Source organism: Xenopus laevis, chromosome 3L (assembly GCF_017654675.1).
Source record: "Xenopus laevis strain J_2021 chromosome 3L, Xenopus_laevis_v10.1, whole genome shotgun sequence".
Lineage (NCBI taxonomy): Eukaryota > Metazoa > Chordata > Amphibia > Anura > Pipidae > Xenopus > Xenopus laevis.
In genome coordinates this window covers 135,366,908-135,438,996 of record NC_054375.1, presented here as the reverse complement: position 1 = coordinate 135,438,996, position 72,089 = coordinate 135,366,908, and the positions used below count along the sequence as shown (strand labels likewise).

The following is a 72,089-nucleotide window of genomic DNA, read 5'->3' as shown; positions in this document are numbered from 1 at the left end:
TGTAGATAATAAACTTAGTAATGCGAGTCAGCAGCTTCAATGCCAAACAAGGTCTTGAGCTGTATTAAAAGGGGCAGAGATTCAAGGGGGGAGGGGGTCATTCTTCCACTGTATAGAGCACTTGTAAGGCCCCATCTAGAATATGCAGTACAGTTTTGGTCTCCATCGCTTAAATGGGACATTATTGTATTGAGAAGGTCTAGAGAAGGGCAACTAAGCTGATAAAAGGTATGAAAAATTGCCGCTATTAGGGAAGATTGGCCAAGAGGAGAGGCGCTTAAGGGGGAATATGATAACTATGTATAAATATATAAGGGGATCGTATAATAACCTCTCTAATGCTGTATTTACTGGTAGGTCCCTCCAGCTGACACAAGGTCACCCATTCCACTTAGAAGAAAAGAGGTTCCGTCTACAACTAATCAGTGGTACAGGCTCATACATTAAATAGATTTAAGAAGGGGCTGGATGGTGTTTAGCAAGTGAGGGAATACAGGGTTATGGGAAATAGCTCATAGTACAAGTTGATCCAGGGACTGGTCCGATTGCCATTTTGGAGTCAGGAAGGACTTTTTCCCCCTCTGAGGCAAATTGTAGAGGCTTCAGATGGGGTTTTTTGCCTTCCTCTGGATCAACTGGCAGTTAGGCAGGTTATATATACAGAGCTTGTCAAACATGTCAATTGCATTACCATGGGCACATCCATTCCTTTGGCCAGTTAGCTTTTACTGCTTCAGGTATAGGATCCTTTATCCAGAAAATTATAATTCATAAACCTCCAAATGACAGGAAGGCCATCTCCCATAAACCACATTTTAAGCAAATAATTCTCTGTGAAGATGGAACAGTACCTTGTACTTTATGGTAACTAAGCTGCCTGAATACATATTGGTGGCAAAACAAACTTATTAGGTTTATTTAATGTATAAATTATTTTTAACAACCTTAAATTATGAAGATTCAAAATATGGAAAGACCATAGGTCCCGAGCATTCTGGATTATAGATCCTATACCTGTATTACACATGCATAAAATATCTCAGTGACAGTTATGGGTTACTGGATTCAAGCCGCATTTGCCCTTGTTGCTTTATGTCACTTTGTTTCCTAAAGTCTCTGACCTATAACAGTTTGATCCAAATGTATAGTCATCCTTAAAGCTCTCGGCAGAAACGGTTCCTTCAGACATATTTGTTGATAGGATGAAGCGGCCCTTTGAACAGGACACAGCTGTTGGCACACTTTGATCCAGGGGTATTTCATCGTTTGCCAAAGTGAGGATCTGAGAACAAAACATTTTATCCCCAACTGCGATTTGCAGAACAAATTTGAATTTTGTGATTGAGTCTCTGATCACTTTGAATCCTCGTCCTACTATGTGTCTGCGTAGAGTAAAGTAGCTCCCGCTTTGGCACTTGAGTCTGGCACTTTTGTTTAAGATGGAAAAGGCCCAAGAGCAAATTGCTAAACCATAAAACAATTACAATTACACGGTGAAGACGCATTGGCAAACAAAGGAAAGAACACAGCATCAATGTATTGTTTGCATTATTATACAATATTTGTCATTACGTAGCACTGGCAGTAAATGTTGGATGTGAATAATATTTTGCTATCCTGATGGCCATTATTTTATAGGGTGATATTATCCTTCCACATAAGACATAATGTGAGAGAGAATAAAATTAAAAAGTAAAAAGTGCAAGAGCCCCCTGACCTGGATTATGTTCTCAATAATGGTCACTAGCACCCTGGCCTTGAGGGCAGAGCCACCTACTTGGCTATAAGAGCAGTTCATTTTTTTGTGTGTTGTGAATCGATATCTCTGTTGTCTCCCATCGATAACTCCCTTTTTTAAAAGTCTAAAAAAACTCTGTAATTCCTTTGTTTGGGGCCTTTGTTTTGACTTTATGTAAATTCAGAATCCATGGAGTTTATGTCAAATAGTTTTTGTCTTTTATCTCAGGGGGTCTCTGGTAACTGAATTTCTACAACAACCCTATACTATAAGGTGGGCTTCTGTTGTAAGGGCTACATACCTCGGTGTAAAGGTTTATGTACATTACAATGCCATCATTACAATGCAATACATCTTCTGAAAACACAGCAATACTGTCTGTAATTAGTGATGGGCGAATAAATTCGCCTGGCACGAATTTGCATTGAATTTCAGCGTTTCACCGCAGGCAAATAAATTCGCAAACCTCCGGCGAAAATTCGCAGGTGTCAACAGTATTCAAACACCCATTGACTTTAACACAAGTCCAAAATTGGACGGGGGCATCAATTTTCAATTTTCACGATTTTTTCGCGAGTTTTCACCATTTTGCGAATTTCACAGGACATTTGCGAATTTTTCAGCGAAACATGGAGAAATTCGTCCATCACTATCTGTAATTAAAAAAAACCAATGTACACATTCTGAAAAATTCAGAATGGTTAAATACTGTATGTCATTTTATCTTCAAACTAATCATATGTCTTGTATATTGCACCTTATGCAAAGTGGACACTAGCAGCTCAGGGGGTGCAGGTCATTGCCAGCGGTGAGGGCCTGAAATGTTTTTTTGTTTTTTTTTTGGTGGGTAACACTGTAAAACACTGTAAAATCATTTTTATTGGAACAGTGCCATTATGTAGTAGAACCCTTTACTACGCCATGGTTACATGTCATCACGTGATCTGACTGCCTACTAATCTGATTGGTTACTAGCCAGCCATATGAATCAATTGGGGGATAGACTGTACTTCATTGTCTTTATTTTAAAACAAGATAGGGGCGAGAAGATTACATGATTACAAATTCTTTGAATTGCTTTTTGGAATAAAGAACAAGGCAATTTTCTTTATAAAAGAGTCTGATTTTTGCCTGACTTTTGAGTTTGAATTTCACAAGCATTTGTATATTTCTCCTTTCTGTAAAACTATGATAATGTTGTAAATAGAGTACATTAAGGGGGCCGAAGTGAAAATTTTAATTTTCAGATTCAAATTGTCGAGTTTTTTGTGATCAAAACTGTCAGCTTTGAATAGGAAATTATTAAAATTCCATTCGACTTTTTTAAATAATTCGAATTTGATCAGCAGATAAAGTGCACAATGAAAAAGATACTGAAGTCTTTATAACGGGCCAGTGGTCAGTGGCAGGCGGCAAACAATAAGAAGTCCATAAACTGGCAGAAGGTCTGGGCAGGCAGCTGGCAAGGAGAGTCCTATAGGCAGGCCAAGGTTATGGGCAGGCTGAAGACAGAGGAGAGTCCAGTAAACAGGCTGAGGTCAATACTAGGAGTTGAAACAGCCATCAGGCAAGGATGGTACCAGGAGCAAAAGAACCTGGACACAGAACAGGGAACCAGGTGTGGACTCAGCAACAAAGGCAGGAATCAGGAAATCCTGGGAATCATGGGAACAAGAATATCTCAGGATGGATCTGGCTATGATAGAGCACAGGCAAGAAACAGGCTTATAAAGCCCCTTTTTTAATTAACTGGGAAAACTGGAAGTCAATGAGGTGGGGGAGTTGAGTGAGCAGTAGGAGAGGTAAATAAACCATCAAGATGACTACTAACTCACATCAACTCAGAAAGCCCCCTGTAGCTCAGTGGTTTAATGCATGTACATTTCAAGGCAAAGTCCAGAGTTTAATTCCAGGCTGCAACTGACAATCACACAACTAGGGCTGTTCGATAATTGATAGATCCGACAGATTATGTCAGCTAGCCTTTTACCCACAATAGGCAGGTTTGCATTCCTGGGGGGTGTGACTAAACTATATTATATATAGAAAAAGCTTAAGTAGATAGTACATATTTGAGGCAGAGGGAGAAGCAGATATCTCCCAAATAAAGATGCTGGTCCAGTTTTATGTAAGATATATGGTAATGGAGTAACGAACTCTCAGAGGAATGGGGTCGATGGTATAGGTGAAAATGATTAGTAGAAGGTTGATCATTAATCAGAAGAACTTTGCATGACATCTCTATGTCATATTTGCAAGATGGACCCTATGTTAACACTACTAACTAAAGGGATATAAACACCTGACTGCCCAATATATATTTGTCTCAGAACAAGAGTATTAATATGGAGTTGGTCCTCCCTTTTGCAAGTAACATCTGCTCTTCTGAGAAGGATGGTGGGTAGAAGATTGTTAGTGGGATTTGCATTCTCCTGATGGATAGTTCTTGTGCAGTTGTTGCTTCAAGAGTGGAACTCAGCAGTGACCAAAAGACCAACACAGAGGACATTAGATTTTAGAAAATGTGTCTTGATACTTTTGGCCATGTAGTGTACTCTTCTGCACATCTGTAATTCTACTCTTGTTGTTATGCCATTATCCTTGTCTTATACCATAAGCTTTGTGCTGTATACCATATTATACCCTAATTCTACCCCATTCTATTCTCACAGGGATACAGACACAGCTATCTCCTGCATAGCTCCAATTGTTACTAGGAAACTGGAAGATAAGGGAATAATTTACAGCTTTGTGCAGCTTTGTTTGGTAGTTCATATCCAATTGATGCCGCATTAGTGATGTGCGGTTTGGGTTTTAGCCCACCTGCACCCGCCCGATAACCTTCAAGTTTTTTTGTGCTTCTTAAATACCAAACCTTCGAGTTTTTGAAAATATAATTTGAATTTTTGTGCAAAAAAATCAGAATCATGGCAAAAATTTAAATTAAAACATTGATAAATCACCCCCTTAAGATATACAGATCCAAATTATGGAAAGGTCGCTTATCCGGAAAACCCTGGGTCCCGAGCATTCTGAATAATAGGTCCCATACCTGTATAAGAAGACTGGGAGGGCAAGTACAAAAGGGGTGTAAGTAAGTAAAGGGTGAAGTGAACAGTAAGGGAAAAGGTGGAAGAGGAGGGACAATGTAAGAAATGCAGATACTGGAAAGCTTTATAGATATGAAATGAGGTCCAGGGAGAAACTGGAGAAAGAGAACAAAACTGGGCATAAACAATAAGAATAAAGGTCAGAATGAAAGAGTGAATAGTTAAAGGACATACATTAGCATGAGTCAAATGTACATGTTTGGTTTAATACCCTGTTGTCATATTTACCTTGCAATGTATGAGAATAATTTTTAGTGCTACCATCTTGTCCTATACTGATAAAGGGTTGGCACAATGACAAAAATCCCATCTTTCATTTCTTTGTTATCTTTCTGTCGTAAGACAAGTACAAAGCATCTAGGTGGTAAACTTTAATTGATAGTGCCAGGATAATTAAATTTTTAGGTCGAATGTTCGGTGGGTAACACCTTGGCTAGGCTTCTATTGTCATCTTTCTACCACTTTGTCTTCAATATCTTCCTACATTGCCTCTGTTATAAAGCATTGCGTTGTAGGCCCTGTTCCCAGTGAAGTTCTTGTTCTTTTGCTGACTTTCTGGTGAAAGGTGCAGAAAGGTGGGCTTTGTAGAACATCAGTGCATTGCAGCTTGTACTAGATTTTTCCCTCTTGCCCAACTCATGTCTAGTTTCGCCATAGTGAAAGATGCAGATTGCTACTTCTCTATTAAAGAATAGCAACCAATCAGCAAGCAGCATTAACTGGTCATCTGTATGAAAACAAATTTGATTGGTAGCAATGAGTAAATAAACCTGGTAACAAACTGTGCCCCTGAAAGTGTTAATTAAATTTACAACAGTCATTAAAGGAACAGTAGCATCAAAAACTGAAAGTGTATCAAAGTAATTAAAATATCATGTACTGTTGCCCTGCACTCAGTGTCGGACTGGGCTGGCGGGACACCGGGAAAATATCCGGTGGGCCCCCACCGACCCAGACCCCTCCCCCGATCTGCCTGGCCCCCCATAAAATCAGTTTGCGCCGTGCACCGGCGTTCTCGTATGAATGCAGGGGATTTTTATTCTCCTACCGGCTTAAAGTGTGCATGCCTGTGCAGAGGCGCACATGCTCGTTGGAGCGGCAGTGCATGGGGGGAGTTGGTGCGGGCTCTGCAGCAGTGGGGGTCGGTGGTCCAGAAGGGGGCCCTGGACAGCAACCCCAGTGGGCTCCAGGCCCCCCAGTCTGACCCTGCCTGCACTGGTACAACTGGTGTGTTTGCTTCAGAAATACTGCTATTGTTTATATAAACAAGCTGCTGTGTAGCCATGGGAGCAGCAATTCAAGCTGGAAAAAGGAGAAAAGGCACAGGTTACACAGCAGATAGATAAACACTATTGTATTGGACAGGGCTTATCTGTTATCTGCTGTGTATCCTGTGCCTTTTCTCCTTTTTCCATCTTGAATGGCTGCCCCCATGGCTACACAGCAGCTTGTTCATATAAACTATAATAGTGATTCTGAAGCAAACACACAGCTTTTACCGGTGCATGTTAACAGACTATTATATGTTAATTACTTTTAAACTCTTTTATTTTTTGGTGTAACTGTTCCTTTAACACAACACTGCTTATTGCTTTTACTATTAGACACTGGGGCTTCTGTGAACACCATAGATGCACACACAATATATCCTTTGGAACAAGCTGCCTGCCTTGAAAAAGTTACAAAGCAATATCTTTCCACACGTATTTCATACTTCTCTGCCAGATATTATGAACACTGGCTCTAAACACCAATCAAAAGAAGAAGAATGGAAGGCCTTGTAAGAATCAGATATCAGTACATCTGATTAAGGGGGTCCGGAGGGGGGCCCTGGAAAGCAGCCCTGGAAAGGAGTCCCGGTGGGCCCCGGCCTCCCAGTCCAACCCTGCATATCAGCAGAACAGATACTATAATATAAATATATATATTATAAAGACTATCCCTCCTGAATCATTTGAAGGTTTCATATATTCAAGGTCTGTGTGCTGCTTGTTTTACACTTTCTCCATTTATGTACTAGTTTGTGTGTCTATTTTGGACTTGAACACATTTTTGCCATGCTTGTGTTTTAGTTGAAGCACTCATAATATAAGGAGAATGTATTCCAATCCTTATCACAGTCACTAGGGTCAATTTTATCAGGAGCCAGCCTGTTTTTGACCTGTGGGAGGAAACTGGAAGAAATCCATGCAAACACGGGAAAACCATACAAACTCCTCGCAGATAGCAGCCTCGCTTATATCAAACCTAGGGCCCCAACGATGCAAGGGAATAGTACTAACCTCTGCATCACCATTCTGCCCAATTTCAAAAGTATTTACATTACATTTGCCCTTTTCCTGACCAGTTTGTCTCATCCCTAGTGAGCATATGTCTTACACCTAGGCTATGTACCCACAAAGGTTTTAAATGTTGGTATCTGAGGTGCATGCTGGTAATTTTAGTGCTCAATACTACTTATACCAATTAGTTCTATGAATTCCCTGAGATGCTGTTCCCCTTTTCCCTTTGTTTGCTGCCATGGAATGTGTCACATATGTTAAGAACTGCTAAGACCAACATATACATACAGTGCTGTTAGGCTGAACACATGTCCTTACTCTATATTTTCTTCCAAATCATTTCAGTTCCCCAGCCCTATTTCCATCCTTTAGGTTTCCTTCTACCCTGTGAATTATCACCCCCAACTCTTTATCTAGCCCACCTTACCAAAATTGTTTCATGTTTCTTTCTTAACCTTATTTTTAATCCTCTCTTTACCCCCCACAATCATTAGCCCACAACTTCTTCTCATTTCCACTACTCACCCATCTGTTCTACTATTTAACCATCAGCTCCCTCCCTATCCATGTACTTTCCCCATCTCAGACCTCTTTCCTACTCTTGCCTTCCCATCCATTAGAGCCAAACACAGCAGGAGTTGTTGTGCTTCTGTACTTTTTCTTTACCACTACATATCTCTTGTATCCAGTATGGGATCTGTTATATGGAAACCCTTTATCCAGAAGGCTCCAAATTATGGGAAGGCTGTCTTCCATAGACTACATTTTAATCAAATAATTCACATTTTTTTAAATTATTTCCATTTTCTCAGTAATAATAAAACAGTAGCTTGTACTTGATCCCAACTAAGATATAATTAATCCTTACTGGAAGCAAAACCAGCCTATTGGGTTTATTTAATGTTTATATGATATTTTAGTTGGCAAAGTATGGAGATCCAAATTACAGAAAGACCCCTTATGTGGAAAACCCCAGGTCCCAAGCATTCTGTATAACAGGTCCCATCATTTAAGTGCAGTGAAACTATTTACCTTCTGTATTCAGTATTTTGTTTCTTTAGAATGACAAACAAAAGGAAGAAGAATATATAGTTTCAGAAGAGATATATATTTAAATGAATGTAATAGATGAATTCTGCCAATGTAGAATTCACCCGGAAGCCTTTGGAAAAACATACAGACCACTGTTTTGTGAGTGTTATATATTTTTATTGTTTGTGTTTCTAAATAAAAATGATTCTTTACACTAAAATCTAAGCAATTCTTGGTTCGGACCAGTTGATCAGCCTCTACATTGTGTCCATTCCATTAAAGTATTCAGTATGAGGAGGGTCATCTAGGTCTTGGTCACTGGTACCTACAAAAGAAAATGTGATTAGTCAAGCAGCAATTCAACCTACAGTACAAAAGGAAAAGGAGAAAGGATCAGTATCCCAATCACTTACTAAATACACATGGGGTATCTGCTAAAGTAGGGTTAAAGTAGACTTGTGATGGCATATTTTTCGTGAACTATTTAAAAGTAAAAACACTTCAGGGTGCTGGTAAACTTTATTCACCTTTTCCAAACAAAAGCAAGCCAGAATAAAACATTGCAGAACATAATAAAATAAGGCAAACAAACAAGGGTTGTGCAAGTGGAGTGCAAACTGGATGCAAGAGGCTGCTCATTGCACTCCCCGCTCATACAGAATACATTCTCAAGATATTGAAGAAGTCGTACTTGTATAGTCTTTCACTACCAAAGGGAAGTTACAGTTGGGTGATGCCCACCCTGCCTTACATTGGCACTTTAGTAATGTTACAGTTGGGTGGTGCCCTGTCTTACATTAGCACCATGTCTTACATTGGCACTATAGTTATGTAAGAGATTGGGTGGTGCCCACCACATTGGCACTTTAGTTCATAATCGCGAAAAATAAGCCCAGTTTTAAAATACATTTTTATCACTATACAGGGCAAAACTGATTTAAAAAAAGGATAACTAATCTGTATTTCCCTCAGTCACTTGCCAATATTAACTAATTCAGTTGCTTGGCTCATCCAGGAACCCTTAGGGAAAGTTCACTTCCACCCCTGATTCTGTCAATTTGGTCCCAGCACAGTAATATTTTCCTAAGGGTACAAGTCCAGCCCATTTACTGGCTACGATTCTCATTGTTTCTCCCACCCATCTTTATTTTCACTTCGGTTTTTCTACCTCAGAAGACACAAAAAGACTGCACAAATAGAAAAGTCAGCAAAGAAGCTAGACAGGCAGGGGTCAAAATAAACTAGTTGGACAATTGCATTAGTTACCTGTAAAACAAAAAAGGCTAGGCTGAACCCCCTTACAAACCCCAGAAATTCTTTAAAATAAAATTCACTAAACCTTTCATCTAGTAAATCACTAGGGGTTCATATTGTCCTATGGTCTGGCCTTTGCAGCTGTGTTTGTTAATGCAAGTCCTCCTCATCAATGTTCCTTTAGATCAGGGGTCCCCAACCTTTTTTACCCATGAGCCACATTCAAAATTAAACAGAAATGGGGAGCATTGACACATGCATGAAAATTGTTCCTGGGGGTACCAAATGGACTGTGATTGGTTATTTTGTAGCCCCTATGTGACCTGGCAGCCTACAGGAGGCTCTGTTTGGCACCTGTTTAGAGTAACATCCAAAGGGTTGGTGAGCAACATGTTGCTTCCGAGCTACTGGTTGGGGACATAATTACAGCCTCTATGCTTACACCTTTTACCTATTTGTTTTCCCAGCTTTACATTCTTTTAACTCAATCGAAATAATGAACTTCATGTTCTATTAAATTGATGTGGTCTAATCATCTAGAACGCAACCTTTGTTCCTTTTTATTAAATTTTTTCCACATGTACAGCACTGTGAATACAAACGATAGATTAACTATAAGAAATAAAGTAAAATAGGCTGAAAAAAGACACAAGCCCATTTAGTTCAGCCTTTCCCATATGAGAAGGACTTACCCCATTTCCTGAGCACTTGCCGTCACACCCAGATTAGCCAAAGGCAGTTTTAACAGACACACATTCATTGCCGTAACAAACCTGGGAAGGGAACAAGAGAGACATAAGTCCTAGAAATGGGGAGAGGGTAGTCTCAGAAGTCATCTGGACCTTCAGATAATGTTGTGTGTGGATAGAATCTTTGCTCGGTTCAACTCCTTCTCCTTCTCTGCAATACTAAAACTCCCAGGAGACCGCGGAATTGTGGTTTTATAGGATATCGTAGTCTCTCAAATCAGCTTAGGGCTCAGTTAATTACGAGACCACAGTCCCGGTTACTCTGCCTTCTCCACCTTTGTGGTGTCCCAGGGATAGAACAAATTAGGTAGCAGTTTTGGGACAACTCCACCATCTCCTTTTTCATTTTCCTCCTTTTCTCATGAATTTGAACATTGATTTATTTTTATTCTATCTAATGGCAGCCTAGTTAATTAACTAATCGAATCTTAGTAAGGATTACCTAATCCATTTAGCACTGTAGCACTTTATAATCTATTGTATTATATATTTCCATTTTAGTCAATCAATTATAACTATCAATTTATTCCTTAGTATTACTAGTAATTTAGAAACTGGTTATTAATTTTGGTATCACTTTATTAATCGCCGAATTTGTTGTGGGAAACAATAAATTTGGCCTCCCATGCTCCTCACTTATAATCCTTTGCACTGCACTTTATAATTTATTGCACAGCACTTTACAACAATAATAAGTGGCATATTCAGCCTCATGCACTGACCAGTGGTGTTTAATTTTAATTTTTTAACCTACTACAAATAAGTGTGTTAATAATATTTTGTGACTGCCTGAGTTTAGTCTGTTCCAGTGGGGGTTCTTTTCTATTCTTTGGATATTGTGTGTACGATACCATCACCAGACTGAATGGAAGAATCAAATAACACTGGTGTAACCTGTGCTGAGGGACCTAAATAGCTTATTAGATTGACACTTTGGGGTCATGTCACGTCCCTGCGTCTAGATATTAATTGTTCTCCAGGGATGATAGCATTTGTAGCAACGTTTAGAGGGATGACATTATTGCCAGGGAGCTTACAATCACTAGTTCCCCGAGGCAACCAGGGACAACATACATTTCTTAGTTTCCAAATACTTACAGAATCTACAGATCTAATTAACATAACAGCCTAATTCCAAATGATCATTATCGACTATCTATAACGGCATTTATGGACACTTGCCTTCCCATCTCCACATTTTATTCCATTCTGCACCATTCCTCCAGGAACTAGAAGGGCTTTGCATTCACCCTTCACAGCAACAGGACCAGGAACTGTCGGATATTTGTTATCACTGTTGCAATACAGCACTCCGCACATCACATTCCTAGATAAGGAAACTTCAAATGAGATTGTCCTTGGACATCCAAGTGCACCTCCAAGGCAGCACTAAAACCCACCACACCCATACAGTAAACGTACTGCAAAAAACTTGACACTATTTTATCTGCATGAATATTAATGAAGTGTTTTTTAACCTTTGTGGTGTAATTAGATGATCCCACCTATATAATGATATGTAGAAGAAGAGGGTTACTCCCCCAACTCCAGTCCGAACCTTTTTGGCGTTGGTGTTGGGAGAGGACATGCAAAGAACTTGGGCCCATTGAATGAGGCCAGATAATGGTAAGATTTGGGATGGGTGATATGGTTTAGGAAAGGGCTGTCCAGCTGAAGGCCTTTTGGACTGATGTGACCCTCAAAGGATTTTTATGACCCTTTCTTTGTATAACATTATAATTTTATCATAATCTGTGTCTCAATGACCAGTATTAGTCTGGTAACACATGAGTTTAAAGGGTACAATGTAGGAGCAGATGATAGACAACAGTCCCTGTGGCTGCTGAGGACCCATTATTATTTAGGGATCCTGATGGTCAGTACTCACTCAGGTTCACAGGGTTTGTAGGTGCGTCCAACTTTTTTACAGTATCCATAAACAGTACCTTTCGTGTTTATATTAAAGCAGAGATCTTCGCCGACCAATGTATCTACATAATAATGGAAAGAATTACAGAATCATGGGGAAAATGTAGCATTTTTGAAAGTTTTCCAAAGCTATAACCTGGCAGTTCTTTAACAAAGAAAATATTTGTCTTCATAGTCTGTCCAAAACATAACTGTTGGCATAGCTACCAGAGATAGTTCCAACCACTTGTGGAAACTCATTCTTAACCTTGTCATCTTGCTCTAAAAATATATCCTTAGAAACTTTGCTTAGGAATGGCATCAGTTAGAATCAGTGGCTGATGATGTTATCTGTGTCTCATCGTTATTGTATGATAGCAAACTGTGCTGATGTGGTAACTGCCATTCATTCTTGAGTTACTTGTCAGAATCATGACAAAACAGCTATCACACATACACCACCACTTCTTCCAGTACCATTCCCTGATTCAGCATGGGGAAAACTTGCTAATGATTTTGTTGGTCCTGTTACAGATGCTCCTATAGACTGTAGATTTGCTATAACCTTGATAGACTATTACAGTAAATGGCCTGAAATTGCATTTGTTTCTCATATAACATCAGCTACAGTAATAACATTTCTGTCTACAGTCTTCAGCAGAGAAGGTAATCCAAAGGAGTTAATATCAGACAACGGACCACAGTTTGTCTGATATGAATTTGAATCCTTTCTGAGAGAGAGGAATATTGTGCATAGGAAATCTTCAGTGTATTACCCACAAGCAAATGGAGAAATCGAGCGATTCAACAGAAGTCTGAAAGAAGCTCTACGGACAGCAAATCTTACTGGGAAATCTTGGAAAGTATTTACAACAGAGTTCCTACATAACTACAGAGCAACATGCCATGCGACAACTCAATCATCTCCAGCTGAATTATTACATGGCAGACCGATGCGCACTAAGTTACATGTTGCAGACATCAAACTTCCACAAAATACTGTGCCTACAAAATCATCTACTGCTGACACTGTGAAATGTCACCAAGCCAAATGCAAGACTAATACTGACTAACGTGGCGCAAGAGAGGTGCACTTTCAACCTGGATTTTTAGTCAGAATTAAGAAACCAGGAATACTGAAACAAGGACAATCTAAATTTACTACACCACTTGAAGTGAGACGCCAGCGAGGACCATACACAAATGAACTGTCTGATGGACGCATATGGAATGCAAGTCGTCTTGCTCCTGTTAGATATGACTTTGGAGAAGCTCCATTTGATGAAGGACATTTTCCTACTCCCGATGTCAACTGCAATAGGCCTGAAGAAAGTGAACCTTTAAGGCTTACTGAGAGAATCAGAAAACTACCTGCATGGACCCAGGACTATGTGACTAAGATGCATTGTTGTTGTTTATTACATTTGCCCAAATGCTTTCCTACTATAGGGGGAATATGTGGTGTTTATACAAATGGTCTGTAGATGTCACTGTGCTCATACTTATACTGTGCATACTTCCTGGTATCTTAAAAGTGAAAGTTACTGTTGTGTAATGCCTGCATGACTCTGCTAATAAAGCACTGTTATACTCTACTCATCCTCGGCTACCCAAAACATAACACAAAAAATATACCCTAAAATCCTTGTGCCTGGCCAAACTGAATCCAAATCCTAATTTGCCTATGTAAATTAGGGGCAGGAAGGGAAAACAAGTGACTTTTCTTCAAAAACAAGGAAGTAAAAAAAATGTTCCCACTTTTTCCTTTCCCACCCCTAATTTGTATTTGGCCAAATCTTTCATGAAGGTTTCGTGGATTTGGCCAAATCCCAAATAGTGGATTTGGTCCATCCCTAGTGTTTAGTGGCTTATAATATCAAATGACGTTTAATGACATTGTTGGTTATAATCGGTGCTCCCTGTATATGAATGACCATACTATACTATACATGACTGTTAGGTGACTTACATTATCCTAAATATTTTACAGTAGGGAGTAGATTAATCTCTATATATGCAACACAAACAAATCCAAGCTCTAAGTTCTCTGGCAGTACAATGAGAACTTACTGTCCCCCCAGAGTGAAGTGCATTGGCGCTGCATGGTTGGACAACTTCCATTATAACAGTACCCCTCTCCTTTCATGCAAGGGGCGCCGTTCTCTTGGAAACGATCGGATGGGCACCATGGGGATTTTCCATCACATAAATCCTCAAAATCACAGTCATCATCTTGACTTTCTCTGCACACTTCTCCGGCTTCCTTGATCTGCCATAGAAACATTAAGTAATGGAATTCCCTTCCAAGAGGAATATGTTTGTGCTATATAAATAAAGCATAATAATAATAATGGCACACACCTTACAGTCGCTGCAGCATTCTCCCTCTGCACACTGAGCTCCTGCCTTGAGTTTGCAGGTGGCGGCGTCACAACACTGATCCTTGCATTCCTGTAACACAGTGGAAATTTCTGTGCCTTGTATTTACTCAACTCGAGCTGAGCTGTCTATCTGACACCAACCCACACAGTAAATTAGTATCTACCTTTAACCTATAGCAGTCTAGAAGGGATACAGTCTAGAAATACCATAGCCTATGGCATTCAGTGTACTAAATATATGGCTTAAAAATAAAAATGAGGACCTTATCTTACATCATGTTGCCGGATGAACCAAATGTTGTCTTGGCAATGGTTATTGGCCAACCAAGTTTTTTTGTTTTGTTTTGAGAGAGCAGTTTTGATTTGGGTCAAAATGCTTTAGAGAGGGTCAACACAATGGATTAAAGATCTGCCAGTGAGGTTCAAAATGATGGAAGGCATACCTGCTTGGTCCTGGAGTGACCAGCTTTACTATAATGTGTTATATGAAGACAAAGAAATAAAAAGAACAAAGCAGACACATTGACCCAAAACGGATATTCCTATCAGGTACTTTACTATTACTCTTGCAGTGGACTATGAAGTTATGATGGGGTACTAATGAAACAATGCTATAGAGGACTGAAGGACACAAGCATCACAATGCAGGCATTACATCAAACTCTGGAAGAATATATGGATTGAAACCCTAATATCACAGGCACCTCTGGGGTGGAATCCTGCATTTAGCATAGCTGCTCTGGGGTACAATTCTGATGGCTGTGTATATAATATCAGCTACTCTGGGATATGGTCCTGCTCTTACTGAAGCTCCCTCTAGTCCAGCTGGTTATGTTGGAAAGTCTCAAATACATAAACCTTGATGTATTCATTACCTGCACTGTACCGCAGTCACAGTCCTCTCCATTCTCAGTCAATTTATTCCCACACACGGGGGATGTCAGCATCCGAGTTTTATCTGGAAGTTCTCCTAAACTTGAAGGCGTACTATCCAGTGGTAACTCCTGCATGTTTCCGATATTAAAAATTAATTATAAGAAATATAGTAAATTAGGCCAAAAAGAATCCATTAAGTTCAACCTTTTCCATATGATAAAGGACTAAAGCTGCCCATAGACGTGCAGTTTTTATTCTCTGTACGACGGAAGATCTTTGGTTTCAATGTAACAATCTACAACTGACCATTCAGATTAAATGAAGTAGTAAAAACGACAAATCGGATGATGTTCTGGCCATTAATTGACAGACAACATTTATACGAAAGTTATGTCTGAGTAATAGTAGTCGACAGAAATGTTCTGACCTGTCTGAAAGACTTCGATCGCCATGGTACAAACAATTTCGGGACGATAATTCTTAAACCCACAGAGGGTCCAAAAATCGTACGAAAATGAAGTTTAGTACAACTTTATCTTTGAGTCTATGGCCAGCTTTACCCTATTTCCTGGGCCCTTAGACTTTAATGCAGTTGGAGCGAGGAGGTACGCGCATTGTCGCATGCGTTTCGCAAATTTGCCCTGACTGATTTGCTCATCACTAGTCAAAACCTGTCCAGGTGACACTGTTGTAACAAAATTCATTTTTATTAACAGTACATATTTCCCTTAATATCTTTGATTCTTAGTGCAGGGGCACACAAATCCTGGCGGAGATTAGTCACCCAGCGACAAATCACTTCTTCTTCCGGCGACTAATCTACCCGACCTGCCTCCCTGCCGGCTGGAATCTAAATCGCCAGTGGGATGGCACTCTGAGCCGTTCATTTTCCGTAGTCGCCCAAATTTCCCTCCGTGGGGCGACTTCGGAAAACGAAGCACTCCGAGTTTAGATTCTAGTTGACGGGTAGGCAGTTTGGGGGTGATTAGTCGCCCAAAGAAGAAGTGATTTTTGTCGCTGAGCGACTAATCTCCCCCAGTAGCTTCATGTGTCCCTGCCCTTAGGATAGGGACACACTGGACGATTTGTCGCCAACGTTTTAAAAAAGTAAATTGCGGCGACAAGACGATCGTCTTTTTTGAACAGACGATTCACAGCGACTATTGGCACAGAGTGATTTGTATCCCATTACTCTGTGCGGTACGTGCTCCACCCAAACCGGAAACGGTTTGTGCTTCCCGCTGTAATCTGGCGTCTTTGCGTTCTTGCGTTCTTGCGTCATTGCATTCACATTGTAATTTGAATACAATTGCTGCTACTTATCTGTATGTGTGTGCGTGTCTAGGAGATTTCAGTGCTTTTCTAAGTACATACTATTTCTGATAAATCGCTCGGAAAAGGGTCTCAGTGCGTTTTAAAACTACAGGCGATTCACAAACGCGCTGTGGGCACAGGAGCTGGCGTCTTTCATTTGTTTTTGTTCAGAGACAAAATGAGCGATATGTCGCCGCGATTTGCTTTTTAAAAACGTTGGCGACAATTCGTCCAGTGTGTCCTTACCCTTAAAGAAATAAATCAATAAATGTAAATTATAAAACTGCTTAGAATTTTACTCTCATCAGTTTTACGTTTACTTATGTCAAAGCTTTACTAATCCTAGAAATCCATCCCCTTGATGCTAAGTGCATCGTCTTTAAACCAGTTAACATTACAGATACAGCAGACATTAGGAACCTCAATTAGAACATTGAGGTGCAGAATTTTCAACCAATTCTTGGGCTCCAAAACACCTTCCCAGAATGAACCTGGGAATTAAGGAAAGGCAACCGATGCTATAGAGGAAAATGTTCTAGAACATGTGGGAAACATAGTGCTTCTGTCTCACTGCAGAAGATTCCAAGGCCTATTAGCTGTGAATCAGTAAGAATTCCTGGCGCCATCCTTTTTCATAGCAGAAATGAAGTGGCACACACCACAAGGATCATCACTCTATATTTCTGGATGCCTCACCTTAGGTGGATGGGCGCCATTTATCCCTGGTCTCCGGCTTCGTGGAGGGTGAATTGTGACACCCTGCAATAGAAGAATATAATGAATGGTGTTAATAATACACACAACCAGCCTTGCCCTTGTGGTACTCGTAAATGAAGCTTTTCAGCTAAAACGTGTTCAGGCTCCCAATATATATACAAAGCCTCATGTACTACCACAAATACAAGTGCGGTCACATTTCTGTTGTGCGGCAATAATTCCACATAATCTCATACTGCAGGGGGTCCTGTTTAGAATTAGTTACTATACATTTAGGATTGTAAGCATTTTTGAGCAGGGTTACCTCTAATATCAGTCAGTATTTGTATATACAGGTATGGGATCTATTATCCAGAAATCCATTATCCAGAAAGCTCTGAATTATGGAAAGGCCATCTCCTATTGACTCCACATCCAAATAATTCAAATTTAAATAAAATGAAAAGGATTTCCTTTAATAAAACAGTACCTTGTATCTGATCCAAACTAGATTTGAATTCCTCTTTATTGGAAGCAAAATCAGCCTATTGGGTTTAGTTAATGGTAAAATGATTTTCTAGTAGACTTAAAGGGGTTGTTCACCTTCCCAAAACTTTTTTTCAGTTCAGTTGTTTTCAGATTGTTCCCCAGAAATAAAGACTTTTTTTCCAATTTACTTTCCATTTTTTATTTTATGCAGTTTTCAAAATTTATGTGTAAAGTTGAATGTCCCTGTCTCTGGTGTTTCAGTCTGGCAGCTCAGTAATTCAGATGCAGATTCTCTGTTACAATTTTGCAACATTTAAGGGGCAGATTTATCAAAGGTCGAGGTGAATTTTCGAATGAAACAAAATTTGAATTTTGAGCTATTTTTGAGGTGCCCCCCTCCCGCCTCCTTCTCATCCCCTATGTGCTCCCTAATTTGTGTGTCATTCAAATGTGCATCTTAGTGAGTGCTGGGGTGTACCTTGTTACTGTGCGCTCTGCACCTCTTGCCAGCTTTATAGTGCTCACTGCACTTCTGCCCTGGGGCATAATAAATCAACCCCATTATCTCATTGTGTCTCAGCAAATGCCTCACCTTAGGATGGTCAGGGTGATGTGGCGATGGTCTGTGCCCTTCCAGGGGGTCAGATGTGAATGGCTGCAGAAGTGAAATTAAAGTTTATAACAGGTGGCCAATAAGTGCTGGTATATACTGTATATATTTTATATATATATATATATATATATATATATATATATATATATATATATATATATATATGTATGTATATATATATATGTATGTACTATAAATTTATATATACAGCCAAAAGTGTGCACTTCATTAAACAAGGTTACTTCTGGATATTATAAAACATCACATAACACCACACTCATGGGTTTCTAGTTATGAACAAAAAAATATATAAATTTATAGAACCAACATTTAGGTCAAGGTTACAGTACTGCACAAAGAACAGACCTAAATAACCTCCACATATATATATATATTAGATTATACAGCATCATATTACACCACACTCATGGGTCTTTAGTTATGAACAAAAAAATATATAAATCCAATAAACTCTCAGTTCATAACAGGGTGCTGTCCCATAGAATATATACAGGTATTGCAAAAATGAATGTACTCCTGGACTTCATAATGTAGTGGAAAAGTTTGTATAAGCAATGCTACGTCTTGAGAAAGGTCCCGATAGGGATCGAAACAATGGCAATGAATTCCTCACTTTTTCACTGCATTATGAATTTATGATATATATATATATATATATATATATATATATATATATATATATATATATATATATATATATATATATATATATATATATGATCTTGAGAACGGTCCAAGACCAGGACCGAAACGTCGATACATGTAAAATATTTTTAAAATTTGATAAATAAATTAAACCTTTTAAAAAATTCGAGTGTGCGCTGCTTTCTACCAATGGATATATATATATATATATATATATATATATATATATATATATTCACACTGCAGTTACCTGGTAATCTTGAGCTTGAAGTTTCTGTGGGTTGATAATCTCATGTTTCTGGGTGGCAGGTGATGCCCACACTTCCAACACTAAAATAAAAAGAGACAGTTACCATTGACAATATATAGAAAGTTGAATGTTAATGAAAATGAACATACAAGAATTCCCACCATGAAAGAATGGTTACTTACTAAGAGCCTGGCATGTTAGTAGGCTGGTAAATAGCAGAGCTGGTGCTGCCATGGTCATATCAGTATTGTAACTTGCCTCAGCCGCAATCAGAGAAAGCACATGTCCCAGATGAGACGGATGATCCTAAATATATAGCCACTTTCTCAATTGGGCAAACAAATAACTGAATAATTGGAAAAGTCACTGTTTGTCTGTCCTCAGGCGGTTTTGCCCTGTGTGCTAATGTAATGCTGTGTACCAGGACAGTCTGGCACAGAAAGAAGAAAATCTGCCGAAAACACCTGTTACTCCTCTCCCGTCATTCCAAAACCAAATTTGTCGAAAGGGAAGATAAAATAAATTAACCTTTATTTAAGGGCACTGAAGATTATTCATGGAAATTTATTTCTACCTCGAAGACGGCAGACAAGTCCCTTGATCAATTTATGACTAGAGTTTATTTCAGTATTTTTTCACTTTCTAAAAAGGCATCTGACCATTTCTTAAAAGCATTTAATTTATCTGCCAGTACAACTGCCTCAGGGAGCAACTACAACTTCACAGCACTCACTGTAAAATACCTTACTATTAGTGATGTGCGGGTAGGCCTGATACCCATGGGACACGCGGGTCGGGCAGGTTCAGACCAACCTCCATTTGTGGGTGGGTTGAGTGCTTCTTCTTGCTCTCCCTGCCCTCCACCTGGAACTGCCGGCTTCCGAATTCCTGCTTGATTTTTTGACCCCTTAATAAACCTCCCTACAGCTTGCCCACAATAGAAGTCAGACTTACAGGACTGAGATTGTCAGGCTGATATTGTAATCCCTTTTTAGATATTGGAACTTCCTCCATTCCATATGCACCATGGTTAAATCATATAACGTGGCCTAGCTAAAGCTAACCTAAGTACCATGCTTCAGTTAGACCAATCTTTTGTGGTGGTTGAATTTGGTCAAAATGTCTCTTTTTGTATTAATTAGGCGTGACTTACACAATATACCCCAATAAGATAGGATTTGCGCTGGCCTTGAAGCCCTTTCTATTAATAACAGAAGCTATCCTTCTGAAACAATGTATAGCCCTGGTCGTGTGACTATTTTCAGCTATGTTTCAGCAATGCAAGTTACATTGTATTTCTCTTCCAGTGCCAGTACCTCCAGCTCTCCCATCTTACCGACCAAGCTCCTTGCATTAGTAATCATACACTAGACACCATACTAGTATGGTTGTAACAGATACAGAAAAGGCAAATGTGCAAATCTTTTCTGTTCTTCAGTATCAACAATAGAGAAGTCTGAGTTCCCAGACATAGCTGCACTGTTGTCTCAGCTAAATCTAGTCAGTTGCTGACTCAGGATATAGTTCATAAAGATTAATGTGACCAAGAAGCCAGGGTCAGATGGCATACACCCTCAGGTTCTAAGAGAGCTTAGTTCAGTTTTAGGCATCTATTTCTGATTTTCTCAGATTCACTTTCATCTGGTATGGTGCCTATGATTTGGAGGAAAGCTGATGTGATTCCAATATTTAAAAAGGGATTACGATCTCAGCCTTCAGTTATAGACCAGTAAGCTTGACATCTGTGGTGGGCAAATTATATGAAGGCTTGTTAAGGGATCACATTCATAATGTTGTCCTAATAAATGGCATTATGAGCAGCAATCAGCATGGCTTTATGAAGGACAGGACATGTCAGACAAATTTGATTGCTTTTTATGATGATGTAAGTAAGATGCTGGACACTGGGGGGGGGCAGTAGATGTGATCTATTTAGATTTTGCCAAAGCGTTTGATACTGTGCCCCACAAACGACTGCTTTCTAAACTAAGGTCTGTTGGGCTTAATGAAGTCGTTTGCACGTGGATAGGAAACTGGCTACAGGATCAGGTACAGAGGGTGGTTGTTAATGGGACATTCTCTACTTGGAGTAAGGTTCTTAGTGGGGTCCCCCAGGGCTCAGTATTGGGTCCACTTTTATTTAACTTGTTCATTAATGACTATGGGGAGGGTGTTGTAAGTAATGTATCAGTGTTTGCAGATGACACAAAACTATCCAGCCCAATTAATTCCATCCAGGAATATGCCCTTAATAAGCCACTTATACCATTAATGGGACTGCACTAGTCAAATCCATAATGGGAAAGGTCCTTTTAGATAATAAACTTGGCTGTAGCAAGCAATGCCAGTCAGCAGCATCAAGGGCAAATAAGGTCTTGAACTGTATTAAAATGGTCATAGAGTCACGAGAGGAGGGGGTCATTCTTCCACTGTATAGAGCACTTGTAAGACCCCATCTAGAATATGCCGTTCAGTTTTGGTCTCCAGCACTTAAATAGGACATTATTGTATTAGAGAGGGTACAGAGAAGGGCAATGGTAAAAGGTATGGAAAATCTTAGCTATGAGGAAAGACTGGAGTAATTGGAAATGTTCACGCTGGAGAAGAAGAGCTTAAGGGGTGATATGATGACTATGTATAAATATATAAGCGGATCATATAATAATCTCTCTAATGTTTTATTTACCAGTAGGTCTTTCCAGCTGACACAAGGTCACCCATTCCGATTAGAAGAAAAGAGGTTCCGCCTAAATATTTGGAAAGATTTTATTTACAGTGAGAGCTGTGAAGATGTGGAATTCTCTAACTGATACATTAGATAGATTAAGAAGGGGTTGGATAGCTTTTTAGCAAATGAGGGAATACAGGGTTATGGGAGATAGCTCATAGTACAAGTTGATCCAGGGACTGGTCCGATTGCCATTTTGGAGTCAGGAAGGAATATTTTGCCCTCTGAGGCAAATTGGAGAGACTTCAAATGTTTTTTTTTGCCTTCCTCTGGCAGTAAGGTAGGTTATATATAGACTTAAAATGTTGAACTTAATGGACGTGTGTCTGTTTTCAACCTAAATTACTGTGTAACTATGTTACATTTAATACAGGTACCATACACATACAATTTATGAGCCCCCTGCCCTATATGATATCCCTATCCACCTCTATATTCCCATTTTTTCCTTACTATACCCAGATCCTTGTGTAACCTATCTTTTATAAAACTTCTTACTGCTTCCTCGTCAACCATGCCTAGTTTAAACATCTCCGCCTCCAGTCCTGGCAATCTGTGGGTTCTAGGAAATGCCAGAGGGGCTACTGTAAGATGCCATAGACAGTCACTGTTTATTGGGCTGGTGGATGAGCTGTTGGGGCCTCTTTGTACTTGAAATGCCAGGACCTATTTTGAATCCCAGCCCAGACCTTACTTCCTTCTCTTATCTAAGTCCACCTTAATTAGCTCATCTGATGTTGGGGGCCAAGGGCACATGCCCTTTTCACCAGACTTTCAACTGCCCTTGTCCCCATTTTTCATCAATACAAATCCATCCTAGAGCACTCAAACATATACATAAGGAATTATCATTTCCTAGGACCTAGGGTGTTTTACTTTACACATATAGAAAGTCATTCATTTCCCTGGCCAATAAAGAGGCAGTTGCGTTGGTGCTCTTTAGTCTGAGATGCCTGATAATTTCATATTACATGGTGAGTACACTTAATTGCAGAACAGACTGACCCGTTATGATAATCATTGCCACTGGCACATTTTGATCTCGGGCAAGGCACTTTGATTGTGCGCCAAGCAGAGTATCTGAGAACAATACAATGTATGTCCAGCTGTGGATTCTTCCAAGAACAATGTTTAATTCTGTGGTTCATTCTTTCAGTGCTAAATTACATCCCCACCCCACGTTATTCACCCAAGGAGGAACAGATCCTGCTTTGGTCAACACAGTCTTACGTAGTGGTAGGGTTTGGGGCAAAACATTACTGGTTTTGGCAGGTTGCACATATTGGCTAAAGCTTGTTGGGATACTTAGAGTGCATATGAGATTGTCATGTACCTAGCGCCTTGTAGTGGGATGAACAGGGGTTCAATTCAGCATGCAGCACTGCTGAACATGGAAATTCTTGAAGCAGCTCTACCTATTTACTGAGCTAATGTGCAAAATGTATATAAATAGGCTTCTAAGATACAAGACCAAACTTTGCAAATCCAACATGCTATTCAATAACTGAGGGATTGCTGGGGATGCAGTGGGATCAGGGCCGCCATCAGGGGGGGGACAGGGGGGACAAGTATCCCCGGCCCGGGCATGAAGGGGGGCCCGGCAGTGCTGCCGTTTTGAAAGAGCCGGCCCCCCTCGCGAGCACCGAAGCCTGCGGCCAGCCGAACAGCCGAAAATGCGGAAGTGCCGAAAAGCCGAACTCCCGAAGCGGTGAAACGACCTGAAGCCTCGAAAAAAGTCCCGAAGCGGCGAAAAGACCCGAAGTCACAAAAACAGCCGAAGTGGCGAAAAGACCCGAAGTCACTAAAGGAGGCGAAGTTGAAGTTCTGAAGCCAATTTTTTTTAACTTCTAAAGGGGGCCCTGGCGCCAATGTTTTTTTAAAAAGAAATCTTTGGGGCCCCAATTTTTTTTAACTTGTAAGGGGGGCCCTGGCGCCAATGTTTTTTTTAAAAAAAAATTTTGGGGCCCCAATTTTTTATAACTTGTAAGGGGGGCCCTGGCACCAATGTTTTTTTAAAAAGAAATTTTTGTGGCCCCAATTTTTTTAACTTGTAAGGCGGGCCCTGGCGCCAATGTTTTTTTAAAAAGAAATCTTTGGGGCCCCAATTTTTTTTAACTTGTAAGGGGGGCCCTGACGCCAATGTTTTTTTAAAAAATATTTTTTTGGGCCCCCAATTTTTTTAACTTGTAAGAGGGGCCCTGGCACCAATGCTTTTTAAAAAAACTTTTATGGGGGGCCCTGGCACCAATGTTTTTTTTTTAAACTTATAAGGGGCCCTGATCATCAATAGCTTTTTATAATTTTCATGTGTGGGGGGTTACTTTTTTAACGCTGATGTCTGTGTGGTCTTTTAACTGTGATGTGGAGTGGGTGGGTTTAGTGATGGGAGAATTTATTCGCCAGACGTGAATTTGCGGCGAATTTGCGTAACAGGCGCGAAAATTCACCTGCGCCATTTTGCTAATTTTTCTGCGAAACGGCGCATATTCGCCCATCACTAGGCGGGGTCTGGGGCGGGGCTTGGTAAGGGCCCCGTGATTTCTAACGGCGGCCCTGAGTGGGATTCTGCAGAGGCCCTCAAGGCACTACATAAGCAGTGAAAGGGAAGGTTAATATTGGGCCACCTAACATCCAGCAAAAACCTGACACTGGGGGCCCACTCTCACAACAATTAGATATTGACAGTGCTAATTGTAAGAGGTGTCATATAGACCTACAGTGGAAATAGGAAGGGGCTGGTGGCTTCCCCGATCGAGATCTGGTCGACATCTCGATCGGATGGGACTAAAAATCCCGTCGGATCACGGCCGCATCTGTTCGTTGATGTGGTCCCGCGATCCAACCACCCATTACCATTCGTTAGGATCCGATCGTTGGGTCCTAGGGCCCACGATCGGATCAGCACGATATTGCCCACCTCAAGGTGGGCATATCGGGGAGAGATCCGCTCATTTGGCGACATCTCCAAACGAGCAGATCTCTCCGTGTATAGCCACCTTTAGAGAGATTCTCTGGCAGGCCAGTCTGACCCTGGTGTAGGGTGTAGGGGCTGTACTAGTCAAAACCATTACTACCCACTTATACATGGGGTATATAATATAAAGCATCAGCAGTGATTTGGTAAATCAAGAGGCCCTAAAAGACTTTGCTCTGGGGAAACAATAACACAGTACACAGCTAGTGATGGGCGATTAAATTCGGCAGACACAAATTCGCCCTGAATTTCCGTATTTGCCGCAAGCGAATTAATTAGCAAAACTGCGTGAAAAATCTGGCGCGCCAAAATGATTCCTACGCTCTTTGACTTTAATTCATTTCACATAGTCGCGCATATAAAAATTGTTGCGCGCGTCTAAATCAACGCAGGTCAAAATTTTGACGCCCATTGAATTCAATGGGTTTCGTGAATTATTTGCCATTTCGCTGTAAATTGGCAAATTTTTCGACAATTCGAAACGGCACAGATTCGCCCGTCACTATACACAACCCCTGACTTCGTTGGGATCAACTGCACAATAAAAGTAATTTCACAGCTGAAAGTCTATTTGGGCAATTACTGTCCCTCAGTGCACTGATATTTTCATTACGAGATTTAAAAAAGGCATCATGACCAGTCAGTTCCTACAAAGAGGTATCAGCTGTACTGTAGTCACAATATGCCCTCTTGTGGCTGGTGTTCTATAAGCACCTTGAGCAAGTCGTATAAGTCTCTCTTCATTTTGCTTCTTCACTTTGATGATGTTGCCTAGAAATGCAACCAGTGATGATTCCTACAGTAATAATAACATATCATATAAATATAATACTAATGCTTACAGCTGTTAAACCAGAACCCCCAGTGACTATGAGGCTTCTAGTTCAACACCTGTAGGACAAAAATTCCCCATTGCAGAATGTTTTACATACTTTGTTGAAGATGTCACGCTAGCTTACCTTTAACTGAACTACAATTCCCAGCATCCTCACGGAAACCAGATATTAAGCATGAAAGTGTTCTGAGAGATAGTCAGAAAGAATTCCCAAGAGAAGCATTCAGATTAGCAGCAATATAAAAAGATTTATTGGTACAAAACCACAGTGTCATAATAAGGTCCAGCATTATAAGCAAACAGCCATAAATGCTCTTGGCTACACACACTGTGCAAAGAACAAGGAAAAATAATTTATCAAGATGGAAATTTCATTTGAATCCCAACTCCCTCCCCTGTAAATTTAAGGGGGTTATTTACAAAAACTCGAGGTATCTAATTTTTTTTATTAAAACAAAGTTGACCTAACTCTCATCCACAAATTTAACTCATTTATCAATAATTCTTCTTGAAAAAGTTGGAGCGGAAAAACGTTGCGTCGGTTCAAATCGGACGACTGACGCTCCGAAAACTCGACTTCGTTGAACTGTCGCATTGAAAACTCATTCATCGGACGAAAACCAGCGCATATCATGATGTCAAGAAATAACTTCATGGGACATCTGCCAGTGACTTCTACGGGACCTCGACAGGTTTGATTTTCGGATTCTGGTTTTGAGCAGCTTTAGGGTATAATAAATCTTTAAAAATTCAAGTTTTTTTTCCTCTAAAAATTCAAGCTTTCCCCTTTAAAAACTTGATCGGAAAAATGTAGAGGTTTAATAAACGGACCCCTAAGTAACAAGCACCCGCCATGGAGTGTCCAGTAAAAAGCAGGCTGAGCACATTAATTATCAGTTACATATAGTCATTCTGACACAGAAATAACCATTAAAATTGGAAGCCTGAGTCACAAAAGGCAACACTGGCTATCCTAGTATTTAACTAATGCTGGTGCATATTTAGGGTTGTCGGTTGGTCCGTGCCTGTTGTAAGTGCAGGAATGACAAATGTTCATTCTCTTTGAGAACAAGTACTACATTCATCTGGGGAATAGGTGCTGGCTTGGGATCCCATATTTGATTTAAAGTCATACATACATACATTTATTACAACGCCCTTGGATTTTATCATGGCCCAGAGTAAGGACATTATCAATTATATGGCTGCCGATTTATGACTTCTCTATGGCCAAATGGGAACTAGTATAGAACTTTCCCACAAGGTACTGAATCCCCACAAAGAGCAATACATAAGGATTAGTGATGGGCGAATTTGGGGCGTTTCGCTGAAAAAATTCGCAAAATGGTGGAAAAATTTGCGAAACGTCTCGTTTTTGACGTCGGCGCAAATTCGCTGGCAAAAATGTGCTGGCATCCAAAAAAACAGACGCCAGCGTCAATTTTTTTTACACCAGCGAATTTTCGTGAATTTATCGCGGGAATTCACAGCGAATTCGCGCCTGCCGAATAAATTCACCCATCACTAATAAGGATCAAGCCAGACAATGCCACCCAATGCTATAGCACCATATATATAGCAAGGCCCCATGTATCTACAGAGAGAACAGGGAGCTGCAAGAGCTGTGAAATCATGGGGATTGAATAGTATGGAGTCCTTAAAAAATGTCAACCAGCATTCTGTAAATATTCATGAATGAGCCCCATCAATCCCAGCAAAATACATCACAGCTATAACCAATTATTTCTTACGAGGCAAGGCACATGTGTCAGCCGAAAAAAACTCTCTTGTTATATCAAACCGTGTAAATTTCCCAAAAAATCAGGATCTCTATGATCAGTCTCATTTTTGGCATGCAGAGACAAAAAAGAAAAGAATACTGGATCTCATACAAGACCATTCTATAGTGTAGGGGTGCACAGGTTAAATAAAAGTGATATGATTTTCCCAGCCATGGAATACCAATGCAGTTACTATGGAATGAAAAGAAAATAATCAAATACATCAAGCATGTGGCCTTGCTGATGAACAGAATAATTACAGGTATATTGAGTCTGTCTTCTTGGTTTGCTTTGGACAGTCAGATCAGATATAGAATTATTGCCATTGTGTTTATTCCAGTGATCATTAAGGCTCATTTTCAGTTCGTATCCTCCTTGGCCTGATCAGAGGGGGCAGTCAGATCCTCTTTCTCCTCCGCATTCTCTGCCGCATGAACATGGACAATAACTGGGCGGGAGAGGATCTTCAGGGCCTCCAGGTAGCTGGGCGGTGGAGTCTGTGTGTTCTCTAGCGGCCGAGAGAGGATTTTCAGGGCGTGCATGTAACTAGGAGGTGGGGTGATGGTATTGTTCAACCGGAATCCATGGGGAGCCAACAAGGCGTTTACTTCTGTAACCACAGTAATGGGGGAAAGAGTAATGAGATGGAGTAAGAGCCAAACACTAGCACATCTGTAGTCTCCCAGCCATAACATTTGTTCCTCTCATTATATGTGATGCCTTCTGAAATCAGAAAGTATTTGCTTGTCTCATGCCATAAACACAGCACTGCCTAGCAGGTCTGGACTGAGAATTAAAATAGGCCCTGGCATTTCAGGTACACAGAGGCCCAATCAGCCCACAAAAAGGCCCAAACAGCCCCCACCAGCCCACTAAATACTGACTTATACTGGGACCTTATAGCAGCATATGCCAGAACCCACAGATTATCCGTCCGGGCCTGCTGCCTAGATACCAAAAAGTAGAGTTTTAATTCTGCCATAAGGCAACATGGGAGGAGACATGCAAATCACTCATTTATGTTTCTTTGGCCAACTATGCATCCAGAACGGCTGGTTTATAGCACAGATACAGCCTAATGGTTCAGGGCCTTATATCCAAACTTGCAGACAGCCTGTTCTGATCTTGTTAGATCTCATTTTTTCACTCTCATTATGAAATGCCGTTCTAATTGTTTAGCTTTATAAGCTTATAAGCTTTATCATACACGGGAACGTTTTCTTTGTTACATTTTAAAGTATTTACGTATTAAAAGTATACCACGGGATGGTGTTGATGAATCCATCGTATCAGCCTTTTAATTTCAATTTCTCATTGCAGTTTGAAGGAGCAATAACACCAAAAAAATGAAAGTGTTTTAAAGTAATTAACATTTGGGTGGTTATTTACTAAAATCCCAGTTTATCTCATATTTTAATTTAAAAAAAAACACGACTAAACTCCCATGCCCGATTTTAGCTTATTAATAAAAAAAAAACTCAATTCAATCTGATCACAGAAAACCTTGATCGTCTGTGAAGGCGGAAAAACTCGATAAAATTGAGCAAAAATCTGAATCGCACAATTTTTTCAGGCTATTTTTGAATTGTTGTAATTTTTCTGTCTTTTTTGCCGAATTACATAGATTTTTTGAGTTTTTGCCCGAAAAACCCAGGGCCGGATTTGTGCTGTATATGCCCGGAGGCCAGCTCCTCCGTTGCCCCCTCCCCTCACATTGTGCGCATTCCCATCCGTTTCATCTACAGCCAGAACACTGGGACAGAGCGCATAGTCCCTACTGCTCAGGCACAGCTTATATTTAAGTGCGGCTGGGCGGCATGCCGCCCCTAAGATTGTGCCGTCCTAGGCCCGGGCCTTAGCGTCCTCGCTGCAAATCTGGGCCAGTGAAAACCCCAAAAAACTTGGATTTTCGGGTTAAACCCAGCAAAGACCATGATAACTTGAAATTGAAATAGGTGCCTCTCCCATTGACTTATACAGAACCTCAACAGGTCTGAGATGGAAGATTTTCAGATTTGGGCTTTTTTCAGCATCGTGGTATAATAAATCTCTATAAAAATTTGAGAGTACGGTACTACTGAAATTTTAATATACTGTAACTCCCACAATATATTGTTGCCCTGCTGTGGTAAAATTGGTGTATTTGCTTCAGAAACACTACTATATTTTATATAAATAAGCTGCTGTGTAGCCATGGAAGCAGCCATTTAAAGCTGCTGAAAATGGAAGAAAAGGCACAGGTTACAAAGCAGATAACAGATAAGCCCTGTCCAAAACAATGTTGTTTATCTGGTATCTGCTATGTAAAATGCGCTTTTTCTCATTTTTACAGCAGCTTGAATGGCTGCTTGTTTTTATAAACTATATTTAGTGTTTCTGAAGCAAACATAAGTTAGCCCGTTGAGAAAGTTATAGGGAAGAACATTTGATATGAAGCATAACAAAAGTGGTGTAAAGGTGATACCTTTATTGGCTAAATAAGATGATAATAACAGCAAGCTTTCAGAACATTGCAGTTCCTTCTTCAAAGCTGATTACTGCAATGTTCTGAAAGCTTGCTGTGATTATCATCTTATTTAGCCAATAAAGGTATCACCTTTACACCACTTTTGTTATGCTTTATATCAAAAGTTTTTTAACTACTTTAATACACTTTCAGTTTTTGATGTTACTGTTCCATTAAAAATCTTTCACTGGTGTGACCAACCCGCTCCCTCCTAAAAAAACTGATTTTCAGTTTGAGGCTACATTTTTATTGTTACCTTCTATTGCCTACCTTTCCATTGTAACATAAAAACCTCTGTTGTTTTGCTACGGTAACAGGGACCCTAACAACCAGGCAGCTATGGACATTATTTCTTTGAAAATAACCCCCCCCCTGGAACTTGAATGGGGCACAGTTTTACCACCTTTGCTCTCCCTCATTGCTATTCACATTGCATTAAACCAGGCAAACCATTACACGTACCACTGGGGTTCTCTAGGACTGCAGGGGAGGAAGGTGGGCTGTGTGTCTCCTGGACGGTGATACCCGGGGATTCCCTTCGATATATACTTCTGCGGGTGGACTTCCTTCCAAAGCGCTGCATGCCTGAAGCAGAGAAGTGCCTGCGCTCATAGCAGTCCCTGCAGCATTTACAGGTCTTGCATATCTTATTCCAGCAGAAGAATGTAATCATCAGAACTGCAATGAAGATGGCAAGCCAGACCATCCACGACTCCTGCATCCTGTGGAACAATGGCAGGACATATAAGGATAGAATTCATAGAGATAAAGGGTAAACTATTGGCACATAAGTACTGAAGAACGGCAGGTTTAGCTTATCTGGAGTAAAGCAAAGGTCTGAAGACAGGTTTTATTTCATTGTTAAAGCTGAGGGGCATTATGTTTGTGAAGATTCTCATTCGTCCAGGTCATGGTATATCCGTAGAAATAAGTCAAATCAATTGGACTTGCTGTGTTTTTCTTGAAGACATTTCAGCAGTTATCCAACTGGCTTTCTCAATTCAGAATGACTTGTAAAAAGATCCTTCTGGAATAACTACCCTGGAATGTTGCTTCAATCAGCATGAGGTCTACGGGAAACCCACACAGACCAGTACCTGCTGTTTTACTCCCACCATCCATTAAATCACAAACTGGTTGTTATCAGAACGCTACATAACATACAAGATCCCCACCAGCACATAGGCCAAGGTGAAAGAGTTGGAACATCTCAGGTGGCCCCTTAAGACGTGTGAGTATCCAGGGCTTAAAAACTGGTATAAAGAGAAGCAATAACACCAAGATTACCGGTGAAGTTGGAAAGTAGGACAAGTGAAAAAACTTGGACCTCCTATATGTAGCTGGGGTGTCTGAAAAACTTTGAAGAATTTTTAATAAACACCACACCCCTGTCTACTTTAAACCCAGCAACACAATGAGGCAGCAACTGGTTCACCCAAAAGACCCAACCCCAAAGCACAAGAAGAGGAACATGTAGGAGAAACCATACCACAGCCAGCTCTTTTGGTCAGGACTCAGCCGTGTACCTACATCTAAAGGAAAAAGGACACTTGTTTGAAGACTGCCAAGTCCAGATACTAATAGTTCCAAACAGGTGTTAAAGAAGTCATATATGTAAAAACTGAAAAATCAAGTTTGAATAGAGGCGGGGGGTGCGAAATCTATTGTCTGCCACATACAATGCTGTTTTGTCACCTCTACCTGGAAGGTTTAATAAAACCTCAAAGCTTTAATCATGCTCATACAATCAACACCTAACTTCATGACATCCTTGCTGATTATGATAAACAGATTATGCTGATTGGAGCAACATTCCAGAATATTTATTCCAGAAATATCTTATTTACAAGTCATTCTAAATTGAGAAAGCCCGTTGGATGACTGGTGAAACGTCTTCAAGAAAAACACAGCAAGTCCAGTTAATTTGACTTATTTCTACAGATACTGAGGGGGCATTGCACCCGTTGTACAGTAAATTTGTCCACTGGGCTGTCACTGTTCCATTAGAATAAGGGTATGTTTAGCAACAAAAGTTAAAATATGTTTAACAACATGTGGAGGCCCCAGGGTGCCTCCAAACTAAGTGCCACTGTTTCATTACAGCACATATGGGGTTTAAAGGACAAGTAAAGTCTATTTCACTGGGGGGGTACCAAAATGTTAGGCACCTCCAAGTGAAATAGACCAAAAAGTTTTTCCTTGGGCCGGTGATTCTGTTAGGAGAAAGCTGAACTGGCATCTCCTTACCATAAGATGTTCGTTCATTTGGAAATTGAAGATGCACAGTCAATTAAATCTCTACTGAGCATGCTTAAACAGGAATTGGGATGCCCAAAGACTGCTAGAAAGTTATTCTGGTGTCGTGCAGTTTTATACATAGGCTGGTGCCGTTTTCTCGTAGCACCAGCCTGGAGAAAAAAACGTAGTAATTTATTGCATTGGGGGTGCCCAATGAAATAAGTTTTACATGTCCTCTAAGGGTTAATGCACACAGGAGCTTACCAGTGCTTGTAACATGCATTTACGGTGTTACCGTGTTCTGAGTAGAGCTCAGTCTGTATGGGAACCTTAGTAATGGCCTGTTCTCTATTAGGTAAGAAATCGCTGGCACTCAAAGGGCAGGTGCAAGCAGGGACAGTCCCTTGCGTTTTATTGGCTTGATAAAGGGGCCTGACCCCGAAACGTCAAATTTTCTGCCAATAAAACGCAAGGGACTGTCCCTGCTTGCACCTGCCCTTTGAGTGCCAGCGATTTCTTACCTGCTTGCAGTTGGAGGGTGCCGATCCCTTCGTCAACGTGCACCCGGCAATCAACACGTAGGTCAGGGAGTGCAAGTGGAGCTTCTATTCTATTCTATTAAGTAAAAGCAGTCAGGGTTCTATAAAAGTCAATGGGAGCTTTGCTGATTCTATTGGATGTTTTTTTTAGCCATTCAGACTTTTAGAGGTTTTCCGATTCTGTCTTCGCTAGTAATTGTCTGTATTTTCTCTAGTAGTTGCTCGTATTTTACACCCAAAGCGTTTTTTTCTGTTCGTACCTTTTAGAATCAGATCTTTTAATAACTTTCATGGCATTCGTGGTTTTGGAGAAACAGAGTTAAATCAGGATTTCAAAAAGCTCTAATAACACTAAAATTCCACCACCTCATAGTGTTTGTGAACCTAAGCTTGCAAATTTTCTTTTGTAGAAAGAAACTTCACTTTATTAAAGGGTTAATGGAGACTAACCCTAAGCAGCATGGGGGTACTGACCCACTGATCCCTGTCTGATCCTTGTCTTAACATAATGCCCCAGTATTACTCATCAGAGCAATTATTACTGCACACCATGAGCAGAATAAACCACTTCCTTACCTACTTGTCTGGATTGTATATAAAAGGCTACTGTGTTACAAGTGCTATAAGGTCTCCTTCCTGATTTTTGTTCTGCTCTTACCTGGCCTGGTCACACTGAAGGTAAGTCGTTAGATCGGCCGTACATATGTTGACCAGTCTTGAGTCACACTCCCAGAAATAAGTCTCATTCCCTTGGCACTGAAATGCCACAGATGGGAGCTTTCGCCTTCCCTTGCTTAGTGCTGTGAAAGCAGGTTGTTGGGGCACACACCCCACCTGTAGCACAGAGAAAAGGCAAATAGATTATACAGTGTGTTTTATATACACTTCAGTCTAACACGTTAACGAATGCAGAGAACAGATGACACTTTGAGCAGCCAGGGCTCTAACAATATTATGCATCCAAAAATGCCAACAGATGCAGCAAATCAAATGTGTAATCGAATAGGGGTCCCTCCTTATATTACTGGGCATAATACCTGGAGAGATTTCAGTTGGCCATTACTGACAAAGAGATGTACAGGGGAATAAAATCAAAGTCATTTGTGGAATAAAGTTTTACAAAAAAAGCACATTGTTATTTCCTTCTATCATTGTGTTTCTTAGACAAATAAAGGTGGCCATACACAGAGAGATCCGCGGATCTCTCTCCGATATGCCCACCTTGAGGTGGGCAATATCGAGCTGATCCGATCGTGGGCCCTAGGGCCCAACAATCGGATCCTAACGAATGGGAACGGGCGGTCGGATCGTGGGACCGCATCAACGAACAGATGCGGCAGGATTTTTTGGGGAAGCCTGTCGGGGGGCCCCATACACGGGCCAATAAGCTGCCGACTCTGTTAAATTATCGTGCGGTTAGTGGGATTCGAACAATCGTACATCTTACGATTTTTCGGCCGACATCTGTCAGGAAATTGATCGGCCAGGTTAAAAAATCTTTGTCGGTCCCAGTGCAATCTATCTATGTTTGCAGGGCCAAGCAGGCAACTCCCATTTGTTTTCCTGGCAAATTGGTCTTTTAGTTGATGGTCAATTTGTACGATCGCTCCAAGAAAATCGTGGTCTCACAATGAGGATCAGATCTATTAAAAATCTCAACATCTATGGCCAGCTTTAAGGTTCCGGGCAAACTTGGGCAAGGGTGTTATTTAGGGGTGACCACTTCCACCAAACCGCTAGGTCTCATGTCATTCTGACTTCTTTTAATAGGACTATAACACAACAGGAGGTCAATGGGAAGGAATAAGAAAAAAAAGTTTGTGGCCAATCAGGGCTGGGACTGCAATCTGGGTCTCAAATATGTTTACTGAAACTGGAGGGGGCAAAAAAGTAAAATAAGTATTAATTCTAAGAGGCACATTTACCAAAGGTTGAATTTCGAGTCCACGTGAGTTTATAAAAACTCCCATAAACTCGAAATTCGACCAGTCAAAATGAATTTTTAAAAATTGGGCGAATAGGATTGTATTGAAAACGCTAATTTGAATAGAATTTGATTCGAGTTTTAAAAACTCGAATGTCAGGAAGGGTGCAAACAACTCCAAATTGATCCTAGGACGTCTCCCATTGACTAAAACAGCAATTCGGCAGATTTTAGGTGGCGAAAAGAAGGAATTCGAGTTCCGGGCCTGAGTATGATAAATCTCGGAAAAAAAAATCTAATTTTTTAAAAAAAACCTTGAATCGAATTTTAACAATTCCCTAGTGGAATTTGACAGTTTTGGCCATAAAAAACTCAAAAATTCTAAATTCGATTTTTCAATTCGACCCTTGATAAATTTGCCCCTTACTATCTCCATCAGACAAATGGAGTTGGAAAACAAACATGAAAGTACAGTAGTTCTTCTATACTACAAAGGCAAATTTACTGATTGTGAATATTTTATGTTGAGTGTTGAGGTTACAATTAAAATTATACTGTATATGTCTTGGAATAATAAATCCGCCTAGACCCTAGGTCAGGAGTGCCCATACTTTACTAATGTGAGGTCTACTTTAAGTGATGTTGTCCCATTAAGATCTACATCCATAAAAGCATTGTTAGCATCTGTTCCATGGAAAATATTACTTAAATATATTGATTATATTGAAGAGAATTTATATTGCTATATTTAAAAAAAAACTACTTCTCATGTAACCATAACTGAATAAATATCTGAATGAAAAGCATGAAACAGGAGTGATTTAGACAAGCTGTTTGTTGACAGTGTCTTGAGATCTACTGATCACAGGCTAAAGGTCTACTGGTAGATCCAGATCTATCTTTTGGGCACCCCTGCCCTAGGTAAACAATAAGCTACACCAACCTATAGCCAATCAGAGCACAAGAATCTTGACATTTTAAAAATTAAAACAGTAAAGCAGCCAATAAAATGCATCTAGGTGACCCAACCTTACCTGCTGGCACAGTGCTGGAGCATTATTCTCCCTGACTCCACTGTAACACAGGGGTCTCCACACACTTTCCTTTAATACCTCCATGTGTCCATCACAAGAGGTTCGCCCTCCGCTCAAGCGCAAGGTTTGATTGTCTGCGGGTTACAAGAAGCACAATAGTTTAGGATCATGACAGTGTATTTTCATATATAATCCTCCAATTTTAGGTAAGGCAATATCAATGGCACCAAATCTCACCATAATGATTCCATTCCTGACCAATATAAAGAAAGAATGAGACCCCCTTTGACCAGCCGGGTCAACCGCCAACACCTGGTGGTACATTTAGTTTGCATGTTTGGAAGTGACTGACTTATGCCAAGCTGCTTAGATGCTAATGCTGTTATTGATGCCCGTGCATTGGCATGTGGGAAGTCATAACCACCATGAAAGCTTGCCTCCAAGCTAGTACAGGTGTGGGACCCGTTATCCAGAATACTTGGGACCTGGGGTTTTCCAGATCTTTCCATAATTTGGATCTTCATACCTTAAATCTACTAGGAAATTATGTAAACATTAAATAAACTAGGGATGCATCGAATCCGGGATTCGGCCTTTTTCAGCAGGATTCAGATGAATCCTTCTGCCCATCTGAACCTAATCTGAATTTGCATATGCAAATTAGGGGCAGGGAGGGAAATTGTGTGACTTTTTGTCCCAAAACAAGGAATTAGAAAATGTTTCCCCTTCCCACCCGTAATTAGCATATGCAAATTAGGGTTCAGATGCATCCCTAAAATAAACCCAATAGGCTGGTTTTGCTTCCAGTAAGGATTAACTGTATCTTAGATGGGATCAAGAACAAGCTACTTTTTATTTATTGCAGAGAAAAATTAATTTTTTTTGGATAATTTGGATAAAATGGAGTCTATGGGAGACAGCCTTTCTGTAATTTGGAGCTTTCTGGATAATGGATACCATGCCTGTAATTCGAAAATAAGCAGCTGCTTTAAGGCCAGTGGGAGCAACACCCCAGGGGTTGGTGATCACTGATCTAACTTGTAATAATACAATCAAAATGAATTGCACTGATTGGTGGCTGTAGTGTGGAATCTTAACAATTGGTTCCACTGTCTGTATCTAAACATTATTCATTGTTTACTTGTCTTCTGCATTCACATGATAGGATGTTGTGTACTTGTACTCTGTACAGCAATCTGTATGATAGTGTTGTACACTTGCTGCTTCTGGCACATACTGTAGTATGTGATAAAGTTACATGCCTTTTGTTCCTGGCTCGTATATATGTTGGGGGATAGTGCTACATTCTATACACCTAGGGTTGCCACCTTTTAAAAAAATCTTCACCGGCAGGTGGAGGGGGCGGGGTTAAAAGGGCAGGTTGTGACGCTAAAGGGGGCGGGTTGTGCGGCTAACGGGGGTGGGGCCATGATGTACTATTGGCTGGTCGGTCGTGATGTCAAAGGGGGCGGAGCCAATGCCCGCGTTTGGCAAAAAGCCCAGGAAAAAAGGTTAGTTTTGAGCAGGCTGGGGGCAGGCCACGGCTTTTTTTTTAGGTGTATTACAAATTTACCCGCAGCTAAATTGGCGGTAGATTTGTAATACCAGCCCCGGCCTTGGCTGATGTTTTACCGGCTAGGCCAGTAAAATACCGGCCGGGTGGCAACACTATATACACCCCACCTTGTACTGCTCTGGGAGTAATAATGTTATTCACTGTGTATTCATGCCTGTGTGATAGTGTTGGGCCACATTCAATTCAGTGAGAAAAAGGTTTATCACATTATCACAAGATTCAATCTGAAATGCAATTCAATTCAGAAAAACGTACTATCCCTTAACTATCCCCCAACATATATATGAGCCAGGAACAAAAGGCATGTAACTTTATCACCTACTACAGTATATGCCAGAAGCAGCAAGCGTGCAACACTATCATACAGATGAAAACTCTATTGAAGTCTATGGGAAAAAACTGAAACTGAATTTGGAGAAAAAAAATTTCTCCTGCAATTGAATCCCGTCCATGAGTTTTCACAGGATAAACCAGGAGATAACTTTTTTTCTCACTGAATTGAATCTGGCCCAATGTGGGCTACTGCTCTTGTTCCTGTGGAAAGGGCCCTGACGGGCCCTGTAGCCTTAAAGATTCTGATCTTCCACCATGAAAGTATAAACAAAGTCAGTGTGAAGGGGCCAGTGCTCAGTCCCATATTAAAGGAACAGTAACATCTAAAAATGAAAGTTTTTTTAAAGTAATTAAAATATAATATACTGTTGCTCTGCTCTGGTACTACTGGTGTGTTTTCTTCAGAAACACTACTATAGTTTATATAAACAAGCTGCTGTGTAGCAATGAGGGCAGCCATTCAAGCACAGGATACATAGTAGATAACAGCTGTGTGAAATCCCATTGTATACTACAGATCTTATCTGTTTTTTGCTGTACATCCTGTGCCTTTTTTTGTCCTTTCCAGCTTTGAATGGCTGCCCTAATGGCTATAATTATATACAAAAGACAAATCCGGCTCTGTGTGTTTACTTAATTGTCATAAACACGACAAAGGTGCGGGTTTCGATTCAAATATTGAAAGCTTAATGCAGACTTAGCCCCGCTCACCGTGAACAACAGTTGGTCCGGGTGCACATGCCCCGGACCCCACTCTTCAATCTGAACACCGGGCTCTTCCCGTCCGCTAAACAAATGTTGTAAGTAAATCTTTAGAATCTTACCCTGCACGGTAGGTGACCCGGGTGCAGCCAGCCCCGAGTCCGTCACTAGGAAGGAACGCCAAAAGTCCAACAATCGATGTGCAGGCCGCGCACTCCTGGGTATGAATACAGATCGCTCGACTCCCAAAATACACCAGTTGTACCAGTGCAGAGCAACATCACATTATATTTTAATTAATTTAAAACGCTTTCAAATTTTGTTTTATGTTGGTGTTTCTTTCCTATGGGGAAAGCCCCAGGAAGGAATTATTTTGGACCCCTGAAAATGTCTGGATACGCACATATATATATATATATGCAAGTCGCTGGGCCCCAGTGCACATATGAATGCTCCACTAAAACTAGTAGTAAAAATGCCCATGTATACATATTCTAACATATTGGTGCTATGTATCTGGAGCGTCCACACTGTTCTGTATAACATGGATACACACAATGTTTGCTGGTGTTATATAATGTTTTTATACTGTACACTGCTACTTTGTACCTGCAATATCTGTGCCATTCTGTGTCATATATATTCCAGGAGTGCCCATGCCTATCTGTGTGATATATGTTCCAGGATTGGTTGAGCCTTTCTGTGTGATATATGTTCCAGGAGTGCTGGCACCATTCTGAGTGATATTTGTTCCAGAGGTGCTGGCACCATTCTGAGTGATATATGTTCCAGTAGTAGCCATACCATTCTGTGGGATATCTGTACCTGGACTGTCCATCCCATTTCGGTTACAGGTCAGAGCCGCTATCTTCTCTGTAGCACATGTCTGCACGGTCCGTCCAGGTGCCCCGCATCGACTCACATTGGGTTCATCTCCTAAAAAATAAACAGAATGTATGACTTGGTTCAAACAAGAGGAGCAGGACAGTGAGAGGATCTAATTCTGCCTACGAGGGCTGTGTGGTTCTTTCATGGTCACAGCATCATGGTAAACATCACCAGTAATGTCTCGCTTTTGTATACCCTTGTGAAACCATCAGCATGTCTAAATGCCCCATTTGAAACCTCGATTTTAAATACCCTGATTTTACGTTTTTCCGCATTTTACATTTTTTATTTGAGGTCCCACCAATTTATAATGCATTTCAACGGGTGCATTTCCCTGATTTTAAGTTATGTTTTCTTGGATTTTACATCAAAATTGTGTCCTGATGTTCCCAAAAACTGCTTTTTTTCCTCTATGAATGTTATTATTTGTGAAATAAAGAGGTTTACAATACTAACCAGATGTACATTTTGCCATGGTTCTGCCTGTAAATGGTCAATTCCAATTAGGCTGCCGCTTATACAGTCCTGCACCAATCACTCAAGGCCCCCATACACGTGCCGAGACAGACCGAGTCGGTAGCTTATTGGCCCATGTGTAGGGCCATCCGACAGGCGTCCGCGATCGATATCTGCCCGAAAGTCTGCCAGATGCCGATCGGGCAGGGTAAAAAATCCAGTAGGATCGTGGCCGCATCTGTTTGTTGATGTGGTCCTGTGATCTGACCGCCCATATCGCCTCCATTCTGATCCAATCGTTGGGCCCTAGGGCCCACGATCGGATCAGCCCGATATTGCCCACCTCAATGTGGGCATATCAGGGAGAGATCCGCTCATTTGGCGACATCGCCAAACGAGAGGATCTCCCTGTGTATGGCCAGCTTAATTGCTTTAGGTTGTGTATGTGACTGACAGAAAGTCTTGCAAATGCCCCCCATAGTGTAACATTAACGCTGCAATGCTTAACCCTTGTTATTAACACAGTAAATACTGTATCTCAAAGTAAAACGGACTCCTGTGCTTATATCCTTTCAGTACTTGAAGAAAAAGTTACTTTAACACATTTCCCTAATCTTACATTGTCCCGGATTTTACATAATTTTTTCCTGGTCTCTGAAAAACATAAAATGGGGGTTCTACTGTATAGACCTAAGGCAAGGCTTGACATTTCCCCTCTGCCCTTGATGCATTCAAATGTGCACGGAGAGCAGAAATAAAACAACCTGTGTATAATCACAAAGCTAATCTATTAGAGGACAGTTTGCCCCATGATAATTGGAGCCTAGAACAGAATTATTAGTTTGAGCCCATTATAGGGCTCGTTTACCCCTTGTATCTGTTCAACCAGCAGCTACAAACAAATCATTTCTTGGTAACACACAACTTATTTTAGTCTATAGTTCCATAGAGAGCCATGACCCCTGTCGGTGTAATACCATTGTATTGTACAGAGCTGATATGTGTCTGTAAAAAAAAAAAGCCATAAAACATTATGTAATTAGTACCTGAACACTGAACCCCCTGTATGGCCTCAATATCGGGGTCAGGAGGCGACTGCAAGTTCCACGTGGCATTTGGAGTGCCACAACCTGATTCCACGCACACAACCTGCGCCAGCGGCGAGTCCACATTCCATTGGTCATCGCATGCCTAGGTTAAATGAAACAAGGGTAAAGTTTATTCAACTTGTGGGTTAATTATATAAAGATGGGGGCAGTTCAAACCTGCATTCGTTTACTCCCCTACCTGCTCCACTACCCTGCTCGGCCCCAAACCAAGTTCAGCTTATAAACAATTGCCTGAATATTTGAACTTCTCACTAATATTTAGGTGTTGAGTTGTTGTCAGACTTATTGGGTTCAATCCGACACTCTTTATGCTAACATTTGGTTAGAGACTTACCTTATTATTATTATTATTGATTAATTAGACCATGCCTACTGTAGTTCCAAAAACACAGCAAATAAGAGTTCATCCAAATTCTGACACTAATTGGCCTTCATGCAAAGCTTCCAAAATATCTTAGATTGGGCTCCTTGGGGGGAGGCATGTAAGGTGTAAGAAAAGGTGGTCACAAGGTTAAGGCTCTATGCATCCACACCAACCATCGTAGTCAACACATTTACACTATATTGCAGGCAAACAGATCAAGGGTATAGAAAAGTATGGAACAAACTATTTTTTGGGTACAGGTTCCTTTCTTCTAACAATCATGTTACCACCCTGTAAGCCATCTGTGCAACATGCATCTGCAGTAAGAATTGTGCCAACATCTCTCACAGCAAAGCATAAATCACTCAACCAAAGCATAAATCAGTTTTCTTATCTTTCGCTATGTTCCTTCACATTAGAGATATTAAGGGAAGGGAGAAAATCAATAGATCATTAGTGTGCCATGGACTTGAATCCTTCCCTACTTGTGTATGTTCTGACCTACCGTGCAGAGCCTGAATTACAGGAAAGTCTATGAGGCTGTGCTCACCAGAGAAAGATCAATAATTGTCTATTCCTAGGTCGTGTCTGGGAACACAATTACTGGAGTGTGCTGGAGATGCAGACTTAGTGGTTCATAATAGGCTAGGGTTAGTCAGCAGGACAGGGAAGCTTTATTATCTGAGTAGAAGATGAGAATCTAGGGCAACAGATTGACAATGAGAAGCTTCAATCTTACACTAATGTGTAGAGAGGGAGAAGTAAAGGAAGTTTATTTAGGAGGCTAATTAAAAGCAGCTACAGCACAAACACGTAAGAATCGCAGCAAGTTTGTCTCCTACAACATAGTAACTATTTCAGGCTGGGCCTTTTTCTATGCTACTCCAGCAGCCTTGTCCCTCTAAAGCAGGGGTCCCCAACCTAAATTTAAAAAGAGTCGGGAGCAACACAAGCATGAAAAAAGTTCCTGGGGATACCAAATTAAGGATAACTTGCCTGGAATTAAAAAATAAGCACCTGCTTTGAGGCCCCCGGGAGCAACATCCAAGGGGTTGGAGACAATGGCATAACTATAGAGGAAGCAGACCCCGCGGTGCTAGGGGGGGGGCACAGGGAAAAGGGGGGCCCAGACCATGGGGTCAGCTTCCTCTACAGCCAATCACTGTGTATTCGCAAACCAGCTGCCTGCATTTGCGCTTTATCGCCGGGGAAGCTGGTCCCTGAGCAGGCGCACATGTGCTCAAACGGGTTGGGAGAGCAGGGGAGAGCTGGGCCGGGTAAGTTGCATTTGGCACCGGGCCCAATCAAAATTTTTTGCAGGGGGGGGGCCCGGCCTGGAGTTGTTACGCCACTGGTTGGTGGGCAACGTGTTGTTCATGAGCCACAGATTGGAGACCACTGCTTTAAAAATATACTGCAACACTCAACCACTATTGAAATTCTAGGTTTCTCTAATCTTTTCCCATGACAAAAGCAAATATGCAGAATGCCACCACAGGGTACCAGCGTGCATACCTATCAAATACATATTGCCCTGGGAAGTGCACTTAAAGGAACAGTAAAACCAAAAAATAAAAGCATTTTAAAGTAATTAAAATATAATGTACTGTTGCCCTGCATTGGTAAAAGTTCTGTAATTGCTTTAGAAAGACTACTACAGTTTATATAAATAAGCTGCTGTGTAGCCCTGGGGCAGCCTTTCAAGCTGAAAAAGGAGAAAAGGCACAGGCTAGTTAGCAGAAAACAGATAAGCTCTGTAATAGCAAACAATGGGATTCTACAGAGTGAATCTGTCATCTGCTATGTAGCCTGTACCTTAAATGGCTGCCCCATGGCTACATGGCAGCTTTGTTAAATTATAGTAATCTGTCTGAAGCTAACACACCATGTTTACCAGTGCAGGGAAACTGTAATTTAACTCACTCGCTTTTTTGGTGTTACTGTTCCTTTAACCTGTTATCTAGAGAATGATATGGGTCAAGAGAATTTAGGAGAGAAGTGAGAGCTGAATAGGGCTTAAGAGGTATAAGACTAATGGCTGTGCAAAACCTGGTAAGTAGGGGTTAACTGCTTACAGTGCCCTAGCTGGATTAGAACTCACAAACCCAGCGCTAAAAAGCAAAAGTGTTATGCGCCTCACTACTGTGCCCAAAACAGCTGCCAGGGGCACAAACAAATCTTAAGCTGGCCATAGATTTTTAAAAGATCCGATCCTCATCGTGAGACCATGATTTTCTCGGATCGATTGTACAAATTGACCATCAACTAAAAAGACCAATTTGCCAGGAAAACAAAGGGGAGCTGCCTGCTTGGCCCTGCAAACATAGATAGATTGCACTGGGACCGACAAAGATTTTTTAACCTGGCCGATCAATTTCCTGATAGACGTCGGCCGAAAAATAGTAAGATGTACGATCGTTCAAATCCCACTAACTGTACGATAATTTCGAAGGATTGATGGGACTTCGCTAAAATCGGTCATTCAGCAAGAAGAATCGTTGCATCTATGTGGAGCTTTAGACCAAAAAAACTGGCCTGAACCCATTTCTGTTTTTAACATCCTCTTGGGTTAGAGCTTTATATCTTTAGGAACTCACATGGGGCTGGTTGTGCTGTAAGATGATGTACACACACCAATTACCAAACTAGTTTCCGCTTTCCATTTTATGTTGCCATGTTTTCCATTCCATGAATTCTCTCCCAGATCTTATCTGAGTGCAAAAGCTAAACAACATGTTATTTTTAGCCTTTGAAGTGTTATTTTTAGGTGTTATCAATATTCATGATTCAGCATCTCCGGACTGTGTTCATTCACACGCTGGACACATGTACTCATTTCCTGGGCTCTGTTTCTCCCTTTCCATCTGTCCGTCTTGCTCTAGATTCTGTAGATTCTTACTTATTTTGTCCCTAAACAACTCTGTTGGATCCTAATACAAGCTCTGGGGGTTAGTAAACACTCCTGGAGGCAGCATCATACAAATTCAGAGAGGCAGCATCATACCAATTTAAAATACCTGTATATATGCAGAGCCATTATATATTCAGCTTTGATGACAAACTAGTAGAACTTGCATACTGAAGAGTGATTATCATATGAAGATCCACATTTTCAGAGCATACTCCTGCCAAGCTAATAAGAAATAGGAAGAAATAGTTCAACAAATGGGTGGGTGTAAGGTTTTCAGCTCAGAAGGGTAAGTAGCAGCTGTTTCCACCGCAGGATATCCTAAAACATGGCATAATTCTGACTGGGAGCTGGAAACACTTCTTCATGTAAAAGTATCCACAAAGGAGGTCTATATTATAACCAATGGGACTGGCAGAACCTAATGATGTGTCTAAACATGTAGATGGCCTGATGACAGTGATAGTCATCTGGAAGTGGCTCTTTCAATAATTGTACACAAGCCAATGAATTGTATAATCAGACCCTACTTTCTGCAGCTGCAGTACTAAGACCATGACTAAGCAAACTGCATGACCAGTCAACCTAGCTGCATCAACCTAGCTGTGACCACCATAAGCTTCTTCCTTTTATTCTGCAATTAGGTGTTTATAAGGACCATGCTTGTTCAGTATGTATGTTTCTGCTTTAACCTTATATTGGAATTTTTACTGGAATAATAACTCCATTAGCTCTAAAGCTGGCCATACAGGTAACGGTCCATGTTTGGTCAGGTCTCTAAACCAATGTATCATTTCATCAACCAAGTATTGAACTTTAGCCATGTCAGACAAGACTATACATATACACTGAAGAACATGTTCAGTTACCAGGCTGAAGTTGTCATTGCTGAACAGTAGAACAACACCACTGCATGTGTCTTTACTCTCTGTCCACGACCCGTTATGGAATATTCCTAAAGAGCTGTGTAATAAGGACTGGCTCCTCACACCTGTTCAAAAAAAGGAAAAGAAAGGGTTAAGCACACCATCTCCTCCCAGCTCTATAATTTTAATTCCTGAAAGTATCAGAGGGAAACAAGGTTCTTTAAAAATACCTACTGCCTCCAAAGAGACCTTGGGGTAAATCTACTAAATGGCGAAAATTTGCCAGCAACGGCTTCGCAGCCATTGCAACACTTCGCCAGGAGAAAATTCGCTCAGACAACGCTAATTTACTAAAATGCGAAGTTGCGTCCAGGGCACCGAATGCTAGCGAATTTTTCGCTAGCATTACTTCTGCAATCATGGCGAAGATGTGCTAGCGTTCAATTATGCCTTGCGCAACTTACTCAGAGATCTTCGCTCAGGCTAATTTGCATACGGCGGGAAATTATAAAGTTGAATGGACATATACGTTGCTGCAAATACATTACATTACACAAGTCCAGGGAACCTTAATAAAGACAATAAAGTTGTTATAATGCCCTACACATGAGCCCACTGTATGGGGGAATGTATGGCGGAAACCGGTTACCCAAAAAAAATTTAAGGACTTTTGCAGGCAATCACTATGAAAAAAGGAAAAGACACCTGCGCTTTTTGGGACTAAAAATATGATGTATGAGGAAGATTTATGCACTCTGGTGCACTTACCCTGGTCTGAGCTGGCGAAGGCAAGTCTGGCGAAAGCGGTAACGTTCAGTAAAATCTTAGTGAATTTGCGGAGTAATGTCCATTCCCCAGAGCAATTTGCCTGGCGGTAGAGTGCGAATGACCGCTAGCGTCTGTCTCTTTCACTAGCGAAGTTACACCTGCGCCCGTTAGTAAATCGGCAAAGTGCCTGAAAGCGGTAATGCTGGCAAATCGTCGCCAGCGTTAGTCATTGCACCCTTTAGTAAATCTGCCCCCTTGAGACACAAATTCCATAGTAAGGCATCAACCAGTGGGCTTAAGGATTTTTCCTTAATAATATATATTGTATTAATCAAGGCAGCACTCTGCTTCTACAGTATATTAGTCTCAGTGCATGGTAAAAATTCCAAAATATACTAAATAAGACCAGCAACACTGAGATTTCTTGTGATAGAAAATGAATGTATTAAAAAATGTATTTAAATTCAAAATCATTGTAGGAATTAGGCACCATTCCTGTATTCTATTGAAGCAATTTAGTTGCAATAGGCCTCATGCTGAAATATGAAGCCTGTTGTTTTGTTAGACATTGTGCACTTGGAGTTCATCTTTGTTGTTCAACCCCATTTGGCCATACCCAAACACTTTTCCGCCCAAGCAAATGGTTCAGCTCTCTCAACCACCCTAATGACCCAACTTTTGTCCATGTTGAGGACTAGGCTGAACCTTGACAAGGCAAATATGTCAGCACATTCATATATGAAACTCCTATCACGTCTCTCTCATCTCTCCATGGCTCTTGTGTATATAATGGGATAATACAATGGCATTTGTGTATTGCCTGCATGCAAAAATGCTATAATTACAGCCTCATATAGTAAAAGTCTAAAGCTGGCCATAGACGCAAAGATCTCATCGTACGAATCGAGGATTCGAATGATTTTCGAAAAGTGTGTGGAGAGTCCCGACATTTTTCGTCCGGCGGAGATTGGTCGTTTGATCAATCGGACAGGTTAGAAAATTTCTGTCGGCTGCAGGTAATATCTCTGCGTGTATTGCCGATCGTACGATTTTCAGTGGGAGACTGTCACCAGCTTTGTCTATCGTACGATCGCTGTCAGGGGCAGAACATCGGCTGATCTGTTCTTTAACTACTTGGTCAGAATGGTAAGAGTTTGATCTGAATGGTTAGTGGCGGGTCGGGAGATGGGAAAGTCCGATCGTACATTGATTCGTACGATCGGATCTTTGCGTCTGTGGCCAGCTTTAGAGTGTGTTTGGTGGAATGGTCATATGAATACTAGATAATGCAGCTTGCCAGGTCTCGATTAGCCCTTGCATCTATTTAGTGGCCATATATGGCCTATGAGCCCCTATGGAATTATGGATCGTGAGCAGCAAATACAAGCTCATCTGATCCACCATATGTTATACTACTAGTTTACATAAGGAATGTTAGTGGTGACTATTATATGGAGCCATGTTTTTCTACATGAAAAGTTGAATGATAAAAGTCAGAAGAGCCAGTAGAGAGATCTGGCATGAAATTGTTACAATTAAAAGCAATTCTTCACTGAGTAAGCAAGGTGTAAACTACTGACCAGACAACCAGTTACACCCATATTGGTGCCCTAGGTACATGGATTCTATACTTAGAAAGTGCACCAGAATAATATCTGTGATTCTTTATTAGACTTTCAGCTCTACATTTGTATGTCCAGTATTGTAGTAAAGGTACCGGCCCAGCATGGTTGTTACATATTCAGGACTCAGCACTCTACAGCAATGTTTGTTAAACCTTCCCCCCTTAAGCCCCCCTTGAAGATCCAGCCTTTGACTAAGGACTCCTTGAAGGTCCAACATTTGGTCAGAGCATCCTAAGCTCATGAAATCAGTAGAGATGTCGCGAACTGTTCGCCGGCGAACTTGTTCGCGCGAACATCGGGTGTTCGCGCTCGCCGGAAGTTCGCGAACGTCGCGCGACGTTCGCCATTTTGGGTTCGCCATTGTTGGCGCTTTTTTTTGCCCTCTCACCCCAGACCAGCAGGTACATGGCAGCCAATCAGGAAGCTCTCCCCTGGACCACTCCCCTTCCCTATAAAAACCGAAGCCCTGCAGCGTTTTTTCACTCTGCCTGTGTGTGCTGAAGAGATAGTGTAGGGAGAGAGCTGCTGCCTGTTAGTGATTTCAGGGACAGTTGAAAGTTTGCTGGCTAGTAATCGTTTTGATACTGCTCTGTTATTGGAGGGACAGAAGTCTGCAGGGGTTTGAGGGACATTTAAGCTTAGGTAGCTTTGCTGGCTAGTAATCTACCTTCTACTGCAGTGCTCTGTATGTAGCTGCAGTGGGCAGCTGTCCTGCTTCTGATCTCATCTGCTGACTGCTGCAATAACAGTAGTCCTTGTAAGGACTGCTTTTATTTATTTTTTTGTTGTTTTACTACTACTACTACTACTACTACTATAAGAGCCCCAGTGCTATTAGTCTAGCAGTGTTGGGGAGTGGGACTGGTGTGCTAATCTGCTGCTCCTAGTAGTTCAGCAGCACCAACTTTAATTTTTTTTTTTTAATATTCATTTTTTTTTTATTTTACTTTTTTTTATTTTACTACCGCTGTAGTAGTGTATAAGTTGACCTTTTAGGCATTATTTGCCCTGTAGGCATTATTTGCACACTGTTTTCTTCAACCCGCCATCGAGCTGTGTGACCTTGTTCACATTCTGTCTAAATATCCATAATATTACCGTCTCCAGAAAAAACACCGGAGTCACTTTTTTCAAGCAGCCATAATATATTTTACGTAATCCGTATCCACCGCTGTAGTAGTGTATACGTTGGCCTTGTAGGCATTATTTGCACACTGTTTTCTTCAACCCGCCATCGAGCTGTGTGACCTTGTTCCCATTCTGTCTAAATATCCATAATATTACCGTCTCCAGAAAAAACACCGGAGTCACTTTTTTCAAGCAGCATTCATATATTTTACGTAATCCGTATCCACCGCTGTAGTAGTGTATACGTTGGCCTTGTAGGCATTATTTGCACACTGTTTTCTTCAACCCGCCATCGAGCTGTGTGACCTTGTTCCCATTCTGTCTAAATATCCATAATATTACCGTCTCCAGAAAAAACACCGGAGTCACTTTTTTCAAGCAGCATTCATATATTTTACGTAATCCGTATCCACCGCTGTAGTAGTGTATACGTTGGCCTTGTAGGCATTATTTGCACACTGTTTTCTTCAACCCGCCATCGAGCTGTGTGACCTTGTTCCCATTCTGTCTAAATATCCATAATATTACCGTCTCCAGAAAAAACACCGGAGTCACTTTTTTCAAGCAGCATTCATATATTTTACGTAATCCGTATCCACCGCTGTAGTAGTGTATACGTTGACCTTGTAGGCATTGTTTGCCCAGTTTTTTTGGCCGCAGCCACTGAAGCACAGAGGCCAGAAAAAATATGCCATATAAATGCTGAAAATAGTAATTTTTTGCCATACGTTGACTCAACGTATATGGCAAAAAATGACTATTTTCAGCATTTATATGGCATATTTTTTCTGGCAACTGTGCTTCAGTGGCTGCGACCAAAAAAATGCATATTTTCTGCATTTATATGGCATAATTTTTCTGGCCTCTGTGCTTCAGTGGCTGCAACCAAAAAGATTTATATTTTCAGCATTTATATGGCATAATTTTTCTGGCAACTGTGCTTCAGTGGCTGCGACCAAAAAAATGCATATTTTCTGCATTTATATGGCATAATTTTTCTGGCCTCTGTGCTTCAGTGGCTGCAACCAAAAAAATTTATATTTTCAGCATTTATATGGCATAATTTTTCTGGCAACTGTGCTTCAGTGGCTGCGTCCAAAAAAACTGGGCAAACAATGTCTACAAGGTCAACGTATGGCGAAAAATTACTATTTTCAGCATTTATATGGCATATTTTTTCTGGCAACTGTGCTTCAGTGGCTGCGTCCAAAAAAACTGGGCAAACAATGCCTACAAGGTCAACGTATGGCAGTTGTTTAAAGAGAACAGTAGATTACTAGCCAGCAAAGCTACCTAAGCTAAAATGTCCCTCAAATCCCTGCAGACTTCTGTCCCTCCAATACAGAGCAGTATCAAGCAGATTACTAGCCAGCAAGCTTACTATCATCTGTCCCTGAAATCACTAACAGCTCTCCCCCTACACTATCTCTTCCAAGCACACACAGGCAGATTTTTCAGATACATTTTTGCCCTTGATCCCCCTCTGGCATGCCACTGTCCAGGTCGTTGCACCCTTTAAACAACTTTAAAATCATTTTTCTGGCCAGAAATGTCTTTTCTAGATGTTAAAGTTCGCCTTCCCATTGAAGTCTATGGGGTTCGCGAACCGTTCGCGAACCGCTCGCATTTTTGCGCAAGTTCGCGAATATGTTCGCGAACTTTTTTTCCGACGTTCGCTACATCCCTAGAAATCAGTACAGATAAGTACAGACATAGACAAATATTGTTTATCAGTCATTCAATCAAAGTTGCAAGAATATCTAAAGGTCCCCATAGATGCAAAGATTTTTTTTTTGGTGAACGACGTGAGGTTAGTAGTAATCGAACGATCGTGCACGATTTTTCGTCCGACATCTGTCAGAAAATTGATCTGCCAGGTTAAAAAATTTTCATCAGTCACAGTGAAATGTATCTGTGTTTGCAGGGCCAAGCAGGCAGCTCCCCTCAGTTTCCCTGGCTTCAACTAGACAACATCGATTGAAATGGTCTTTTAAGTTGATGGACAAATCGTACATTTAAACGATCGTTTCAAGATAATATTGGTCGCATGATAACGAAAAGATCTGTTAAAAATCTTTACATATATGGCCAGCTTAAGAGAGAAAATAAATATTCACCCCAAATCTCACCTTGACCTCCAGACCGGGCTAGGAGAACTCTAAGGGCTATTCCACAAGGGGAGATAGCCACGCGTTTGCGGTCGCGGCGACAAAGCGCCGCGCCAGTCGCCGCGACCGGCGCAGGCGACAGTTTTGTATGGGCGCCTATGTAAAAACGCCTGTGCTAACCACACGAGGCGATGCGCTTTTCAACAGTCGCCTGAAAATGCCTCGCCAGGCATTTTCAGGCGACTGTTGAAAAGCGCATCGCCTCGTGTGGTTAGCACAGGCGTTTTTACATAGGCGCCCATACAAAACTGTCGCCTGCGCCGGTCGCGGCGACTGGCGCGGCGCTTTGTCGCCGCGACCGCAAACGCGTGACTATCTCCCCGTGTGGACTAGCCCTTAATCCTGCCTGGGGGGCAGCTACAGCTCTACAGCTACAGTGCTAAAATAGCCTTATACCTACACTATGTTAGAAGTTAGCCACACATGTCCAGATGTGGTCATGCAATTTGGCTAATTGCAACCAATCTGGCTAAGCACATGGGTATGCATTACATAGTGGGGAGATCTTCTCTTCAAATTAAATCTTGCCTGAAAGGTCACTTATTAAGGTGGCCAAAACAGCACTACGCTTCATGCCTGACCCGTGCGCACCCTACAGCATATGCTGCATGGTTTGCCTGTTGTTAAACTCTGGCCATACTAAGGGGCAAATTTACTAAAGGGCGAAGACTTGCCTTTGCCAGCTCAGACCAGGCAAAGTGCAATGGAGTGTATAGGACTTCCTCAATTTTTTTGTTGACAATTTTTCTAAGTCCCAAAAAACGCCAGCGTCTTTTCACTTTTCAGGGTATTAGGCTGCAAAAAGTCCGTAAAATTTTTTTTTTTGGGTACCCGGGTTTCCCCCCTACATTTCCTAACATATGGCACATAAACTATACGCTGGGCTCATGTGTAGGGTAATATAACAACACTATTTTATTTTTTTAAGGTTCCCTGGGCTTATGTAGTGTAATGTATTTGCTGCAACATATACGTCCATTCAACTTAACTTCCCACCATATGCAAATTAGCCAACGCTAGCGCAACTTCGCTTTGCTTGCTGAAGTAACGCTAGCGCAACTTCACCAGCGTTCGGTGCCCTGGACGTAACTTTGCATGTCAGTGAATTAGTGTTGTCTGGACAAATTTACGCCTGGCGAAGTGTTGCGATGTGAGCGAAGCGGACGCTAGCGCAAATTCTGCGCTTAGTGAATCTGCCCCTAAGATTTACTGTGCCAAACTAATTTCTGCCTGCACCTGGTGTAGCTAGAAATTAGACCCAAACAGACTTCCCAAAGGTGGTCTTTACCTAGGAGATGCAATTGGCTTTAACTTGATATTTAACTAAATCCACCATTGTTTAATTAACCAAGTTCAGTGATCACCAACCAGTGACTCTTGAGCAACATGTTGCTCACCAACCCTAATGGCCAATCACAGCTTTTACTTTGCACCGCCCAGGAACATTTTTCATGCTTGTTTACATCTGAATGTGGCTCATGGGTAAAAAAGGCTGGGGACCCCTACTCAAGTTTAACATCTTTTTCTGTGTTTATGGTGTTTATGGACTGCCTACCAACCAGTTTTTGCCATGGTCACTGGTAAATAAATGAGTGGTTTTCAAAAATGCTGCCTACTGATTGCTTGCTCTGGGTTACTAGTGCATACATAACCCTATAAAACTCTAGGTCATCTTTGTACCCTGGTTGTCAGCTGAAACCTGATGTGCTCTATTCACAAAGTGAAGACACAAACCCTATTACAGTTCTACATGTGACCAAAGATGAGATGTCATTATTTCAGTTACAATGCACTTGCATTAACGACACAATGTCATGCATATATATATATATATATATATATATATATATATATATATATATATATATATATATATATATATATATATATATATATAAATAAAATAGAGACAGCAGAACAAGTGGCTGCAGGGGGACCCCATATGGATCCTGACTAATGAGCTCTTTCAATATCAATTGTATGCATGTACAATGTATGTAATGTATAATGTAAATGTAATTCAGATAATTCTTCCAAAAGTCTGTGATGGGTTTTGCTTTAGGTACAGTATGTCCATTCATTTGCCGTTGTGTGTGTGTAAAAAATGATTTGTAGCCAATGCAATGACTGGAATGTGAAAGGCTGTCCCAGTGGTTAGTCTGAAGCAGCATCACTTCTTTGTTATGTATGGAGGCTGGCGGAGAGAGGTGACGGTTAATGTGAGAGCAGAATGCAGAGAGGGAGAGCGAGAGGCTGTCTGGGGAAATGAGAAAGGACAGGAGGGGTTAGAGGAGACAGAGCAAGCGGAGAAACACAAACTTATATTCACAAACTCACCGAAATTAATGATCCACAGCAGGTAACAGGAAATGGGCAGTGCCAGCTCCATGCCAAAGGAAAGGATAGAGAGGAGGGCCAGACTTCTGGGTACAGGAGGTGGGCAGGACCAGGGGAAACAAGGAACAGACGTGAAACAGAGGAGGGGACGGAGACTAAGGAGTAGACTAATACCTGTGCTACAGAGAAGAGGAGGAGGAGGAAGAGGCAGAGATTCGGGTTTCATACCTGCCTGACAGACAGGCTGAGCAGAGATTCAGGAATGCAGCCATGCCTACTGGGAAACAGGAAGGTGCATGACAAACTGACATACCTCCCAACTGTCCCGTTTTTCTCCGGACAGTCCCTATTTTGACAGCTCAACCCGCAGTCCAGGATTGGTTCTGAAATGTCCGAGTTTCTCTTTGATTTCCTGCACTGAACAGCAAGAAAAGGACACAAAGTTTATGAAATGTAATTAAATAAGAGCCTTTTAACAGAGAGCCCAGAATACTAGGCAGCTGCACTTGGATACATTTGTAACAATTTAAGATAAGCAAAGATAAAATTTTAACTATTTAGGGCAGAGACACATGTGGAGATTCGGGGAGATTCAGTCGCCCGGCGTCAAGTCGACTCTTCTGCGGGCGATTAATCTCCCCGAACAGCCTTCCCACCGGCTAGAATCTAAATCGTTGGCGGGATGGCACTTGAAGCTCTTCGTTTTCCGAAGTCGAAGAACTTTCCTCGTGAGGCGACCGGCAATTTCCGAAAACGAAGCACTCTGATTGCCATCCCGCCGTTGATTTAGATTCTAGCCGGCAGGAAGGCAGTTCAGGGAGATTAGTCGCCCGAAGAAGAGGTGATTTGTCGCTGCGTGACTAATCTCCCTGAATCTCCACGTTTGTCTCTGCCCTTTAAGCAGTTGTGCACCTTTGAGTTAATGTTTAGTATGATGTAAAATTTGATATTCTGAGACAATTTTTATTGGGTTTCCATTACAATTAATATTTAGCTTTTTATTCAGCGGCTCTTCAGTTATAATTTCAGCATTCTGGTTGCTAGGGGCCACATTACCCTAGCAACCATGCATTGATTTGAATAAGAGACTGGAATATGAATAGGGGAAAGTCTAAATAGAAAGATGAGTAATAAAAAGTTGCATTAGCTATATATGTATAGCCTTACAGAGCATTTGATTTTTTAGATGGGGTGAGTGACCCCTATTTGAAAGCTGGAGAGAGTTTGAAGAAGAAAGCAAATCATTAAAAAACTATAAAAAATAATTTTAGGAAAGGAATATCTGTAAAATAACCTAACCAATGGGAACCATACAAGGGGTCTGACAATGTCAGTTTGAAAATTGCTTTAAAGAAAGAAAGAGAAACTACCCCGTGTACTTTCTCTTTCTTTCTTTATAAAAAATAAATAATGAAGAATTGAAAAGTTGCTTGGAACTGGTCATTCTATAACATACCAAAAGTTAGTTAAATGGTGTACCACTCCTTTAAGATAAGCACACCTTTTGGGGAAACCATGATTTACAGCTTAAAGAAATTGTTCAGTGTAAAAATAAAAACTGGGTAAATAGACAGGCTGTGCAAAATAAAAAATGTTTCTAATATAGTTAGTTAGCCAAAAATGTATTGTATAAAGGCTGGAGTGATTTGATATATAACATGTCAGAACACTACTTCCTGCTTTTCAGCTCTCTTGGTTTACACTGACTGGTTACCCTGGTAACCAGGCAGTAACCAATCAGGGGGGGCACATGGGTAATAGCTGTTGCTTTTGAATGTGAGCTGAATGCTGAGAATCAATTACAAACTCACTGAACAGAAATGTACCATGTGGCCCCCCTTCAAGTCGCTGACTAACTCAGAGATAGAGCTGAAAAGCAGGAAGTTGGATTCTGGCTGTTTTATTAGAATTCTGTTCACTCCAGCCTTTATACATTACATTTTTGCCTAACTAACTATATTAGAAACATTTTTTATTTTGCACAACCTATCTGTTTACACAGTTTTTATTTTTACACTGAACTGTTCCTTTAAGGCTAAGGCAACACGGGGGCAGAAAACCACTAGCAGAAATCTGCTCTACCAGGTGCAGTCACCACCTGTCTCTTCCTCACTGAATCAGCTTGGTGCGAACAAACTTTTGGCTCATAAAGCAAAGACTCTCGGTTCTTTGCCGAAACCCGCCGAGTCTGTTTGCGCCGAGCCAATTCAACGAGGAAGAGAGAGGAGGCCACTGCCCGCGGTAGGGCACAAATCAGCCAGCGGATTTCTGCCAGTGGTTTTCTGCCCCCATGTAGCCCTAGCCTTAAGGGCAATTCACCTTTATTAGCAAAACTGTAATAACACATATAACCTGACCCTAAAACCCCCAGAAATGTGTTCAAACTTTCTATAACTTTCTTTTTGTCCTTCTTTCTATTTTTAAAATGTTGGGAGGAATGTACCGGCTCTTCTTACCTTGGTCCCAAACTTTTCCTTCAGCAAATGTACTGGAATTCTCATTCAAATTCCCAGCTCTTTCCCTCCCACCCAGTACTGATACAAGGCCAGCCCTTTACCCCAATGCATTACTTAACTATAATTCAGCGGTGTGACCCTTATCCCTCAGTTTAGAGGCCTAGATATATTCCTATGCTTTGTCATCATGGTCATGTGCTGCAGATCTGCTGCTGATATTTCCTCTTCTCTATAAGGAAAAATAAAAGGTCGAAATTAAGATTGTGCTCTGGGGCTTCAGAGACTCGCACAACTGGTTTCTCCACATAAACTCTCTGCCATTGTTTCCTGTGTGAGAGAAGGGCCGAGCCTATACATTGTGTCACGTGCTGGTGACAAACACACACAGGTCAGGCTTTTGTACCAGGTCACATCTGAGAAACACAAAATACCTTTTCTCTTATGTGACACAGGGAAGTCCATTATACTGGTAGGGCTAAAGAATGATGAATAAACAATGTCACTTTTAAGCTAATACACTGCAATCGACCACTATCCAGTGTGCCACAATTTTTTTATGCTTATGAATTACTGATCAGGGGCAATTTGGGGTCTGGGACTATTCAGCATCTGGTGAGTACAAATAATACTAAGTAAGAGGTGCTGGTCGCACAGAGCTAAAGGAATCAGTCTCTTGTCTGGTCATGATGGCCGCTATGATGTCCCAGAGACCCTTATGCTTCACCCCAACCCCTGGAACCCTGGTGAATTGTGCAGGCTCAGTTGAGCAAGCTGTATCCATAAATGGACCGCACTGGGCACATTTTTTGCTTGTGCGGCTCTGTATCATACAGGGAGGCCAGACGACTTGCTTTAGGAAGGGCTGTCCTGCTTTTTGGGGCCTGTCAATAAAGAATTATATAATTGACCTTATTTTCACGAAAACAGCGGGATCTGAAGGCCGCAATAACCACGGATACATCTTTATTATAATTTTATGTAGTTGCCATTGGCAATACAGTGTGATCTTTGACAAATACATATATCCGGAAAACCAATGTCTAGAAAGCTCCAAATTACGGGAAGGCCATCTCCCATAGACTCCATTATAATCAAATAACTCTAAATTTTCTCTGTAATAATTAAACAGATCCCTTACATGGAAAATCTCAGATCCCATACCCATTCCCATATTTTGTACATTTTCTACAACTTTTCCTATATTTCAACTCATTATAAAACGTGTTTGATTTAGGTTGAATCTACAGCCTTAAGACTTTAGCAATTCGTTTGTTAAGTACTGTAAATTGATAATTTGTGTATTTTGGTTATTGTAAAATTAAGTAAAAATGCAATTTCATTAGCTAGATGATAGATAGTAGATAGATAGATAGATAGATAGATGATAGATAGATAGATAGATAGATAGATAGATAGATAGATAGATAGATAGATAGATAATAGAGAGATTAAAAAGACTGATAGATGATAGAAAAAAGATGATACATAGATAAATAATAGACAAATAGATAACTCATAGATAGACAGACAGACAGGCAGCTAGATAACTTTGGCCACCCTAGGCCTACATGCTTTTATGAGTTTGGGGAATCATTTTTTGTATTAGTCAGCAATTTAAACAATCAGCGATGGAAGAGTGATAATAGCGGGGTGCATAAGCCACATAACTAATAAAGTAATGACAAGGTAATTAGGGGGTTTGAATAGTTTCCCTGAAAAGGTGTGTTTTCAGGGAATGTTAAAGGCCCAGAGGCTGGGGGACGGGGTGATTAAGTGAAGCTTGGACACAGGTGGTTATGGGGGGGCGCACAGTAATGTCAGTGGATCATAGATGCAGACAGATAGCTGACACAGCTCTTAATGTGATGCAGAGGTAGACAAGGGTGATTTTAGGGAGTCTGAGTGAGGCAGTTGAAGAGGGGGCAAGGAGTCCTCTAGTTAAAAGTCCCAAGGGAAAGTTCATCCCTGTTTTAAAAGCAAGAGAAAACATCTGCTCCTGTACCAATGCAGATTTAGGGTTAGTATTTGTTCAAATCTTTAGTATGATTTTTTTATGTCTGAATTAAAAAAATAATATGTTTTACTTCACTATCAGAAATATACTGCCTTCTGCTTTGCCTAAAAACCATGTCAACACAGTATTGCTTCGTACAATTTAATTACAGTCGTATTACCCCTTGAACGAGAGCCAGGCAGCCTTGTTTTCTGCTCAGCACCAACTGTACTGCTTATGAACTCAACTCTTATTTTCTGACAGCTATACCTGCAGTGTTTCTTATGAGAGGCTGTTTCTGAGAAGTGCAGCCCTTGGGACTGGCAGAACAGTGCTCAGGTGATGCTAGGGAACCAACACAGGGCCTAGTTGCTGCCAGTAACTGGTTATTTAAGGTAACCAGTTAGATTTTAGCGTTGTAAGTAAAGGAAGGCAGTGATGAAGAGGCAGACCTGGGCGCCAAATGTGGCCTTCTGAGCTACAATGTGGTCCTATTAGTGGAGCTATTGTGAGCACTTTGCTAGTAGTGTATACTGATTTTATGGAGAGCAGAGAGAAGTGCACATACATATACCGGTATGAAACCTTTTATCCAGAATGTTTGGAACCTGGGGTTTTCCGGATAATGGATCGTCATACCTTAAGTCTAGAATATCATGTAAACATTAAATAAACCCAATAGGGGGGATACCGAATATAAAAGTGCTTTATATGCAGATGACTACTTTTTTTCTTAATAATGTAGACTTCCCCCCTGGTAAGTCGTCCAGGGCTTTCTCATGGTGGGAACAATCTCATTTAACGACATCTACTCCCTCACACAGACAAACAAAGTACTATCGTTTTCACAACTTCAGGAAACATATAAAGCCCCTCAGGGAGAATGGTTAGAATACCAGATAGATAGAGCATTTCATAAAATCCAAGCTTGAAGGAAATGCTTCCCCCCTCCTGACAGCTTTTGAAAGACTTTCCTGCAGCTGGTTACCACTAAAGGAGCACTATCTTACTTGTATGACAATTTGATTCACATCACTCCAATTAAAACATTGAAGTTCGTACAAAGTTGGGAGAAGGATCTACGGCAATGTTTGGATGAGGACACTTGGTCTGATATCTTCAAAAATACCATTAAGTGCTCTGTCAACGTCCTCATACAGGAGACCTCCCAAAAAGTGCTACACCAATGGTACCTAGTTCCAGAGAAGATATCCCGATGGTATCCTTCAACCTCCATGCTATGCTTTAGAGCTTGTAACCAAAATGGCTCATTCATTCACACATGGTAGGATTGTCCTGTAGCAACTCGTTTTTGGATCAGAGTATATACTCTTATTAATAGCATTACAGGACTTTCCCTTCCCAAAAACCCAGCTGAAGCCCTGCTTAACAAGCATATATCCCAGGAGGCAATAAATATTCCAGACGCATGATTACATATATCTTTTCTGCGGCTAAACAAACAATAGCGAAAGCCTGGAAAACCAACACTCTGGATATACAGGAGGTTAAAACAAGACTAGACAACCTACTGATAATGGAAAGACTTACCAGTATTGAAACTGGTCAGACAAAAACATATACTAGAACCTGGTCTCTCTGGCACACCTACCGACATATCTCCCAAGGCCTGCTAACCTACAACTAACTAATGCCAAATCAATATGTAATCTGTACTCATTACCTGGAATCCACTGCAATCTCACAAAAGGTTTCTTTAAAACGTCATTTCTTTATTTCATCAGATTCACAAAGTGCTACATGTTCAATGTCTACAAAACTGCCAACGCGTTTCGTAACCACAATGGTCACTTCCTCAGGGCATGAATGTGTCAAATAAAATAGCCTAGCTTTATAGATCGTTATGTGTACATCCCCTTACACTTCTTAAAGCTATACACTCCCAATTAAAAACAATTCATTTATTTATATAAAATCATCATATTTAATCAATGTTTATTTCAATATTTATTTCATACCGATCTATACTATGAATCCATTTTTCAATCAATTGTAAAATAAATTGTATTTATACTATATGATCAGTGTGATCTGTCTCATTCACCATAATGCAACGTATCTTCTTATATCCACATATGTCGCAACTATTTAATTTTTTGGCTAAATTATCTATGGACCAAATTAGTTATCCACAAAGTATTTAATTCCCCAATCTTTATTTAGTCCTGCTGGCTGTTCAGTCTCCAATAAAAACATCCATCTTTGAGAGATCTGGAGGATGTTTTTATTGGAGACTGAACTAATTTGGTCCATAGATAATTTAGCCAAAAAATTAAATATTATAATAATTTATCTATGAGGCTTTCTCTACTATTAAGTTTCTATAACACTTTACTGACTTATTCATTTCAGATTTATCTGGTAAGCACCATTATGTAGGGCAAGAAGTGCACAGTACAACCTATTCCCCATGTAAACGCAAAGGGACTGATTTACTAAATATGTCCTCGCACACATATATACTGTGCGATATCCAGTCCAGCTGCATAATGGTCTGTTAAGGTGCTATCCATAAAAAATATCTGTATCTCTGGTGTGAACGAACATGATAACCCAATCTACTATGAAGACTCTGCTCGTCATGAAGGTAAAGGGGTGGTTTTTTTTTCATTTTTATTGCCCCTACCTCACTAGAAATGTATTGGGATATAAGACCCACCAGCAGTGGATAGGACGGGAGATCACAAACATGGCACACTTTTTAGGCAAGGTAGTATATCCAATGTAAACTTGCTTGCAGGATAAAACTGGTTGCATTGCTGGATTTAAACTCATGAGAAACTCTCCAACATATCCTGAAGTCCCTCCTGATGGCTGGAGCTTTCCCCTTGCCTGGTGCCCTTCTGTTCTGTCCCTGCTTATCGCTAGTGATCAGCATCATCCTCACAAACACACACCACGTACTTTCCCAACGCACAGGTAAGTCAATTTCTTTTTGGATCACTTAAATCAGTCCTAACCCAATCAAAATCCACTTGTTTGTCATGAAATGAGCAAGAAGAGCCAGTACAGGCTGCCCCGAGGGTGTCCAGATAAGGAAGGCTTGTAAATGTCAGCTCTGCTCTGCTGCTCACACATGTGCCCTGATGAGAAATGACACTGCGTAGGAAGGGCACTGTACATGCTCACTCATGGCTACATGCAATCTGACAAATAATAACCACAGTGTAAGATCTTCATCACTATCTGCTTGGACACAAAACTGTACAAGACTTACCAAGCAGCTTCATTAATTCTGTTTGCTGCCTCTGCAAGTTACACATCTTTGCCCTCAAATGGGCATGGTGCAGTCATTTGCCCTTCTTATGCTGCTCCATCCAGAGAGGCCTATAGCTGCCACCTGCTATCCAAAAATTTAGTAAATGCCGGTGTAAGCCCTTACCTCAAACGTAGATCATTCGGTATTGTGTCCCTTGCTCCCATCCAAGGCAGAATTCCAAATGTAGTAAAGGTGGGAAACAGATACAAGCTTGAGAAAGATCCCATGTAGCTTGTAACATGTTTTGTGGTCAATGAAGGCCCCTTTAGCAGCAGTTTTTCTCGGCCTGTCACATAAATAAAATAGCGGATCAGCGCCTAGGGCAATGGAGAAGACAAACAATAAAATGGAAAAAATATGATGTAGTAGTTCAGGTTCCTTACATAGCACCCAGTGTTGGAAATATAAAAAAGGGGAAAGGGACTTCGGCAAACTCTTCTCTCCGGAACCAACTGGGAAACCTGCTAAAACTTACATATAGGTGACTAAACCTCATGGAAACAAATGTGAGTGCAATGTTTTAAAAGATTTTTATTCTTAAAAATAAAACAGTATTATGCAATGGGATTCTTGTATCCTTATGTTGGAGCTTGAAGGTGTTCTGCGGAGAAGGGGAGAAAATTACTGAATACGACATGCGACAATTATACCTACTCTTTTGTAAGTAGGCATTTTGGCCAAATTTGGGGAAGGTTTCCGGAACAAACATTTATTTATAAATACATGCACTACTTGGAGAAGTAAAGTAACGTTGATTTAAAGGGGAACTTACACAAGAGACTTTTTCTATTTCCAACACACAGGAACCTGAACTACTACACCATAATTATTTCTGTTTTGTTTTTTGTCTTCCCCATTGCCCTAGGTGCTGATCCGCTATTTTATTTATGTGACTTTCGTATGCAGCCGAAAGACTGAAAAGGATCGGCAAGAGAAAACAAACCTAAAGGACTAACTATTCGTATTTTTTTCACTTATTTATAGTTTTTCTGTGCCTATGGTATCTGTTTTCCACCTTTACTACGTTTGGAGCTGCTATCCAAAAATGTAGTGGGGCGGTAGACCAGCTAAGGGGAACCCCCATCACCAAGCTGCAAGCTGGGAAAAATTAATCATGGTTACAGTTAAATCTGGGCCCTAGTTTTCTGGTGTCAACAAATAGCTATCCCTCTGCTCAGTACCCTTGTACACATTACACTATGGCAAACCTTTGTTCCTAAGAGTAAATCACAGAGAGTATGACAAAGAAATTAAGTTTTAGTGAAATACTGGATTTCATATTCTTCCCCAAACCACAAACTGTCACTAGGGTACAAAATAATACCGCTTAGGAATAGGACCCATCCATGAAGCACCTGCTCTTGTGGGATTTCGGTGCAGGCTACTGGATTACAGAGCATAGAGCTGTGGGTGCAAGCCCTGTATTTTATTTCCATAAACAAGCGGTAAGTATAGAGCTGGGGGTAAACACAGGCAGTGCAGTATTCATGGGAAAGCTGCAGCACTAGTTTGGGTGGCTCAAATATTTGTGCCAAAGGGTTCAATCGACAAAAGCGCGTGGAAAGTGCGAAACATATGGAACCCGCACCCGTTTTTTACACAATATCCTTTGTCCTTCAGTACAAAAATTCTAACAATCAACTACAGACTAAATCCCCAGTGTAAATAGAAAAACCCCTACACCTTGGCTTGGAGTCAGCAATGCAAAACTTTGCATCAGGATTAATCTCATAGATTCATCTTTTATATGTTGCTGGACAGAGAGTTTTTTTTGCCGTGTGCAAAAATGGTAAGTCTTGTACACTTGTGTGCAGAGAGGCAGGTGGGTCCAAATCAGTATTAAATACGGTTTTTTTTTGTATTAGCTGCTCGTTGAATCTCAGAGCTGTTAGCAATTATTGCAGTAGTTTGACAGGGCCTATATTGGGCAGCTTGTCCAATTACATGTTAGTCCCAGATAATTGGCATGTACTAATAAAGCTTACATTTTAACTGCCATGTTTGTTCACTGACTGGGAGTGCTGTGTGAGTTCTGTATATAGTATGCTTTATATAGTGAATAAAGTACCCCCTCTTGTAAAATATAAGGATATCATAAGTTACCAAGGAGTTTCATGACCATATAAATACATGAGGCAGAAGGCCGAGTGTTTTTATACAGGTCATGGAACTCCAAGGTAACTTCTAATATCCTCATATTTTACAACTGGGGGTACTTTATTTATTATAATACACAAGTTTCAGTGAGTCATGTGACAGAAATGACATCAGAACTCACCGTTTATAACTGATGACATCAGTACTCACCGTTTATAAGGATATATTTTACTATCTTCATGGCTTTTGAGATATTTATGGCTTTTGTGTATTATATGTACATATTCATGGCCACTTCTAGGATACGCAACTGCAAAATAGTTCAGATTGTCTCCCAAGGGGCCAGTGCATGGTGGTGGGGCAGATATGAGCCAAATTGACTAACTATATTGTTAGCTATGTAACTATAGTAAGGTTTGAGTCACAGCAGCAGATTAGTAGCTGCTACATGTAAATGGGTAGAGGTAAGATATTTATTAGCCTTTATCAAAGAGAACTGAGATCTGTGCAACGAAATTGATTTTGATGCTTACGCATATAATACAACTGCAACCACATCAGTAAGCGCCACCATGCCTGGTCTCATACTGTAGGTTCAATTAAGAGTCAGATTACTTGATTCAGATGTGTCACAAACAAGATTGGCATTGGCATATGCTAGCAGGTAGACACTCCATAACTGGGGGTGGGGGGTGGGGATGGGTGTGGAGGAGAAGCTCTCATTTGTTAGGCAAACCTCAGTGACTAAAATGATTCCCCTTTTAGCTTCGGCCAGTGCATCTTTTCTTTAAATAACAAACCGTGGCCAGGTCTGGGATTCAAAATAGGCCCTGGCCCACAGCCCCACACCAGCCCAATAAATTGTGACTATCTATGGCATCTTAAAGCAGCCGCTCGGCTTTTGCCAGAACCCACAGATTGCCAGTCTAAGCCTGACTCTGGCCCAGAGTTCATTCCTTCAAAGCAAAGTGCAGCCGTATTTTTCACTTCTGCCCTTGCACTGCCCTGATCATGGTAGAGCTCCGAAAGAAAGTATCTGGGGTAAGAAGTTAGCAATTTAAAGGAAAACTATACTCCCAGTCTCCCAGAATGAATATTTAAATTTTATAACAGATGGTTTATATCATATTAAGTGACCTATTAAAGAATCTTTCCAGTCTGAAATACAGATACCAATCTGAATACAGTAAATATTCCCCTTTTACATCATTTACCTTGAGAAACCCCGATGTGAAAGTCTGTGTGCCCCCTTGAGAGATCACCGCACCAGAAATACTGCAGCTCTAACTGTTACACGAAGCCATGTGGGAGTAAAATACAGAACTTTGTCCATTAATTGGCTCTTGTGACCTAACATGTATGTGTGCCCTTCATTTGTTTGTGTGCACTGTGAATTATATGGCAATTTTCTATTTATGATTACCCAACGGCACATACTACTAAAAAAGTACATTTTTGTGGAAATGGTTAATTTAGTTGTTTTATGCAATATATTTTTTGTAGAGACTTATATTGTTCAGCTGTATAGTCTTCCTTTAAGTAACTAAAAAATTGCAAACCTCATATTATGTGTCACACGCCTGTGCATAATTAATAAGCTGGGAGGCTCATTAAACACGTGCATGTGACTAAACATGGCTGCCAGCGTCAAGAGCTCCCTTCTGTTGCAGGGGCACTTGTTAGGAACACTTTTACTATTGTTTCCCCCAACCGGAGCATGGGTTCTATTAGCCTGCACCTCCAGTGGGAAAAATTATTTTCCGCCTATAGGTGTCCTTTAGTAGACAAGGGAAAAATAGAATGACCGGGGGAAGTCTAGTCGCTTATTTCTAAACCTCTTACCATATGATTCTATTGTGTGTAAAGAGAGAAAGGTGAAAAAGCAGTGAATGATTTCCTAACCAGCTAATGCAGTGGAAGATATCAGTTAAAGGACAAGGAAAGGTAGGAACACTGGAGGGGGCAAGATGTTAGGTACCCTTTAGTAAATCTAGTTACTTACTTCCAAACCCAGTCATTCCTCTTCCTCGAAAAATGAACCAGGCTGGGGTACTTTCCAGTACAGCATGGACATATAGTTCCAGTCCCAACATCACCTACTTTGTCCTGTTGGGCATACCCATTTCTGTAAGTGATAGGAGACAAAAACATGAGTGCCCCAAACAGGTACATTTTTAGGAAGAGGAGCACCTGGGTTTGCAAAAAGCAGCTAACCACCTATTCACCTCCTTTTTTACACACAATGGATTATGGGGTGATGTAATAACAGGCAAAATGTCTTTGTCCCGGGTCTTATAACTTATGATAACCAATCAGATGCTTTCTTTCTAAAGCTGGCCATAGACGCAAAGATACAGTTGTACCAATTGAAGATTGGTACTATTTTCGGACAGTGCATGGAGTGGCCTGACATTTTTCGTGCCATGGCGTTTAGTTGATCTGACAGGTTAGAAGATTTCTGTTGCCTAACGATAATTTCTCTGCATGTATTGCCTTTCTGACGATATCAGTTGGAGACTTTCACTGCTATTTGTCGGACATAACTTTTATACACCGAATCCACTATTTGGGATTCCGGCGAATCCCCGAATCCTTCGTGAAAGATTCGGCCGAATACCGAACTGAATCTGAACCCTTATTTGCATATGCAAATTAGGGGTAGGAAATGAAAATGAAAAAGTGGAAAAATGTATTCATTTGTGATGAAAAGTCACGTTATTTCCCTACCTGTCCCTAATTTACATATGCAAATTAGGATTCGGTTCGGCCAAATCCGAATCCTGCTGAATAAGACAGAATCCTGGCCGAATCCTGGAATCCCTAGTATTTATTTACATTTTGCTAAGAACAACAAAGAGAAAAGGAGGAACATGTAAAATAATAAACAGAAAAAGTGGGTGGGGTTCAGGTGCTATAGTTATGGTAATGATAACAGGTAATTTCCTCCTTTGCAGATCCCATTGATGGAATGTTTTGAGCACAGATAAAATGTGTTGGTCATAAGTCTATAAAGTCTGACAGGAAACGGCACAGCTCTCTTATAGGATTAAAAATGGAGGTAATTATGTGTTAAAGGTACAGTATCTGATCAACCTTTCAGTAATATGTATAGAACGGGAATGTAAATGCCATGTCTCAACATCTCTTTCTCTGCTCAGTTCCTGGCGCACGCAGGGTCGGACAGGGGCGGGAAAAAACCCAGTGGGCCCCACCTGCCCAGATCCGCACCCAGATCAGGTGGTTTCTTTCCTGCAAAAAACATAATGTGTGCGTGGAAGTGTGTACACATGCGCACACGTAATGCAGTGCAGCGGCTAGGTGGTGCGTCACGGGGGCCCTGGGACAGCTGCCCCTGTGGGCCCCAGGCCCCCTAGTATGACCCTAGACACACGAAATGGTGGTTTATTTTGTACTTTTTGTTCCCTGGAAAGGCCTGCTCTGCGTTAACCCTTTTACAGATTGTGAAAGCAGAAATGGATTGACCCTCTAGTGAAAAACAGCACTCAAACAAAATCATTTAAAGGGATACTGTCATGGGAAAACATGTTTTTTTTCAAAATGTATCAGTTAATAGCGCTGCTCCAGCAGACTTCTGCACTGAAATCCATTTTTCATAAGAGCAATCTGATTTTTTTATATTTAATTTTGAAATCTGACATGGGACTAGCATATTGTTTCCCTGATGCCTCCAGTCATGTGACTTGTGCTCTGATAAACTTCAGTCACTCTTTACTGCTGTACTGCACGTTGGAGTGATATCACTCTCCTCCCTTCCCCCCAGCAGCCTAACAACCGAACAATGGGAGGGTAACCAGATAGCAGCTGCCTGGTAGATACAAGAACTGCACTCAATAGTAAAATCCATTTCCCACTGCGACACATTCAGTTACATTGAGTAGGAGAAACAACAGCCTGCCAGAAAGCAGTTCCATCCTAAAGTGCTGGCTCTTTCTGAAAGCACATGACCAGGCAAAATGACCAGAGATGGCTGCCTACACACCAACTTTACAACTAAAAAAATATACTTGTTGGTTCAGGAATGAAATTTTATATTGTAGAGTGAATTATTTGCAGAGTAAACAGTGTAAAAACTGCACCATAAAAATCAAGACAGAAACCCTTTAACTAGGAGCTCTGGTTCCACCCCTGGCCAGACATGCATTGAGAAAGTATGGCCCCCACACATTGGAAATGGACTGCTGTGTGTGGGGGGGGGGTGGCTGTGTGCAGCAGGATGCCCACCTGGCTTAAAAGGCAGATAAGATAAAGGAATAAATCATTGATTAGTGTGTATGGGGGTGTATCGTGCTGTGGCTGCCGGCACACAAACAAGGCCAAATGTGATTTTCTCTATCATAGATGCTTTTGACAAGTTATCTGCCTGCTGTTATCTGCCTGAGGATACGGCATGGTACATGGCACACATAACTAATACCATATAGCCACTAGCATTAATACGTCCTGACCTGTGTATCAGACACAGTACAACTCCCTCCTCTCTTTCCCTAATTTTCACTCACTGGTACAACCTGACATGTATATACCTTCAGCTACAGACAGGCAGTATCAGTAAAACTCACAGCCCTCCTACCCTAACTCATACTCAGGTAATAAACCCCACCATCCTGAATGGCTTATAAGAAAGTAATTTAGACTTGAAGACTGCACTGCTACCGTTGCAACTAGACATGTACTCACTGTACCACACTGAAGCGCTAAACACTCCTGCAAGTTGCGTCCCGCCTGCGTTCCGCAGTTCAGTGTGGTACAGTGAGTAAAGTCACTATATAGTGAATAAAGTACCCCGAGTGCTTTTATACAGGTAATGGAACTCTGAGGTTACGTCTAATATCCTCATACTTTCCAACAAGGGGGACTTTATTATAATATTATTATAATACACAAGTTTTAAGGTGGCCATACACGGATAGATCCGCTCGTTTGGCGATGTCGCCAAACGAGCGGATCTCCCTCCGATATGCCCACCTTGAGGTGGGCAATATCGGGCTGATCCGATCGTGGGCCCTAGGGCCCAACGATCGGATCCTAGCGTTCGCCAAACGGGCGGTCGGATCGCGGCACCGCATCAACGAACAGATGCGGCCGCGATCCGACGGGATTTTTAATCCCATCCGATCGAGAAAGTCGGCCAGATCTCGATCGGGGAAGCCCGTCGGGGGCCCCCATACACGGGCCAATAAGCTGCCGACACGGTCTGTCGGCAGCTTTTATCGGCCCGTGTATGGCCACCTTTAGTCTTGTGTATTATAATAAATACACAAGAAAAATGACATCACTACTCACCATTTATAACTGATCACTAGTCACTAGTCACTGTTTATAAGGATATCATTTACAGGATATTCATGGCTTATCAACTATTATTAAAGGGATACTGTCATGGGAAAAAAACATTTTTTCAAAATGCATCAGTTAATAGTGCTGCTCCAGCAGAATTCTGCATTGAAATCCATTTCTCAAAAGAGCAAACAGATTTTTTTTATATTCAATTTTGAAATCTGACATGGGGCTAGACATATTGTCAATTTCCCAGCTGCCCCAAGTCATGTGACTTGTGCTCTGATAAACTTCAATCACTCTTTCTGTACTGCAAGTTGGAGTGATATCACCCCCTCCCTTCCCCCCCCCCAGCAGCCAAACAAAAGAACAATGGGAAGGTAACCAGATAACAGCTCCCTAACACAAGATAACAGCTGCCTGGTAGATCTATGAACAACACTCAACAGTAAAAACCCATGTCCCAATGAGACACATTCAGTTAAGCTGGCCATAGATGTTGAGATTTTTAAAAGATCAGATCCTGATCGTGAGACCACGATCATCTCAGAACGATCGTACGATCGTACGAATCTACCATCAACTAAAAAGACAAATTTACCAGGAAAACAAAGGGGAGCTGCCTGCTTGGCCCTGCAAACATAGAGAGATTGCACTGGGACCGACAAAGATTTTTTGACCTGGCCGATCAATTTCCCGACAGATGTCGGCCGAAAAATCGTAAGATGTACGATCGTTCGAATACCACTAACCGCACGATAATTTCGAAGGATTGGTCGGGCTTCCCTAAAATCGGTCGTTCGGCAAGAAGAATCGTCGCGTCTATGGGGACCTTTACATTGAGAAGGAAAACCAGCAGCCTGCCAGAAAGCATTTCTCTCCTAAAGTGCAGGCACAAGTCACATGACCAGGGGCAGCTGGGAAATTGACAGAATGTCTAGCCCCATGTCAGATTTCAAAATTGAATATAAAAAAATCTGTTTGCTCTTTTGAGAAATGGATTTCAGTGCAGAATTCTGCTGGAGCAGCACTATTAACTGATTCATTTTGGGAAAAAAAAAATTTCCCATGACAGTATCCCTTTAACTAATACTATTAACTCAAGCGTTCCTGTGTTGTGGAGACATGAGCCCTGAGATATTAAAGGAACAGTAACACAATGTGTTTTAAATGAATGACAAAATGATGTACTAATGCCCTACACTGGTAAAACTGGTGTGTTTGCTACAGAAACTCTACTATAGTTTACCAGTGCAGCACAACAGTGCATTATATTTTCATTACTTTAAAAATTAAATTTTTTTGATGTTACTGGGTGTCCTTGCTCAAAGAGTGCTATGAAATTCTCAGCCTGTAATAGAGAACAGACACCGCGACCTTCTCTCTGGCCCTCGTGCTGAATGCATCGCTTGAAGTTTGCTTGCACAAAAACACTGCTTTTGCTATGACATGCATACAGAATAAACGGCATGTGCTTCCCCGGGTCACGTATACAGAAAGGAGGCCGCTTGCTGTGTGTCAGCCTGTGAAGGGAAGTCCATTGTGTTGACATAGTGAGTGACAAGACAGGGGTGTGTAACGACTATGACTCACTCAGTTTGCGTCAGACAGTGGGGAAATGGGGGGTGAAAGGGGTGGCTACCTCATACCAAACGTGTGTAGCCAGAGACGTGCCTTAGGGCAGCACTGCTGGAATCTCGACAGACAGAGAATGGCCATTGGACAGTCTATGGCACCAAAATATATACGTGTCCTTGTTCCTGCAGAAATCTCTGCTTTGGTAACTAATTCATGAGTCAGAACTTACTGATTACTCCTTCCTGGGGTCCTGTATGAGATGTCTCCTCAAACCCCATATGCTTTGGACACCTCAGGGCAGACAGCAATTTCTCTTAGATAAAAATCATGTTTTTAAGGGGGGAGATTTAAGCAACACTTTTTTTGGAGTGGAAGAGAATCCTTTTATTGCAAAATGCCAGGACTTATATATTTTTGTTTTTATGGCTGATATGGTGCCACATGGTTTCAGTATATAAAGATGTCCAGAATTAAATTCATGATACAACTGGTAGAATTTTCTTGCCCTGAAAAGTTTCCACTCAATAACAGAGACATACAGTGGTCCAGCGGCGTAACTGGGCCCCACAGCAAATTATTTTTCAGGCACCCAAAATGTCTAGAGGTTGACCTGATTTACTATTGAGGTGTGGGCCCCCCTGCAGACACAGGATCTGCTTCCTCTGTAGTTACTACCCTACAAGTGGGGCCCCATATATTCACCTGGCCACACCCTTGATCAACTCAACCTAACTCCAATCCACCCAAACCACACCATTTGCAGAAGTTAGGGTTCACTGCTTTGCCTGCAGGACCGGACTGGCAATCTGTGAGTTCTGGCAAATGCCAGAGGGGCTGCTATAAGGTGCCATAGACACTCACTATTTATTGGGCTGGTGGGGGGCAGCTTGGGCCTCTGTGTACTTGGAATGCCAGGGCCTATTGTGAATTCCAGTTCTGGGTCCTTGACATAACTATTGCCTACTCGATTTGATGACGATCATGCCTAATAGACTACTTCCAGCTGAACCAACCCAAGACCTCAATCTACATCAAATCCCACCTATTTTTTTTAAAAAAAATTAACAACAAAAACGTGGTACTAAGGTGATACCTTTATTGGCCAACTAAGATAATCACTGCAAGTTTTCAGAACATTTTAGTTCCTTTACCTATTTTCACTAAGACCCACCTATTTCCAGTTTTACTCCAAGACTGTCAAGTAAAAAAAATTGACAGTTGGAAGGTATGGCTGACGTGTGAGACTTGGTTGTAAACATGGGTGTAACTACAGAGGATGCAGACTCTGCGGTTGCAGGGGGCTCGGGAGGTTAGAGGGCCCATTGAGGCCCTAATTAATGTGCAATTTAAATCTAACTTGGCAGAATTGGTAATTTAGCAACATTTTAGGGCCCTAACTTGAATTTGCTTTGGGGCCTAGTAACATCTAGTTAAGCCACTGTTGTAGACTCAGCTGTTGTAGACAATAGTGAGCTATAGTTTTACAATAGCTTGGAGGCTCCAAAGATAGCCAACTCTGAATTGACAAACTTTTGGTTCCTCGAATTGGGGCCCCTGCTTTTCAGCATTTCCTTGGTGGGCCACAACGTTTGTCACCTTTGATCACTGGCAGACTTTTCATTGTCTGTTCCTTGGGTAAATGTTATTGTATTCTCTATAAGCAGTCATTATAACAATAATTGCAGGGATGACATTCGCACAGTTGCTGAACTACAACTCCCAGAACTCCCAGGATTCAACTATTTTTTAATAGAGTGCAACAAATTGATCAAGTTGATGTTTTGCAACAAGTGTAGATTTTTCCTGAAATCTTTCAGTATGATTAAAATACAATCGTATTGTCGAACTACAACTCGCAAAATGCTACATAATCCAGTGGCAGTTTTTGACAGCTAGAGGGCGATTTCAGTGTAGGGCACTGATAATATTCATTCTTCTCATAACCCATTTATGTGCAAAGCCTAAATCCCAAACACAGAGCAGCTCCTGGGAGGTCCCTCCTGTGGTTGGAAATCAGATTGTTTCATTTTAGGCCACTTTCTACTTCCCATAACCGCAAGGTGAAGGTCGCATGAGTAAGGATAACAGTCTCAAAGGGAAATGTTTATGGACTTTAATTTCAGCCCAGTGCAGAGAACGTTCCCGGCCCACCCTGCAAGAAGATGAAAGACGCATTTCGGGCATTGCACTATTATAGAAGAGTTCATGCACTTACCCTGGCCGACGGCTGCCATAGAGTGGG

The 72,089-nt window shown here is 41.1% G+C and overlaps 2 protein-coding genes and 1 long non-coding RNA gene across 5 annotated transcripts; all 3 read right to left on the bottom strand.

The window, feature by feature from the left end:
• Positions 1 to 8,317: 8,317 nt before the first annotated feature.
• LOC121401581 lies at positions 8,318 to 10,335 on the bottom strand. Its single transcript, XR_005966377.1, has 2 exons — positions 10,109 to 10,335; positions 8,318 to 8,487 (listed from the first exon to the last, which is right to left on the bottom strand). It is a non-coding gene; the product is annotated as an uncharacterized LOC121401581 (long non-coding RNA).
• Positions 10,336 to 10,496: 161 nt separating this feature from the next.
• LOC121401580 (zinc metalloproteinase-disintegrin-like bothrojarin-1) lies at positions 10,497 to 15,871 on the bottom strand. Its single transcript, XM_041586989.1, has 5 exons — positions 15,330 to 15,871; positions 14,435 to 14,524; positions 14,144 to 14,342; positions 12,054 to 12,156; positions 10,497 to 11,492 (listed from the first exon to the last, which is right to left on the bottom strand). Exons 1-5 carry the CDS (start codon positions 15,462 to 15,464, stop codon positions 11,318 to 11,320), a joined length of 702 nt encoding a protein of 233 aa, XP_041442923.1. The 5' UTR covers positions 15,465 to 15,871; the 3' UTR covers positions 10,497 to 11,317.
• Positions 15,872 to 26,123: 10,252 nt separating this feature from the next.
• LOC108711592 (scavenger receptor cysteine-rich type 1 protein M130) lies at positions 26,124 to 53,440 on the bottom strand. 3 transcript variants are annotated; one of them, XM_018253474.2, is made up of 8 exons: positions 53,146 to 53,440; positions 45,123 to 45,244; positions 40,919 to 41,063; positions 39,138 to 39,464; positions 35,918 to 36,051; positions 33,618 to 33,793; positions 30,645 to 30,904; positions 26,124 to 28,286 (listed from the first exon to the last, which is right to left on the bottom strand). In XM_018253474.2, the coding sequence occupies exons 1-8, from the start codon at positions 53,369 to 53,371 to the stop codon at positions 28,036 to 28,038; spliced, it is 1,641 nt and encodes a 546-aa protein (XP_018108963.1). In that variant the 5' UTR covers positions 53,372 to 53,440; the 3' UTR covers positions 26,124 to 28,035. The 3 variants fall into 3 exon arrangements, with proteins under 3 accessions (XP_018108963.1, XP_018108965.1, XP_018108966.1); XM_018253476.2 differs by having other exon boundaries at positions 39,333 to 39,464; positions 53,146 to 53,439; XM_018253477.2 differs by having other exon boundaries at positions 39,354 to 39,464; positions 53,146 to 53,438.
• Positions 53,441 to 72,089: the final 18,649 nt, after the last annotated feature.

Excerpts from the sequence above, each read along its gene's own strand:
- LOC108711592 (XM_018253474.2), bottom strand. The coding sequence starts at position 53,371 with ATGAAACCCGAATCTCTGCCTCTTCCTCCTCCTCCTCTTCTCTGTAGC. Across the intron at positions 45,245-53,145 it reads GCTGTGGATCATTAATTTCG|GTGTGAGGAGCCAGTCCTTA; the intron begins GTGAGTTTGTGA and ends TTTTTTGAACAG. Across the intron at positions 36,052-39,137 it reads GAATGGCACAGATATTGCAG|ACAATCAAACCTTGCGCTTG; the intron begins GTACAAAGTAGC and ends TGTAACCCGCAG.
- LOC121401580 (XM_041586989.1), bottom strand. The coding sequence starts at position 15,464 with ATGCAGGAGTTACCACTGGATAGTACGCCTTCAAGTTTAGGAGAACTT. Across the intron at positions 12,157-14,143 it reads CACTTCACTCTGGGGGGACA|ATACATTGGTCGGCGAAGAT; the intron begins GTAAGTTCTCAT and ends ATTATTATGTAG. Across the intron at positions 11,493-12,053 it reads TACAAACCCTGTGAACCTGA|GAATGTGATGTGCGGAGTGC; the intron begins GTGAGTACTGAC and ends TTCCTTATCTAG.